Consider the following 72,089-nt stretch of genomic DNA (forward strand, 5'->3'; position numbering starts at 1 on the left):
ATTTGGTGAGCCAAGTGGGATTGTGGTACTGATCATTACCTGAAAGTGTCGTGAAGATTGGGTGAAAAAATGGGTGCTGAGATTTCAGGAAACTCGTAGTTTTTTGGAAGCTTGGCAACCCCTTTCCATGAAAGTGATTTTCGCCAGTCTCTGCTTATGGCTACATCAGTAGGAAACAAACCATAGAGATAGAACTTGGAACTACTTTATTGTGTAGTGTTTCAAAGAGCTAGCACAAACAGTGTTTGATTTAGAATTCCAACTACATGTATCCACATAGAAAAAAACAGAGTGAAACCTAAAAATTAAAACTGTTACTGTCAACAAACGGTTTAACCTAGAAGAACGAAATTTGGGGAGCCAAATGGGATTGTGGTCCTGATCATTACCTGAAAGTGTCATCAAGATTGGGTGAAAAAATATGTGCTGAGATTTCAGGAAACTCGTAGATTTGGAAGCTTGGCAACCCCTTTACTTGAAAGTGATTTGCACCAGTCTCTGCTTAGGGCTACATCAATAGGAAACAAACCATAGAGATAGAACTTGGAACTACTTTATTGTGTCAAGTTTCAAAGAGCTAGCACAAACCGTCTTTGATTTAGAGTTCCAACTACTTGTATCCATATAGGAGAAAACAGAGTGAAACCTAAAAATTTAAACTGTTACAGCAAACGAACGGTTTAACACTGAAGAACGAAATTTGGTCAGCCAAGTGGGATTGGGGTACTGATCATTACCTGAAAGTGTTATCCAGATTGGGTGAAAAAATGTGTGCTGAGATTTCAGGAAACTCGTAGGTTTTTGGAAGCTTGGCAAACCATTTCCATGAAAGTGATTTGTTCCAGTCTCTGCTTAGTGCTACATCAATAGGAAACAAACCATAGAGATAGAACTCGGAACTACTTTATTTTGTCAAGTTTCAAAGAGCTAGCACAAACCGTCTTTGATTTAGAGTTCCAACTACATGTATCCATATAGGAGAAAACAGAGTGAAACCCAAATATTAAAACTATTACTGCAAATGAACGTTTTAAACTTGAATAAAGAAATTTTTTGAGCCAAGAGGGATTGGGTTACTGATCATTACCTGTAAGTGTCATCAAGATTTGGTGAAAAAATATGTGCTGAGATTTCAGGAAACACGTAGTTTTTTGGAAGCTTGGCAACCCCTTTCCATGAAACTGATTTCCGCTGGTCTCTGCTTAGGGCTACATAAATACGAAACAAACCATGGAGATAGAACTTGGAACTATTTATTGTGTCAAGTTTCAAAGAGCTAGCACAAACCGTCTTTGATTTAAAGTTCCAACTACATGTATCCATATAGGAGAAAACAGAGGGAAACCTAAAAATTAAAATTGTTACTGCCAACAAACGGTTTAACCTAGAAGAACGAAATTTGTTTAGCCTAGTGGGATTGGGGTACTGATCATTACCTGAAAGTGTCATCAAGATTGGGTGAAAAAATTGGTGCTGAGATTTCAGGAAACTCATAGTTTTTTGGAAGCTTGGCAACCCCTTTCCATGAAAGTGATTTGCGCCAGTCTCTGCTTAGGGCTACATCAATAGGAAACAAACCATAGAGATAGAACTTGGAACTACTTTATTGTGTAGTGTTTCAAAGAGCTAGCACAAACAGTGTTTGATTTAGAATTCCAACTACACGTATCCACATAGAAGAAAACAGAGTGAAACCTAAAAATTAAGACTGTTACTGCCAACAAACGGTTTAACCTAGAAGAACGAAATTTTGGGAGCCAAGTGGGATTGTGGTCCTGATCATTAACTGAAAGTGTCATCAAGATTGGGTGAAAAAATGTGTGCTGAGATTTCAGGAAACTCGTGGTTTTTTGGAAGATTGGCAACCCCTTTCAATTAAAGTGATTTGCGCCAGTCTCTGCTTAGAGCTACATCAATAGGAACCATACCATAGAGATAGAACTTGGAACTGCTTTATTGTGTCAAGTTTCAAAGAGCTAGCACAAACCGTATTTGATTTAGAGTTCCAACTACAAGTATCCATATAGGAGTAAACAGAGTGAAACCTAAAAAATTAAAACTGTTACTGCCAACCAACGGTTTAACCTAGAAGAACGAAATTTGGGGAGCCAAGTGGGATTCGGGTACTGATCATTACCTGAAATTGTCATCAAGATTGGATGAAAAAATGTGTGCTGAGATTTCAGGAAACTCGTAGTTTTTTGGAAGCTTGGCAACCCCTTTCAATGAAAGTGTTATGTGCCAGTCTCTGCTTAGGGCTACATCAATAGGAAACAAACCATAGAGATAGAACTTGGAACTACTTTATTGTGTCAAGTTTCAAAGAGCTAGCACAAACCGTGTTTGATTTAGAGTTCCAACTACATGTATTCATATAGGAGTAAACAGAGTGAAACCTAAAAATTAAAACTGTTACTGCGAACGAACGGTTTAACCTAGAAGAACGAAATTTGGTGAGCCAAGTGTGATTGGGGTACTGATCATTACCTGAAAGTGTCATCAAGATTGGGTGAAAAAATGTGTGCTGAGATTTCAGGAAACTCGTAGTTATTTGGAAGCTTGGCAAACTATTTCCATGAAAGTGATTTACGCCAGTCTCTGCTTAGGGCTACATCAATAGGAAACAAACCATAGAGATATAACCTGGAACTACTTTATTGTGTCAAGTGTCAAAGAGCTAGCACAAACCGTCTTTGATTTAGAGTTCCAACTACTTGTATCCATATAGGATAAAACAGAGTTAAACCTAAAAATTAAAACTGTTACTGCCAATGAACGGTTTAAGCCTGAAGAACAAAATTTGGTGAGCCAAGTGAGATTGGGGTACTGATCATTACCTGAAAGTGTCATCAAGATTGGGGGAAAAATGTGTGCTAATATTTCAGGAAACTCGTAGTATTTTTGAAGCTTGGCAACCCCTTTCCATGAAAGTGATTTGCGCCAGTCTCTGCTTAGGGCTACATCAATAGTAAACAAACCATAGAGATACAACTTGGAACTACATTTTTGTGTCAAGTTTCAAAGAGCTAGCACAAACCGTGTTTGATTTAGAGTTCAAACTACATGTATCCATATAGGCGAAAACAGAGTTAAACCTAAAAATTAAAACTGTTACTGCCAACGAACGGTTTAATCTAGAAGAACGAAATTTGGTCAGCCAAGTGGGATTGGGGTACTGATCATTACCTGTAAGTGTCATCAAGATTGGGTGAAAAAATGTGTGCTGAGATTTCAGCAAACTCGTAGTTTTTTGGAAGCTTGGAAACCCCATTCCATGAAAGTGATTTGCGCCGGTCTCTGCTTAGGTATACATCAATAGGAAACAAACCATAGTGATACAACTTGGAACTACTTTATTGTGTCAAGTTTAAAAGAGCTAGCACAACCCGTCTTTGATTTAGAGTTCAAACTACATGTATCCATATAGGAGAAAATAGAGTGAAACCTAAAAATTAAAACTGTTACTGCCAACAAACGGTTTAACCTAGAAGAACGAAATTTGGTGAGCCAAGTGGAAATGGGGTACTCATCATTACCTGAAAGTGTCATCAAGATTGGGTGAAAAAATGTATGCTGAGATTTCAGGAAACTCGTTGTTTTTTGGAAGCTTGGCAACCCCTTTCCATGAAAGTGATACGCGCCAGTCTCTGCTTAGGGATACATCAATAGGAAACAAAACATAGAGATAGAATTTGGAACTAATTTATTGTGTCAAGTTTCAAAGAGCTAGCACAAACTGTCTTTGATTTAGAGTTGCAACAAATAGTATCCATATAGGAGAAAACAGAGTGAAACCTAAAAATTAAAACTATTACTGCCAACAAACGGTTTAACCTAGAAGAACGAAATTTGGCGAGCCAAGTGGGATTGGGGTACTGATCATTACCTGAAAGTGTCATCAAGATTGGGTGAAAAAATGTGTGCTGAGATTTCAGGAAACTCATAGTTTTATGGAACCTTGGCAACCCCTTCCATGAAAGTGATTTGCGCCAGTCTCTGCTTTGGGCTCCATCAATAGAAAACAAACCATAGAGATAGAACTTGGAACTACTTTACTGTTTCAAGTTTCAAAGAGCTTGCACAAACCGTTTGGATTTAGAGTTCCAGCTACATGTATCCATATAGGAGAAAACAGAGTGAAACCCAAATATTTAAACCATTACTACCAACGAACGGTTTAAACTAGAAGAACGAAATTTGGTGATCCAAGAATGATTGGGGTACTGACCATTACCTGAAAGTGTCATCAAGATTGGGTGAAAAAATGTGTGCTGAGATTTCAGGAAACCCGTAGTTTTTTGGAAGCTTCGCAACCCCATTCCATGAAAGTGATTAGCGCCAGTCACTGCTTAGGGCTACATCAATAGGAAACAAACCATAGAGATAGAACTTGGAACAACTTTATTGTGTAGTGTTTCAAAGAGCTAGCACAAACTGTGTTTGATTTAGAGTTCCAACTACATGTATCGACATAGGAGAAAACAAAGTGAAACCTAAAAATTAAAACTGTTACTGCCAACGAACGGTTTAACCTAGAAGAATGAAATTTGGGGAGCCAATTGGGATTGTGGTCCTGATCATTACCTGAAAGTGTCACCAAGATTGGGTGAAAAATTGTGTGCTGAGATTTCAGGAAACTCGTGGTTTTTTGGAAGATTGGCAACCCCTTTCCATTAAAGTGATTTGCGACAGTCTCTGCTTAGGGCTACATCAATAGGAAACAAACCATAGAGATAGAACTTGGAAGTGCTTTATTGTGTCAAGTTTCAAAGGGCTAGCACAAACCGTGTTTGATTTAGAGTTCCAACTACATGTATCCATATAGGAGAAAACAGAGTGAAACCTAAAAATTAAAACTGTTACTGCCAACGAACGGTTTAACCCTGAAGAATGAAATTTGGTGAGCCAAGTGAAACAGGGGTACTGATCATTACCGGTAAGTGTCATCAAGATTGGGTGAAAAAATGTGTGCTGAGATTTCAGGAAACTCGTAGTGTTTTGGAAGCTTGGCAACCCCTCTCCATGAATGTGATTTGCGCCAGTCTCTGCTTAGGGCTACATCAATAGGAAACAAATCATAGAGATACAACTTGGAACTACATTATTGTGTCAAGTTTCAAAGAGCTAGCACAAACCGTGTTTGATTTAGAGTTCCAACTACATGTATCCATATAGGCGAAAACAGAGTGAAACCCAAAAATTAAAACTGTTACTGCCAACGAACGTTGTAACCTAGAATAACGAACTTTGGTGTGCCAAGAGGGATTGGGTACTGGTCATTACCTGTAAGTGTCATCAAGATTGGGTGAAAAAATGTGTGCTGAGATTTCAGGAAACTCGTAGTTTTTTGGAAGCTTGGCAACCCCTTTCCATGAAAGTGATTTGCCCCGGTTTCTGCTGAGGGCTACATCAATAGTAAACAAACCATAGAGATAGAATTTGGAACTACTTTATTGTGTCTAGTTTCAAAGAGCTAGCACAACCCGTCTTTGATTTAGAGTTCAAACTACATGTATCCATATAGGAGAAAACAGAGTTAAACCTAAAAATTAAAACTGTTACTGCCAACGAACGGTTTAATCTAGAAGAATGAAATTTGGTCAGCCAAGTGGGATTGGGGTACTGATCATTACCTGTAAGTGTCATCAAGATTGGGTGAAAAAATGTGTGCTGAGATTTCAGCAAACTCGTAGTTTTTTGGAAGCTTGGAAACCCCATTCCATGAAAGTGATTTGCGCCGGTCTCTGCTTAGGTCTACATCAATAGGAAACAACCATAGTGATACTACTTGGAACTACTTTATTGTGTCAAGTTTGAAAGAGCTAGCACAACCCGTCTTTGATTTAGAGTTCCAACTACATGTATCCATATAGGAGAAAACAGAGTGAAACCCAAAAATTAAAACTGTTACTTCAAACGAACGGTTTAACCTAGATGAACGAAATTTGGTGAGCCAAGTGGGATTGGGGCACTGATCATTACCTGAAAGTGTCATCAAGATTGGGTGAAAAAATATGTGCTGAGATTTCATGAAACTCATAGTTTTTTGGAAGCTTGGCAACCCTTTCCATAAAAGTGATTTGCGCGAGTATCTGCTTAGGGCAACATGAATAGGAAACAAACCATAGAGATAGAACTTGGAACTACTTTATTGTGTCAAGTTTCAAAGAGCTAGCACAAACCGTGTTTGATTTAGAGTTCCAACTACATGTATCCATATAGGAGCAAACAGAGTGAAACCCAAAAATTAAAACTGTTACTTCCAACGAATGGTTTAACCTAGAAGAATGAAATTTGGTGAGCCAAGTGGGATCGGGGCACTGATAATTACCTGAAAGTGTCCTCAATATTGGGTGAAAAAAAGTGTGCTGAGATTTCAGGAAACTCGTAGATTTTTGGAAGCTTGGCAACCCCCTTCCATGAAAGTGATTTGGGCCAGTCTCTGCTTAGGGCTGCATCAATAGGAAACAAACCATAGAGATTGAACTTGGAACTACTTTATTGTGTCAACTTTCAAAGAGCTAGCACAAACCGTGTTTGATTTAGAGTTCCAACTACATGTATCCATATAGGAGAAAACAGAGTGAAACCCAAATATTAAAACTGTTACTGCCAACGAACGTTGTAACCTAGAATAACGAACTTTGGTGAGCCAAGAGGGATTGGGGTACTGGTCATTACCTGTAAGTGTCATCAAGATTGGGTGACAAAATGTGTGCTGAGATTTCAGGAAACTCGTAGTTTTTTGGAAGCTTGGCAACCCCTTTCCATGAAAGTGATTTGCCCCGGTTTCTGCTGAGGGCTACATCAATAGGAAACAAACCATAGAGATAGAACTTGGAACTACTTTATTGTGTCTAGTTTCAAAGAGCTAGCACAACCCGTCTTTGATTTAGAGTTCAAACTACATGTATCCATATAGGAGAAAACAGAGTTAAACCTAAAAATTAAAACTGTTACTGCCAACGAACGGTTTAATCTAGAAGAATGAAATTTGGTCAGCCAAGTGGGATTGGGGTACTGATCATTACCTGTAAGTGTCATCAAGATTGGGTGAAAAAATGTGTGCTGAGATTTCAGCAAACTCGTAGTTTTTTGGAAGCTTGGAAACCCCATTCAATGAAAGTGATTTGCGCCGGTCTCTGCTTAGGTCTACATCAATAGGAAACAAACCATAGTGATACAACTTGGAACTACTTTATTGTGTCAAGTTTGAAAGAGCTAGCACAACCCGTCTTTGATTTAGAGTTCAAACTACATGTATCCATATAGGAGAAAATAGAGTGAAACCTAAAAATTAAAACTGTTACTGCCAACGAACGGTTTAACCCTGAAGAACGAAATTTGGTGAGCCAAGTGGGATTGGGGTACTGATCATTACCTGAAAGTGTCATCAAGATTGGGTGAAAAAATGTGTGCTGGGATTTCAGGAAACTCGTAGTTTTTTTGGAAGCTTGGCCACCCCTTTCCATGAAAGTGATTCACGCCAGTCTCTGCTTAGGGCTACATCAATAGGAAACAAACCATAGAGATAGAATTTGGAACTTCTATATTGTGTCAAGTTTCAAAGAGCTAGCACAAACCGTCTTTGATTTAGAGTTCCAACTACATGTATCCATATAGGAGAAAACAGAGTGAAACCTAAAAATGAAAACTATTACTGCCAACGAACGGTTTAACCTAGAAGAACGAAATTTGGCGAGCCAAGTGGGATTGGGGTACTGATCATTACCTGAAAGTGTCATCAAGATTGGGTGAAAAAATGTGTGCTGAGATTTCAGGAAACTCATAGTTTTTTGGAAGCTTGGCAACCCCTTTCCATGAAAGTGATTTGCGCCAGTCTCTGCTTAGGGCTCCATCAATAGGAAACAAACTATAGTGATAGAACTTGGAACTACTTTATTGTTTCAAGTTTCAAAGAGCTAGCACAAACCGTGTTTGATTTAGAGTTCCAACTACATGTATTCATATAGGAGAAAACAGAGTGAAACCCAAAAATTTAAACCATTACTACCAACGAACGGTTTAACCTAGAAGAACGAAATTTGGTGAGCCAAGGGGGATTGGGGTACTGACCATAACCTGAAAGTGTCATCAATATTGTGTGAAAAAATGTGTGCTGAGATTTCAGGAAACGTGTAGTTTTTTGGAAGCTTGGCAAACCTTTCCATGAAAGAGATTTGTGCCAGTATCTGCTTAGGGCAACATCAATAGGAAACAAACCATAGAGATAGAACTTGGAACTACTTTATTGTGTCAAGTTTCAAAGAGCTAGCACAAACCATCTTTGATTTAGAGTTCGAACTACATGTATCCATATAAGAGAAAACAGAGTGAAACCTAAAAATTAAAACTGTTACTGCCAATGAATGGTTTAACATAGAAGAACGAAATTTGGTGAGCCAAGGGGGATTGGGGCACTGATCATTACCTGTAAGTATCATCAAGTTTGGGTGAAAAAATGTGTGCTGAGATTTCAGAAAACTCGTACTTTTTTGGAAGCTTGGCAACCCATTTCCATATAAGTGATTTGCGCCAGTCTCTACTTAGGGCTAAATCAATAGGAAACAAACCATAGGGATAGAACATGGAACTACTTTATTGTTTCAAGATTCAAAGAGCTAGCACAAACCGTGTTTGATTTAGAGTTCCAACTACTTGTATCCATATAGGAGAAAACAAAGTGAAACCCAAAAATTAAAACTCTTACTGCCAAGTACGGTTTAACCTAGAAGAACGAAATTTGGTGAGCCAAGTCGGATTGGGGTCCTGATCATTACCTGAAAGTGTCATCAAGATTGGGTGAAAAAATGTGTGCTGAGATTTCAGGAAACTCGTAGTTTTTTGGAAGCTTGGCAACCCCTTTCCATGAAAGTGATTTGCGCCAATCTCTGCTTAGGGATACATCAATAGGAAACAAACCATAGAGATAGTACTTGGAACTACTGTATTGTGTCAAGTTTCAAAGAGCTAGCACAAACCGTGTTTGATTTAGAGTTGCAAATACATGTATCCATATAGGAGAGAACTGAGTGAAAGCTAAAAATTAAAACTGTTACTGCCAACGAACGGTTTAAACTAGAAGAACGAAATTTGGGGAGTCAAGTGGGATTGGCGTACTGATCATTACCTGAAAGTGTCATCAATATTGGGAGAAAAAATATGTGGTGAGATTTCAGGAAACTCGTAGTTTTTTGGAAGCTTGGCAACCCCTTTCCATTAAAGTGATTTGGGCCAGTCTCTGCTTAGGGCTACATCAATAGGAAAGAAACCTTAGAGATAGAACTTGGAACTACTTTTTTGTGTCAAGTTTCAAAGAGCTAGCACAAACCGTGTTTGATTTAGAGTTCCTACTACATGTATCCATATAGGAGAAAACCGAGTGAAAGCTAAAAATTAAAACTGTTACTGCCAACGAACGGTTTAACCTAGAAGAACGAAATTTGGGGAGCCAAGTGGGAATGGGGTACTGATCATTACCTGAAAGTGTCCTCAAGTTTGGGAGAAAAAATATGTGGTGAGATTTCAGGAAACTCGTAGTTTTTTGGAAGCTTGGAAACCCCTTTCCATGAAAGTGATTTGGGCAGTCTCTGCTTAGGGCTACATCAATAGGAAACAAACCATACAGATAGAACTTGGAACTACTTGATTGTGTCAAGTTTCAAAGAGCTAGCACAAACCGTCTTTGATTTAGAGTTCCAACTACATGTATCCATATCGGAGAAAACAGAGTGAAACCTACAAATTAAAACTGTTACTGCCAACGAACGGTTTAACCTAGAAGAACAAAATTTGGTGAGCCAAGGGGGATTGGGGTACTGACCATTACCTGTAAGTGTCATCAAGATTGGGTGAAAAAATGTGTGCTGAGATTTCAGGACACTCGTAGTTTTTTGGAAGCTTGGCAACGCCTTTCCATGAAAGTGATTTGCGCCAGTCTCTGCTTAGGGCTACATCAATAGGAAACAAACCATAGAGATAGAACTTGGAACTACTTTATTGTGTCAAGTATCAAAGAACGAGCACAAACCGTGTTTGATTTAGAGTTCCTACTATATGTATCCATATAGGAGAAAACACAGTGAAACCAAAAAATTAAAACTGTTACTGCCAACGAATGGTTTAACCTAAAAGAACGAAATTTGGGGAGCCAAGTGGTATTGGGGTACTGAACATAACCTGTAAGTGTCATCAAGATTGGCTGAAAAAATGTGTGCTGAGATTTCAGGAAACTCGTAGTTTTTTGGAAGCTTGGCAACCCCTGTACATGAAAGTGATTTGCGCTAGTATCTGCTTAGGGTAACATCAATATTAAACAAACCATAGAGATAGAACTTGGAACTACTTTATTGAGTCAAGTTTCAAAAGGCTAGCACAAACCATCTTGGATTTAGAGTTCCAACTACATGTATTCATATAGGAGAAAACAGAGTGAAACCCAAAAATTAAAACTGTTACTGCCAACGAACGGTTTAACCTAGAAGAACGATATTTGGTGAACCAAGTGGGATTGTGGTACTGATCATTACCTGAAAGTGTCATGAAGATTGGGTGAAAAAATGTGTGCTGAGATTTCAGGAAACTCGTAGTTTTTTGGAAGCTTGGCAACCCCTTTCCATGAAAGTGATTTGCGCCGGTCTCTGTTTAGGGCTACATCAATAGGAAACAAACCATAGAGATAGAACTTGGAACTACTTTATTGTGTCAAGTTTCAAAGAGCTAGCACAAACCGTGTTTGATTTAGAGTTCCAACTACATGTATCCATATAGGAGAAAACAGAGTGAAACCCAAAAATTAAAACTGTTACTTCAAACGAACGGTTTAACCTAGATGAACGAAATTTGGTGAGCCAAGTGGGATTGGGGCACTGATCATTACCTGAAAGTGTCATCAAGATTGGGTGAAAAAGTGTGTGCTGAGATATCAGGAAAACGTAGTTTTTTGGAAGCTTGGCAACCCCTTTCCATGAAAGTGATTTGCGCCAGTCTCTGCTTTGGGCTACATCAATATGAAACAAGCCATAGAGATACAACTTGGAACTACTTTATTTTGTCAAGTTTCAAAGAGCCTGCACAAACCGTGTTTGATTTAGAGTTCCAACTACATGTATCCATATAGGAGAAAACAGAGTGAAACCTAAAAATTAAAACTGTTACTGCCAATGAATGGTTTAACCTAAAAGAACGAAATTCGGGGAGCCAAGTGGGATTGGGGTACTGATCATTACCTGAAACTGTCATCAAGATTGGGTGAAAAAATGGGTGCTGAGATTTCAGGAAACTCGTAGTTTCTTGGAAGCTTGGCAACCCATTTCCATGAAAGTGATTTGCGCCAGTCTCTGCTTTGGGCTACATCAATAGGAAACAAACCATAGAGATAGAACTTGGAACTACTTTATTGTGTCAAGATTCATAGAGCTAGCACAAACCGTGTTTGATTTAGAGTTCCAACTACATGTATCCCTATATTAGAAAACAGTGAAACCTAAAATTAAAACTGTTACTACCAATGTACGGTTTAACCTTTAAGAACGAAATTTGGTGAGCCAAGTGGGATTGGGGTATTGATCATTACCTGAAAGTGTCATATAGATTGGGTGAAAAAATGTGTGCTGAGATTTCAGGAAACTCGTAGTTTTTTGGAAGCTTGGCCACCCCTTTCCATGAAAGTGATTTGCGCCAGTCTCTGCTTAGGGCTACATCAATAGAAAACAAACCATAGTGATACAACCTGGAACTACTTTATTGTGTCAAGTTTCAAAGAGCTAGCACAAACGATGTTTGATTTAGAGTTCCAACTACATTTATCCATATAGGAGAAAACAGAGTGAAACCTAAAAATTAAAACTGTTACTGCCAACGAACGGTTTAACCTAGAAGAACGAAATTTGGTGAGCCAAGTGAGATTGGAGTACTGATCATTACCTGAAAGTGCCATCAAGATTTGTTTGAAAAAATGTGTGCTGAGTTTTCAGGAAACTCGTAGTTGTTTGGAAGCTTGGCAACCCCTTTTCATGAAAGTGATTTGCACCAGTCTCTGCATAGGGCTACATCAATAGGACACAAACCATAGAGATAGAACTTGGAACTACTTTAATGTGTCAAGTTTCAAAGAGCTAGCACAAACCGTGTTTGATTTACAGTTTCAACTACATGTATCCAATAGGAGAAAACAGAGTGAAACCTAAAAATTAAAACTGTTACTGCCAACGAACGGTTTAACCTAGAAGAACTAAATTTGGGGAGCCAAGTGTGATTGGGATACTGATCATTACCTGTAAGTGTCATCTAGATTAGGTGAAAAAATGTGTGCTGAGATTTCAGGAAACTCGTAGTTTTTTGGAAGCTTGGCAAACCCTTTCCATGAAAGTGATTTGCGCCAGTCTCTGCTCAGGGCTACATCAATAGGAAACAAACCATAGAGATAGAACTTGGAACTACTTTATTGTATCAAGGTTCAAAGAGCTAGCAAAAACCGTGATTGATTTAGAGTTCCAACTACATGTATAGATATAGGAGAAAACAGAGAGAAACCTAAAAATTAAAACGGTTACTGCCAACTAACAGTTAAACCTAGAAGAATGAAATTTGGTGAGCCAAGTGGGATTGTGGTACTGATCATTACCTGAAAGTGTCGTGAAGATTGGGTGAAAAAATGGGTGCTGAGATTTCAGGAAACTCGAAGTTTTTTGGAAGCTTGGCAACCCCTTTCCATGAAAGTGATTTTCGCCAGTCTCTGCTTATGGCTACATCAGTAGGAAACAAACCATAGAGATAGAACTTGGAACTACTTTATTGTGTAGTGTTTCAAAGAGCTAGCACAAACAGTGTTTGATTTAGAATTCCAACTACATGTATCCACATAGAAAAAAACAGAGTGAAACCTAAAAATTAAAACTGTTACTGTCAACAAACGGTTTAACCTAGAAGAACGAAATTTGGGGAGCCAAATGGGATTGTGGTCCTGATCATTACCTGAAAGTGTCATCAAGATTGGGTGAAAAAATATGTGCTGAGATTTCAGGAAACTCGTAGATTTGGAAGCTTGGCAACCCCTTTACTTGAAAGTGATTTGCACCAGTCTGTGCTTAGGGCTACATCAATAGGAAACAAACCATAGAGATAGAACTTGGAACTACTTTATTGTGTCAAGTTTCAAAGAGCTAGCACAAACCGTCTTTGATTTAGAGTTCCAACTACTTGTATCCATATAGGAGAAAACAGAGTGAAACCTAAAAATTTAAACTGTTACAGCAAACGAACGGTTTAACACTGAAGAACGAAATTTGGTCAGCCAAGTGGGATTGGGGTACTGATCATTACCTGAAAGTGTTATCCAGATTGGGTGAAAAAATGTGTGCTGAGATTTCAGGAAACTCGTAGGTTTTTGGAAGCTTGGCAACCCATTTCCATGAAAGTGATTTGTTCCAGTCTCTGCTTAGTGCTACATCAATAGGAAACAAACCATAGAGATAGAACTCGGAACTACTTTATTTTGTCAAGTTTCAAAGAGCTAGCACAAACCGTCTTTGATTTAGAGTTCCAACTACATGTATCCATATAGGAGAAAACAGAGTGAAACCCAAATATTAAAACTATTACTGCAAATGAACGTTTTAAACTTGAATAAAGAAATTTTTTGAGCCAAGAGGGATTGGGTTACTGATCATTACCTGTAAGTGTCATCAAGATTTGGTGAAAAAATATGTGCTGAGATTTCAGGAAACACGTAGTTTTTTGGAAGCTTGGCAACCCCTTTCCATGAAACTGATTTCCGCTGGTCTCTGCTTAGGGCTACATCAATACGAAACAAACCATGGAGATAGAACTTGGAACTATTTATTGTGTCAAGTTTCAAAGAGCTAGCACAAACCGTCTTTGATTTAGAGTTCCAACTACATGTATCCATATAGGAGAAAACAGAGGGAAACCTAAAAATTAAAATTGTTACTGCCAACAAACGGTTTAACCTAGAAGAACGAAATTTGTTTAGCCTAGTGGGATTGGGGTACTGATCATTACCTGAAAGTGTCATCAAGATTGGGTGAAAAAATGTGTGCTGAGATTTCAGGAAACTCATAGTTTTTTGGAAGCTTGGCAACCCCTTTCCATGAAAGTGATTTGCGCCAGTCTCTGCTTAGGGCTACATCAATAGGAAACAAACCATAGAGATAGAACTTGGAACTACTTTATTGTGTAGTGTTTCAAAGAGCTAGCACAAACAGTGTTTGATTTAGAATTCCAACTACACGTATCCACATAGAAGAAAACAGAGTGAAACCTAAAAATTAAGACTGTTACTGCCAACAAACGGTTTAACCTAGAAGAACGAAATTTTGGGAGCCAAGTGGGATTGTGGTCCTGATCATTAACTGAAAGTGTCATCAAGATTGGGTGAAAAAATGTGTGCTGAGATTTCAGGAAACTCGTGGTTTTTTGGAAGATTGGCAACCCCTTTCAATTAAAGTGATTTGCGCCAGTCTCTGCTTAGAGCTACATCAATAGGAACCATACCATAGAGATAGAACTTGGAACTGCTTTATTGTGTCAAGTTTCAAAGAGCTAGCACAAACCGTATTTGATTTAGAGTTCCAACTACAAGTATCCATATAGGAGTAAACAGAGTGAAACCTAAAAAATTAAAACTGTTACTGCCAACCAACGGTTTAACCTAGAAGAACGAAATTTGGGGAGCCAAGTGGGATTCGGGTACTGATCATTACCTGAAATTGTCATCAAGATTGGATGAAAAAATGTGTGCTGAGATTTCAGGAAACTCGTAGTTTTTTGGAAGCTTGGCAACCCCTTTCAATGAAAGTGTTATGTGCCAGTCTCTGCTTAGGGCTACATCAATAGGAAACAAACCATAGAGATAGAACTTGGAACTACTTTATTGTGTCAAGTTTCAAAGAGCTAGCACAAACCGTGTTTGATTTAGAGTTCCAACTACATGTATTCATATAGGAGAAAACAGAGTGAAACCTAAAAATTAAAACTGTTACTGCGAACGAACGGTTTAACCTAGAAGAACGAAATTTGGTGAGCCAAGTGTGATTGGGGTACTGATCATTACCTGAAAGTGTCATCAAGATTGGGTGAAAAAATGTGTGCTGAGATTTCAGGAAACTCGTAGTTATTTGGAAGCTTGGCAAACTATTTCCATGAAAGTGATTTACGCCAGTCTCTGCTTAGGGCTACATCAATAGGAAACAAACCATAGAGATATAACCTGGAACTACTTTATTGTGTCAAGTGTCAAAGAGCTAGCACAAACCGTCTTTGATTTAGAGTTCCAACTACTTGTATCCATATAGGATAAAACAGAGTTAAACCTAAAAATTAAAACTGTTACTGCCAATGAACGGTTTAAGCCTGAAGAACAAAATTTGGTGAGCCAAGTGAGATTGGGGTACTGATCATTACCTGAAAGTGTCATCAAGATTGGGGGAAAAATGTGTGCTAATATTTCAGGAAACTCGTAGTATTTTTGAAGCTTGGCAACCCCTTTCCATGAAAGTGATTTGCGCCAGTCTCTGCTTAGGGCTACATCAATAGTAAACAAACCATAGAGATACAACTTGGAACTACATTTTTGTGTCAAGTTTCAAAGAGCTAGCACAAACCGTGTTTGATTTAGAGTTCAAACTACATGTATCCATATAGGCGAAAACAGAGTTAAACCTAAAAATTAAAACTGTTACTGCCAACGAACGGTTTAATCTAGAAGAACGAAATTTGGTCAGCCAAGTGGGATTGGGGTACTGATCATTACCTGTAAGTGTCATCAAGATTGGGTGAAAAAATGTGTGCTGAGATTTCAGCAAACTCGTAGTTTTTTGGAAGCTTGGAAACCCCATTCCATGAAAGTGATTTGCGCCGGTCTCTGCTTAGGTATACATCAATAGGAAACAAACCATTGTGATACAACTTGGAACTACTTTATTGTGTCAAGTTTAAAAGAGCTAGCACAATTCCGTCTTTGATTTAGAGTTCAAACTACATGTATCCATATAGGAGAAAATAGAGTGAAACCTAAAAATTAAAAATGTTACTGCCAACAAACGGTTTAACCTAGAAGAACGAAATTTGGTGAGCCAAGTGGAAATGGGGTACTCATCATTACCTGAAAGTGTCATCAAGATTGGGTGAAAAAATGTATGCTGAGATTTCAGGAAACTCGTTGTTTTTTGGAAGCTTGGCAACCCCTTTCCATGAAAGTGATACGCGCCAGTCTCTGCTTAGGGATACATCAATAGGAAACAAAACATAGAGATAGAATTTGGAACTAATTTATTGTGTCAAGTTTCAAAGAGCTAGCACAAACTGTCTTTGATTTAGAGTTGCAACAAATAGTATCCATATAGGAGAAAACAGAGTGAAACCTAAAAATTAAAACTATTACTGCCAACAAACGGTTTAACCTAGAAGAACGAAATTTGGCGAGCCAAGTGGGATTGGGGTACTGATCATTACCTGAAAGTGTCATCAAGATTGGGTGAAAAAATGTGTGCTGAGATTTCAGGAAACTCATAGTTTTATGGAACCTTGGCAACCCCTTCCATGAAAGTGATTTGCGCCAGTCTCTGCTTTGGGCTCCATCAATAGAAAACAAACCATAGAGATAGAACTTGGAACTACTTTACTGTTTCAAGTTTCAAAGAGCTTGCACAAACCATTTGGATTTAGAGTTCCAGCTACATGTATCCATATAGGAGAAAACAGAGTGAAACCCAAATATTTAAACCATTACTACCAACGAACGGTTTAAACTAGAAGAACGAAATTTGGTGATCCAAGAATGATTGGGGTACTGACCATTACCTGAAAGTGTCATCAAGATTGGGTGAAAAAATGTGTGCTGAGATTTCAGGAAACCCGTAGTTTTTTGGAAGCTTCGCAACCCCATTCCATGAAAGTGATTAGCGCCAGTCACTGCTTAGGGCTACATCAATAGGAAACAAACCATAGAGATAGAACTTGGAACAACTTTATTGTGTAGTGTTTCAAAGAGCTTGCACAAACTGTGTTTGATTTAGAGTTCCAACTACATGTATCGACATAGGAGAAAACAAAGTGAAACCTAAAAATTAAAACTGTTACTGCCAACGAACGGTTTAACCTAGAAGAACGAAATTTGGGGAGCCAATTGGGATTGTGTTCCTGATCATTACCTGAAAGTGTCACCAAGATTGGGTGAAAAATTGTGTGCTGAGATTTCAGGAAACTCGTGGTTTTTTGGAAGATTGGCAACCCCTTTCCATTAAAGTGATTTGCGACAGTCTCTGCTTAGGGCTACATCAATAGGAAACAAACCATAGAGATAGAACTTGGAAGTGCTTTATTGTGTCAAGTTTCAAAGGGCTAGCACAAACCGTGTTTGATTTAGAGTTCCAACTACATGTATCCATATAGGAGAAAACAGAGTGAAACCTAAAAATTAAAACTGTTACTGCCAACGAACGGTTTAACCCTGAAGAATGAAATTTGGTGAGCCAAGTGAAACAGGGGTACTGATCATTACCGGTAAGTGTCATCAAGATTGGGTGAAAAAATGTGTGCTGAGATTTCAGGAAACTCGTAGTGTTTTGGAAGCTTGGCAACCCCTCTCCATGAATGTGATTTGCGCCAGTCTCTGCTTAGGGCTACATCAATAGGAAACAAATCATAGAGATACAACTTGGAACTACATTATTGTGTCAAGTTTCAAAGAGCTAGCACAAACCGTGTTTGATTTAGAGTTCCAACTACATGTATCCATATAGGCGAAAACAGAGTGAAACACAAAAATTAAAACTGTTACTGCCAACGAACGTTGTAACCTAGAATAACGAACTTTGGTGTGCCAAGAGGGATTGGGTACTGGTCATTACCTGTAAGTGTCATCAAGATTGGGTGAAAAAATGTGTGCTGAGATTTCAGGAAACTCGTAGTTTTTTGGAAGCTTGGCAACCCCTTTCCATGAAAGTGATTTGCCCCGGTTTCTGCTGAGGGCTACATCAATAGTAAACAAACCATAGAGATAGAATTTGGAACTACTTTATTGTGTCTAGTTTCAAAGAGCTAGCACAACCCGTCTTTGATTTAGAGTTCAAACTACATGTATCCATATAGGAGAAAACAGAGTTAAACCTAAAAATTAAAACTGTTACTGCCAACGAACGGTTTAATCTAGAAGAATGAAATTTGGTCAGCCAAGTGGGATTGGGGTACTGATCATTACCTGTAAGTGTCATCAAGATTGGGTGAAAAAATGTGTGCTGAGATTTCAGCAAACTCGTAGTTTTTTGGAAGCTTGGAAACCCCATTCCATGAAAGTGATTTGCGCCGGTCTCTGCTTAGGTCTACATCAATAGGAAACAACCATAGTGATACTACTTGGAACTACTTTATTGTGTCAAGTTTGAAAGAGCTAGCACAACCCGTCTTTGATTTAGAGTTCCAACTACATGTATCCATATAGGAGAAAACAGAGTGAAACCCAAAAATTAAAACTGTTACTTCAAACGAACGGTTTAACCTAGATGAACGAAATTTGGTGAGCCAAGTGGGATTGGGGCACTGATCATTACCTGAAAGTGTCATCAAGATTGGGTGAAAAAATATGTGCTGAGATTTCATGAAACTCATAGTTTTTTGGAAGCTTGGCAACCCTTTCCATAAAAGTGATTTGTGCGAGTATCTGCTTAGGGCAACATGAATAGGAAACAAACCATAGAGATAGAACTTGGAACTACTTTATTGTGTCAAGTTTCAAAGAGCTAGCACAAACCGTGTTTGATTTAGAGTTCCAACTACATGTATCCATATAGGAGCAAACAGAGTGAAACCCAAAAATTAAAACTGTTACTTCCAACGAATGGTTTAACCTAGAAGAATGAAATTTGGTGAGCCAAGTGGGATCGGGGCACTGATAATTACCTGAAAGTGTCCTCAATATTGGGTGAAAAAAAGTGTGCTGAGATTTCAGGAAACTCGTAGATTTTTGGAAGCTTGGCAACCCCCTTCCATGAAAGTGATTTGGGCCAGTCTCTGCTTAGGGCTGCATCAATAGGAAACAAACCATAGAGATTGAACTTGGAACTACTTTATTGTGTCAACTTTCAAAGAGCTAGCACAAACCGTGTTTGATTTAGAGTTCCAACTACATGTATCCATATAGGAGAAAACAGAGTGAAACCCAAATATTAAAACTGTTACTGCCAACGAACGTTGTAACCTAGAATAACGAACTTTGGTGAGCCAAGAGGGATTGGGGTACTGGTCATTACCTGTAAGTGTCATCAAGATTGGGTGACAAAATGTGTGCTGAGATTTCAGGAAACTCGTAGTTTTTTGGAAGCTTGGCAACCCCTTTCCATGAAAGTGATTTGCCCCGGTTTCTGCTGAGGGCTACATCAATAGGAAACAAACCATAGAGATAGAACTTGGAACTACTTTATTGTGTCTAGTTTCAAAGAGCTAGCACAACCCGTCTTTGATTTAGAGTTCAAACTACATGTATCCATATAGGAGAAAACAGAGTTAAACCTAAAAATTAAAACTGTTACTGCCAACGAACGGTTTAATCTAGAAGAATGAAATTTGGTCAGCCAAGTGGGATTGTGGTACTGATCATTACCTGTAAGTGTCATCAAGATTGGGTGAAAAAATGTGTGCTGAGATTTCAGCAAACTCGTAGTTTTTTGGAAGCTTGGAAACCCCATTCAATGAAAGTGATTTGCGCCGGTCTCTGCTTAGGTCTACATCAATAGGAAACAAACCATAGTGATACAACTTGGAACTACTTTATTGTGTCAAGTTTGAAAGAGCTAGCACAACCCGTCTTTGATTTAGAGTTCAAACTACATGTATCCATATAGGAGAAAATAGAGTGAAACCTAAAAATTAAAACTGTTACTGCCAACGAACGGTTTAACCCTGAAGAACGAAATTTGGTGAGCCAAGTGGGATTGGGGTACTGATCATTACCTGAAAGTGTCATCAAGATTGGGTGAAAAAATGTGTGCTGGGATTTCAGGAAACTCGTAGTTTTTTTGGAAGCTTGGCCACCCCTTTCCATGAAAGTGATTCACGCCAGTCTCTGCTTAGGGCTACATCAATAGGAAACAAACCATAGAGATAGAATTTGGAACTTCTATATTGTGTCAAGTTTCAAAGAGCTAGCACAAACCGTCTTTGATTTAGAGTTCCAACTACATGTATCCATATAGGAGAAAACAGAGTGAAACCTAAAAATGAAAACTATTACTGCCAACGAACGGTTTAACCTAGAAGAACGAAATTTGGCGAGCCAAGTGGGATTGGGGTACTGATCAATACCTGAAAGTGTCATCAAGATTGGGTGAAAAAATGTGTCCTGAGATTTCAGGAAACTCATAGTTTTTTGGAAGCTTGGCAACCCCTTTCCATGAAAGTGATTTGCGCCAGTCTCTGCTTAGGGCTCCATCAATAGGAAACAAACTATAGTGATAGAACTTGGAACTACTTTATTGTTTCAAGTTTCAAAGAGCTAGAACAAACCGTCTTTGATTTAGAGTTCCAACTACATGTATCCATATAGGAGAAAACAGAGTGAAACCCAAAAATTTAAACCATTACTACCAACGAACGGTTTAACCTAGAAGAACGAAATTTGGTGAGCCAAGGGGGATTGGGGTACTGACCATAACCTGAAAGTGTCATCAATATTGTGTGAAAAAATGTGTGCTGAGATTTCAGGAAACGTGTAGTTTTTTGGAAGCTTGGCAAACCTTTCCATGAAAGAGATTTGTGCCAGTATCTGCTTAGGGCAACATCAATAGGAAACAAACAATAGAGATAGAACTTGGAACTACTTTATTGTGTCAAGTTTCAAAGAGCTAGCACAAACCATCTTTGATTTAGAGTTCGAACTACATGTATCCATATAAGAGAAAACAGAGTGAAACCTAAAAATTAAAACTGTTACTGCCAATGAATGGTTTAACATAGAAGAACGAAATTTGGTGAGCCAAGGGGGATTGGGGCACTGATCATTACCTGTAAGTATCATCAAGTTTGGGTGAAAAAATGTGTGCTGAGATTTCAGAAAACTCGTACTTTTTTGGAAGCTTGGCAACCCATTTCCATATAAGTGATTTGCGCCAGTCTCTACTTAGGGCTAAATCAATAGGAAACAAACCATAGGGATAGAACATGGAACTACTTTATTGTTTCAAGATTCAAAGAGCTAGCACAAACCGTGTTTGATTTAGAGTTCCAACTACTTGTATCCATATAGGAGAAAACAAAGTGAAACCCAAAAATTAAAACTCTTACTGCCAAAGTACGGTTTAACCTAGAAGAACGAAATTTGGTGAGCCAAGTCGGATTGGGGTCCTGATCATTACCTGAAAGTGTCATCAAGATTGGGTGAAAAAATGTGTGCTGAGATTTCAGGAAACTCGTAGTTTTTTGGAAGCTTGGCAACCCCTTTCCATGAAAGTGATTTGCGCCAATCTCTGCTTAGGGATACATCAATAGGAAACAAACCATAGAGATAGTACTTGGAACTACTTTATTGTGTCAAGTTTCAAAGAGCTAGCACAAACCGTGTTTGATTTAGAGTTGCAAATACATGTATCCATATAGGAGAGAACTGAGTGAAAGCTAAAAATTAAAACTGTTACTGCCAACGAACGGTTTAAACTAGAAGAACGAAATTTGGGGAGTCAAGTGGGATTGGCGTACTGATCATTACCTGAAAGTGTCATCAAGATTGGGAGAAAAAATATGTGGTGAGATTTCAGGAAACTCGTAGTTTTTTGGAAGCTTGGCAACCCCTTTCCATTAAAGTGATTTGGGCCAGTCTCTGCTTAGGGCTACATCAATAGGAAAGAAACCATAGAGATAGAACTTGGAACTACTTTTTTGTGTCAAGTTTCAAAGAGCTAGCACAAACCGTGTTTGATTTAGAGTTCCTACTACATGTATCCATATAGGAGAAAACAGAGTGAAAGCTAAAAATTAAAACTGTTACTGCCAACGAACGGTTTAACCTAGAAGAACGAAATTTGGGGAGCCAAGTGGGAATGGGGTACTGATCATTACCTGAAAGTGTCCTCAAGTTTGGGAGAAAAAATATGTGGTGAGATTTCAGGAAACTCGTAGTTTTTTGGAAGCTTGGAAACCCCTTTCCATGAAAGTGATTTGGGCAGTCTCTGCTTAGGGCTACATCAATAGGAAACAAACCATACAGATAGAACTTGGAACTACTTGATTGTGTCAAGTTTCAAAGAGCTAGCACAAACCGTCTTTGATTTAGAGTTCCAACTACATGTATCCATATCGGAGAAAACAGAGTGAAACCTAAAAATTAAAACTGTTACTGCCAACGAACGGTTTAACCTAGAAGAACAAAATTTGGTGAGCCAAGGGGGATTGGGGTACTGACCATTACCTGTAAGTGTCATCAAGATTGGGTGAAAAAATGTGTGCTGAGCTTTCAGGACACTCGTAGTTTTTTGGAAGCTTGGCAACGCCTTTCCATGAAAGTGATTTGCGCCAGTCTCTGCTTAGGGCTACATCAATAGGAAACAAACCATAGAGATAGAACTTGGAACTACTTTATTGTGTCAAGTATCAAAGAACGAGCACAAACCGTGTTTGATTTAGAGTTCCTACTATATGTATCCATATAGGAGAAAACACAGTGAAACCAAAAAATTAAAACTGTTACTGCCAACGAATGGTTTAACCTAAAAGAACGAAATTTGGGGAGCCAAGTGGTATTGGGGTACTGAACATAACCTGTAAGTGTCATCAAGATTGGGTGAAAAAATGTGTGCTGAGATTTCAGGAAACTCGTAGTTTTTTGGAAGCTTGGCAACCCCTGTACATGAAAGTGATTTGCGCTAGTATCTGCTTAGGGTAACATCAATAGGAAACAAACCATAGAGATAGAACTTGGAACTACTTTATTGAGTCAAGTTTCAAAAGGCTAGCACAAACCATCTTGGATTTAGAGTTCCAACTACATGTATTCATATAGGAGAAAACAGAGTGAAACCCAAAAATTAAAACTGTTACTGCCAACGAACGGTTTAACCTAGAAGAACGATATTTGGTGAACCAAGTGGGATTGTGGTACTGATCATTACCTGAAAGTGTCATGAAGATTGGGTGAAAAAATGTGTGCTGAGATTTCAGGAAACTCGTAGTTTTTTGGAAGCTTGGCAACCCCTTTCCATGAAAGTGATTTGCGCCGGTCTCTGTTTAGGGCTACATCAATAGGAAACAAACCATAGAGATAGAACTTGGAACTACTTTATTGTGTCAAGTTTCAAAGAGCTAGCACAAACCGTGTTTGATTTAGAGTTCCAACTATATGTATCCATATAGGAGAAAACAGAGTGAAACCCAAAAATTAAAACTGTTACTTCAAACGAACGGTTTAACCTAGATGAACGAAATTTGGTGAGCCAAGTGGGATTGGGGCACTGATCATTACCTGAAAGTGTCATCAAGATTGGGTGAAAAAATATGTGCTGAGATTTCATGAAACTCGTAGTTTTTTGGAAGCTTGGCAACCCTTTCCATGAAAGTGATTTGCGCCAGTATCTGCTTATGGCAACATGAATAGGAAACAAACCATAGAGATAGAACTTGGAACTACATTATTGTGTCAAGTTTCAAAGAGCTAGCACAAACTGTGTTTTATTTAGAGTTCCAACTACATTTATCCATATAGGAGCAAACAGAGTGAAACCCAAAAATTAAAACTGTTACTTCCAACGAATGGTTTAACCTAGAAGAACGAAATTCGGTGAGCCAAGTGGGATCGGGGCACTGATAATTACCTGAAAGTGTCCTCAATATTGGGTGAAAAAATGTGTGCTGAGATTTCAGGAAACTCGTAGATTTTTGGAAGCTTGGCAACCCCCTTCCATGAAAGTGATTTGGGCCAGTCTCTGCTTAGGGCTACAACAATAGGAAACAAACCATAGAGATTGAACTTGGAACTACTTTATTGTGTCAAGTTTCAAAGAGCTAGCACAAACCGTGTTTGATTTAGAGTTCCAGCTACATGCATCCATATAGGAGAAAACAGAGTGAAACCTATAAATTAAAACTGTTACTGCCAACGAACGGTTTAACCTAGAAGAACAAAATTTGGTGAGCCAAGGGGGATTGGGGTACTGACCATTACCTGTAAGTGTCATCAAGATTGGGTGAAAACATGTGTGCTGAGATTTCAGGAAACTCGTAGTTTTTTGGAAGCTTGGCAACCCCTTTCCATGAAAGTGATTTGCGCCAGTCTCTGCTTAGGGCTACATAAATAGGAAACAAACCATAGATTAGAACATGGAACTGCTTTATTGTGTCAAGTTTCAAAGAGCTAGCACAAACCGTGTTTGATTTAGTGTTCCAACTACATGTATCCACATAGGAGAAAACAGAGTGAAACCCAAAATTTAAAACTGTTACTGCCAACGAAGGGTTTAACCTAAAAGAACGAAATTTGGAGATCCAAGAGGGATTGGGGTACTGACCATTACCTGAAAGTGTCATCAAGATTGGGTGAAAAAATGTGTGCTGAGATTTCAGGAAACTCGTAGTTTAAGAAGCTTGGCAACCCCTTTCCATGAAAGTGATTTGCGCCGGTCTCTGCTTAGGGCTACATCAATAGGAAACAAACCATAGAGATAGAACTTGGTACTACTTTATTTTGTCAAGTTTCAAAGAGCTAGCACAAACCGACTTTGATTTAGAGTTTCAACTACATGTATCCATATAGGAGAAAACAGAGTGAAACCCAAAATTAAAACTGTTACTGCCAACGAATGGTTTAACCTACAAGAACGAAATTTGGAGATCCAAGGGGGATTGGGGTACTGACCATTACCTGAAAGTGTCATCAAGATTGGGTGAAAAAATGTGTGCTGAGATTTCAGGAAACTCGTAGTTTTTTGGAAGCTTGGCAACCCCTTTCCATGAAAGTTTTTTGCGCCAGTATCTGCTTAGGGCTACATCAATAGGAAAAAAACCATAGAGATAGAACTTGGAACTAGTTTATTGTGTCAAGTTTCAAAGAGCTAGCACAAACCGTGTTTGATTTAGAGTTCCAACTACATGTATCCATATAGGAGAAAACAGAGTGAAACCTAAATATTAAAACTGTTACTGCCAACGAACGGTTTAACCTAGAAGAACGAAATTTGGTGAGCCAAGGGGGATTGGGGTACTGACCATTACCTGTAAGTGTCATCAAGACTGGGTGAAAACATGTGTGCTGAGATTTCAGGAAACTCGTAGTTTTTTGGAAGCTTGGCAACCCCTTTCCATGAAAGTGATTTGCGCCAGTCTCTGCTTAGGGCTACATCAATAGGAAACAAACCATAGATTAGAACATGGAACTGCTTTATTGTGTCAAGTTTCAAAGAGCAAGCACAAACCGTGTTTGATTTAGAATTCCAACTATATATATCCATATAGGAGAAAACAGAGTGAAACCCAAAAATTAAAACTCTTACTGCCAAAGTACGGTTTAACCTAGAAGAACGAAATTTGGTGAGCCAAGTGGGATTGGGGTCCTGATCATTACCTGAAAGTGTCATCAAGATTGGGTGAAAAAATGTGTGCTGAGATTTCAGGAAACTCGTAGTTTTTTGGAAGCTTGGCAACCCCTTTCCATGAAAGTGATTTGCGCCAGTCTCTGCTTAGGGATACATCAATAGGAAACAAACCATAGAGATAGTACTTGGAACTACTTTATTGTATCAATTTCAAAGAGCTAGCACAAACCGTGTTTGATTTAGAGTTGCAAATACATGTATCCATATAGGAGAGAACAGAGTGAAAGCTAAAAATTAAAACTGTTACTGCCAACGAACGGTTTAAACTAGAAGAACGAAAATTGGGGAGCCTAGTGGGATTGGGGTACTGATCATTACCTGAAAGTGTCATCAAGATTGGGAGAAAAAATATGTGGTGAGATTTCAGGAAACTCGTAGTTTTTTGGAAGCTTGGCAACCCCTTTCCATGAAAGTGATTTGGGCCAGTCTCTGCTTAGGGCTACATCAATAGGAAAGAAACCATAGAGATAGAACTTGGAACTACTTTTTTGTGTCAAGTTTCAAAGAGCTAGCACAAACCGTGTTTGATTTAGAGTTCCTACTACATGTATCCATATAGGAGAAAACAGAGTGAAAGCTAAAAATTAAAACTGTTACTGCCAACGAACGGTTTAACCTAGAAGAACGAAATTTGGGGAGCCAAGTGGGAATGGTGTACTGATCATTACCTGAAAGTGTCCTCAAGTTTGGGAGAAAAAATATGTGGTGAGATTTCAGGAAACTCGTAGTTTTTTGGAATCTTGGCAACCCCTTTCCATGAAAGTGATTTGGGCAGTCTCTGCTTAGGGCAACATCAATAGGAAACAAACCATAGAGATAGAACTTGGAACTACTTTATTGTGTCAAGTTTCAAAGAGCTAGCACAAACCGTGTTTGATTTAGAGTTCAAACTACATGTATCCATATAGGAGAAAAAAGAGTGAAACCTAAAAATTAAAACTGTTACTGCCAACGAACGGTTTAACCTAGAAGAACGAAATTTGGTGAGCCAAGGGGGATTGGGGTACTGACCATTACCTGTAAGTGTCATCAAGATTGGGTGAAAAAATGTGTGTTGAGATTTCAGGAAACTCGTAGTTTTTTGGAAGCTAGGCAACCCCTTTCCATGAAAGTGATTTGCGCCAGTCTCTGCTTAGGGCTACATCAATAGGAAACAAACCATAGAGATAGAACATGGAACTACTTTATTGTGTCAAGTTTCAAAGAGCTAGCACAAACCGTGTTTGATTTAGAGTTCCTACTACATGTATCCATATAGGAGAAAACAGAGTGAAACCTAAAAATTAAAACTGTTACTGCCAACGAATGGTTTAACCTAAAAGAACGAAATTTGGGGAGCCAAGTGGGATTGGGGTACTGAACATAACCTGTAAGTGTCATCAAGATTGGGTGAAAAAATGTGTGCTGAGATTTCAGGAAACTCGTAGTTTTTTGGAAGCTTGGCAACCCCTTTACATGAAAGTGATTTGCGCTAGTATCTGCTTAGGGTAACATCAATAGGAAACAAACCATAGAGATAGAACTTGGAACTACTTTATTGAGTCAAGTTTCAAAAGGCTAGCACAAACCATCTTGGATTTAGAGTTCCAAATACATGTATCCATATAGGAGAAAACAGAGTGAAACCCAAAAATTAAAACTGTTACTGCCAACGAACGGTTTAACCTAGAAGAACGATATTTGGTGAACCAAGTGGGATTGGGGTACTGATCATTACCTGAAAGGGTCATCAAGATTGGATGAAAAAATCTGTGCTGATATTTCAGGAAACTCGTAGTTTTTTGGAAGCTTGGCAACCCCTTTCCATGAAAGTTTTTTGCGCCAGTATCTGCTTAGGGCTACATCAATAGGAAAAAAACCATAGAGATAGAACTTGGAACTAGTTTATTGTGTCAAGTTTCAAAGAGTTAGCACAAACCGTGTTTGATTTAGAGTTACAACTACATGTATCCATATAGGAGCAAACAGAGTGAAATCCAAAAATTAAAACATTTACTTCCAACGAATGGTTTAACCTAGAAGAACGAAATTTGGTGAGCCAAGTTGGATTGGGGCACTGATCATTACCTGAAAGTGTCCTCAAGATTGGGTGAAAAAATGTGTGCTGTGATTTCAGGAAACTCGTAGATTTTTGGAAGCTTGGCAACCCCCTTCCATGAAAGTGATTTGGGCCAGTCTCTGCTTAGGGCTACATCAATAGTAAACAAACCATAGAGATTGAAGTTGGAACTACTTTATTGTGTCAAGTGTCAAAGAGCTAGCACAAACCGTGTTTGATTTAGAGTTCCAACTACATGTATCCATATTGGAGAAAACAGAGTGAAACCTCAAAATTAAAACTGTTACTGCCAACGAACGGTTTAACCTAGAAAAACGAAATTTGGTGAGCCAAGGGGGATTGGGGTACTGACCATTACCTGTAAGTGTCATCAAGACTGGGTGAAAACATGTGTGCTGAGATTTCAGGAAACTCGTAGTTTTTTGGAAGCTTGGCAACCCCTTTCCATGAAAGTGATTTGCGCCAGTCTCTGCTTAGCGCTACATCAATAGGAAACAAACCATAGATTAGAACATGGAACTGCTTTATTGTGTCAAGTTTCAAAGAGCTAGCACAAACCGTGTTTGATTTAGAGTTCCAACTACATGTATCCACATAGGAGAAAACAGAGTGAAACCCAAAATTTAAAACTGTTACTGCCAACGAACGGTTTAACCTAAAAGAACGAAATTTGGAGATCCAAGGGGGATTGGGGTACTGACCATTACCTGAAAGTGTCATCAAGATTAGGTGAAAACATGTGTGCTGAGATTTCAGGAAACTCATAGTTTTAGAAGCTTGGCAACCCCTTTCCATGAAAGTGATTTGCGCCGGTCTCTGCTTAGGGCGACATCAATAGGAAACAAACCATAGAGATAGAACGTGGAACTACTTTATTGTGTCAAGTTTCAAAGAGCAAGCACAAACCGTGTTTGATTTAGAGTTCCAACTACATGTATCCATATAGGAGAAAACAGAGTGAAACCTAAAAATTAAAACTGTTACTGCCAACGAACGGTTTAACCTAGAAGAACGAAATTTGCTGAGCCAAGGGGGATTGGGGTACTGACCATTACCTGTAAGTGTCATCAAGACTGGGTGAAAACATGTGTGCTGAGATTTCAGGAAACTCGTAGTTTTTTGGAAGCTTGGCAACCCCTTTCCATGAAAGTGATTTGCGCCAGTCTCTGCTTAGGGCTACATCAATAGGAAACAAACCATAGATTAGAACATGGAACTGCTTTATTGTGTCAAGTTTCAAAGAGCTAGCACAAACCGTGTTTGATTTAGAGTTCCAACTACATGTATCCACATAGGAGAAAACAGAGTGAAACCCAAAATTTAAAACTGTTACTGCCAACGAATGGTTTAACCTAAAAAACGAAATTTGGAGATCCAAGGGGGATTGGGGTACTGACCATTACCTGAAAGTGTCATCAAGATTGGGTGAAAACATGTGTGCTGAGATTTCAGGAAACTCGTAGTTTTAGAAGCTTGGCAACCCCTTTCCATGAAAGTGATTTGCGCCAGTCTCTGGTTAGGGCGATATCAATAGGAAACAAACCATAGAGATAGAAAGTGGAACTACTTTATTGTGTCAAGTTTCAAAGAGCAAGCACAAACCGTGTTTGATTTAGAATTCCAACTATATATATCCATATAGGAGAAAACAGAGTGAAACCCAAAAATTAAAACTCTTACTGCCAAAGTACGGTTTAACCTAGAAGAACGAAAATTGGTGAGCCAAGTGGGATTGGGGTCCTGATCATTACCTGAAAGTGTCATCAAGATTGGGTGAAAAAATGTGTGCTGAGATTTCAGGAAACTCGTAGTTTTTTGGAAGCTTGGCAACCCCTTTCCATGAAAGTGATTTGCGCCAGTCTCTGCTTAGGGATACATCAATAGGAAACAAACCATAGAGATAGTACTAGGAACTACTTTATTGTGTCAAGTTTCAAAGAGCTAGCACAAACCGTGTTTGATTTAGAGTTGCAAATACATGTATCCATATAGGAGAGAACAGAGTGAAAGCTAAAAATTAAAACTGTTACTGCCAACGAACGGTTTAAACTAGAAGAACGAAATTTGGGGAGCCAAGTGGGATTGGGGTACTGATCATTACCTGAAAGTGTCATCAAGATTGGGGAAAAAATATGTGGTGAGATTTCAGGAAACTCGTAGTTTTTTGGAAGCTTGGCAACCCCTTTCCATGAAAGTGATTTGGGCCAGTCTCTGCTTAGGGCTACATCAATAGGAAAGAAACCATAGAGATAGAACTTGGAACTACTTTTTTGTGTCAAGTTTCAAAGAGCTAGCACAAACCGTGTTTGATTTAGAGTTCCAGCTACATGCATCCATATAGGAGAAAACAGAGTGAAACCTAAAAATTAAAACTGTTACTTCCAACGAATGGTTTAACCTAGAAGAACAAATTTTGGTGAGCCAAGTTGGATTGGGGCACTGATCATTACCTGAAAGTGTCCTCAAGATTGGGTGAAAAAATGTGTGCTGAGATTTCAGGAAACTCGTAGATTTTTGGAGCTTGGCAACCGCCTTCCATGAAAGTGATTTGGGCCAGTCTCTGCTTAGGGCTATATCAATAGGAAACAAACCATAGAGATTGAACATGGAACTACTTTATTGTGTCAAGATTCAAAGAGCTAGCACAAACCGTGTTTGATTTAGAGTTCCAACTACATTTATCCATATAGGAGAAAACAGAGTGAAACCTAAAAATTAAAACTGTTACAGCCAACGAACGGTTTAACCTAGAAGAACGAAATTTGGTGAGCCAAGGGGGATTGGGGTACTGACCATTACCTGTAAGTGTCATCAAGACTGGGTGAAAACATGTGTGCTGAGATTTCAGGAAACTCGTAGTTTTTTGGAAGCTTGGCAACCCCTTTCCATGAAAGTGATTTGCGCCAGTCTCTGCTTAGGGCTACATCAATAGGAAACAAACCATAGATTAGAACATGGAACTGCTTTATTGTGTCAAGTTTCAAAGAGCTAACACAAACCGTGTTTGATTTAGAGTTCCAACTATATGTATCCACATAGGAGAAAACAGAGTGAAACCCAAAATTTAAAGCTGTTACTGCCAACGAACGGTTTAACCTAAAAGAACGAAATTTGGAGATCCAAGGGGGATTGGGGTACTGACCATTACCTGAAAGTGTCATCAAGATTGGGTGAAAAAATGTGTGCTGAGATTTCAGGAAACTCGTAGTTTTAGAAGCTTGGCAACCCCTTTCCATGAAAGTGATTTGCGCCGGTCTCTGCTTAGGGCGACATCAATAGGAAACAAACCATAGAGATAGAACGTGGAACTACTTTATTGTGTCAAGTTTCAAAGAGCTAGCACAAACCGTGTTTGATTTAGAGTTCCAAATACATGTATCCATATAGGAGAAAACAGAGTGAAACCTAAATATTAAAACTGTTACTGCCAACGAACGGTTTAACCTAGAAGAACGAAATTTGGTGAGCCAAGGGGGATTGGGGTACTGACCATTACCTGTAAGTGTCATCAAGACTGGGTGAAAACATGTGTGCTGAGATTTCAGGAAACTCGTAGTTTTTTGGAAGCTTGGCAACCCCTTTCCATGAATGTGATTTGCGCCAGTCTCTGCTTAGGGCTACATCAATAGGAAACAAACCATAGATTAGAACATGGAACTGCTTTATTGTGTCAAGTTTCAAAGAGCAAGCACAAACCGTGTTTGATTTAGAATTCCAACTATATATATCCATATAGGAGAAAACGGAGTGAAACCCAAAAATTAAAACTCTTACTGCCAAAGTACGGTTTAACCTAGAAGAACGAAATTTGGTGAGCCAAGTGGGATTGGGGTCCTGATCATTACCTGAAAGTGTCATCAAGATTGGGTGAAAAAATGTGTGCTGAGATTTCAGGAAACTCGTAGTTTTTTGGAAGCTTGGCAACCCCTTTCCATGAAAGTGATTTGCGCCAGTCTCTGCTTAGGGATACATCAATAGGAAACAAACCATAGAGATAGTACTTGGAACTACTTTATTGTATCAATTTCAAAGAGCTAGAACAAACCGTGTTTGATTTAGAGTTGCAAATACATGTATCCATATAGGAGAGAACAGAGTGAAAGCTAAAAATTAAAACTGTTACTGCCAACGAACGGTTTAAACTAGAAGAACGAAATTTGGGGAGCCAAGTGGGATTGGGGTACTGATCATTACCTGAAAGTGTCATCAAGATTGGGAGAAAAAATATGTGGTGAGATTTCAGGAAACTCGTAGTTTTTTGGAAGCTTGGCAACCCCTTTCCATGAAAGTGATTTGGGCCAGTCTCTGCTTAGGGCTACATCAATAGGAAGGAAACCATAGAGATAGAACTTGGAACTACTTTTTTGTGTCAAGTTTCAAAGAGCTAGCACAAACCGTGTTTGATTTAGAGTTCCTACTACATGTATCCATATAGGAGAAAACAGAGTGAAAGCTAAAAATTAAAACTGTTACTGCCAACGAACGGTTTAACCTAGAAGAACGAAATTTGGTGAGCCAAGGGGGATTGGGGTACTGACCATTACCTGTAAGTGTCATCAAGATTGGGTGAAAAAATGTGTGTTGAGATTTCAGGAAACTCGTAGTTTTTTGGAAGCTTGGCAACCCCTTTCCATGAAAGTGATTTGCGCAAGTCTCTGCTTAGGGCTACATCAATAGGAAACAAACCATAGAGATAGAACGTGGAACTACTTTATTGTGTCAAGTTTCAAAGAGCTAGCACAAACCGTGTTTGATTTAGAGTTCCTACTACATGTATCCATATAGGAGAAAACAGAGTGAAACCTAAAAATTAAAACTGTTACTGCCAACGAATGGTTTAACCTAAAAGAACGAAATTTGGGGAGCCAAGTGGGATTGGGGTACTGAACATAACCTGTAAGTGTCATCAAGATTGGGTGAAAAAATGTGTGCTGAGATTTCAGGAAACTCGTAGTTTTTTGGAAGCTTGGCAACCCCTTTGCATGAAAGTGATTTGCGCTAGTATCTGCTTAGGGTAACATCAATAGGAAACAAACCATAGAGATAGAACTTGGAACTACTTTATTGAGTCAAGTTTCAAAAGGCTAGCACAAACCATCTTGGATTTAGAGTTCCAAATACATGTATCCATATAGGAGAAAACAGAGTGAAACCCAAAAATTAAAACTGTTACTGCCAACGAACGGTTTAACCTAGAAGAACGATATTTGGTGAACCAAGTGGGATTGGGGTACTGATCATTACCTGAAAGGGTCATCAAGATTGGATGAAAAAATCTGTGCTGATATTTCAGGAAACTCGTAGTTTTTTGGAAGCTTGGCAACCCCTTTCCATGAAAGTTTTTTGCGCCAGTATCTGCTTAGGGCTACATCAATAGGAAAAAAACCATAGAGATAGAACTTGGAACTAGTTTATTGTGTCAAGTTTCAAAGAGTTAGCACAAACCGTGTTTGATTTAGAGTTACAACTACATGTATCCATATAGGAGCAAACAGAGTGAAACCCAAAAATTAAAACAGTTACTTCCAACGAATGGTTTAACCTAGAAGAACGAAATTTGGTGAGCCAAGTTGGATTGGGGCACTGATCATTACCTGAAAGTGTCCTCAAGATTGGGTGAAAAAATGTGTGCTGTGATTTCAGGAAACTCGTAGATTTTTGGAAGCTTGGCAACCCCCTTCCATGAAAGTGATTTGGGCCAGTCTCTGCTTAGGGCTACATCAATAGTAAACAAACCATAGAGATTGAAGTTGGAACTACTTTATTGTGTCAAGTGTCAAAGAGCTAGCACAAACCGTGTTTGATTTAGAGTTCCAACTACATGTATCCATATTGGAGAAAACAGAGTGAAACCTCAAAATTAAAACTGTTACTGCCAACGAACGGTTTAACCTAGAAAAACGAAATTTGGTGAGCCAAGGGGGATTGGGGTACTGACCATTACCTGTAAGTGTCATCAAGACTGGGTGAAAACATGTGTGCTGAGATTTCAGGAAACTCGTAGTTTTTTGGAAGCTTGGCAACCCCTTTCCATGAAAGTGATTTGCGCCAGTCTCTGCTTAGCGCTACATCAATAGGAAACAAACCATAGATTAGAACATGGAACTGCTTTATTGTGTCAAGTTTCAAAGAGCTAGCACAAACCGTGTTTGATTTAGAGTTCCAACTACATGTATCCACATAGGAGAAAACTGAGTGAAACCCAAAATTTAAAACTGTTACTGCCAACGAACGGTTTAACCTAGAAGAACGAAGTTTGGTGAGCAAAGTGGGAATGGGGTACTGATCATTACCTGAAAGTCTCATCAAGATTGGTTGAAAAAATGTGTGCTGAGATTTCAGGAAACTCGTAGTTTTTTGGAAGCTTGGCAACCCCTTTCCATGAAAGTGATTTGCGCCAGTCTCTGCTTAGGGCTACATCAATAAGAAAAAAACCATAGATTAGAACATGGAACTGCTTTATTGTGTCAAGTTTCAAAGAGCCAGCACAAACCATTTTGTTTTAGCGTTCCAACTACATGTATCCATTTAGGAGAAAACAGAGTGAAACCCAAGAATTAAAACTGTTACTGCCAACAAACGGTTTAACCTAGAAGAACGAAATTTGGTGAGCCAAGTGGTATTGGGGTACTGATCATTACCTGAAAGTGTCATCAAGATTGGATGAAAAAATGTGTGCTGAGATTTCAGGAAACTCGTAGTTTTAGAAGCTTGGCAACCCCTTTCCATGAAAGTGATTTGCGCTGGTCTCTGCTTAGGGCTACATCAATAGGAAACAAACCACAGAGATAGAACTTGGAACTACTTTATTGTGTCAAGTTTCAAAGAGCTAGCACAAACCATCTTGGATTTAGAGTTCCAACTACATGTATCCATATTGGAGAAAACAGAGTGAAACCTACAAATTAAAACTGTTACTGCCAACGAATGGTTTAACCTAGAAGAACGAAATTTGGTGAGCCAAGTGGCATTGCAGTACAGATCTTTACCTAAAAGTGTCATCAAGATTGGGTGAAAGAATGTGTGCTGAGATTTCAGGAAACTCGTAGTTTTTTGGAAGCTTGGCAACCCCTTTCCATGAAAGTGATTTGGGCCAGTCCCTGCTTAGGGCTACATCAATAGGAAACAAACCATAGAGATAGAACTTGGAACTACTTTATTGTGTCAAGATTCAAAGAGCTAGCACAAACCGTGTTTGATTTAGAGTTCCAACTACTTGTATCCATATAGGAGAAAACAAAGTGAAACCTAAAAATTAAAACACTTACTGCCAACGAACGGTTTAACCTAGAAGAACGAAATTTGGGGAGCCAAGTGGGATTGGGGTACTGATCATTACCTGTAAGTGTCATCAAGATTGGGTGAAAAAATGTGTGCTGAGATTTCAGGAAACTCGTAGTTTTTTGGAAGCTTGGCAACCCCTTTCCATGAAAGTGATTTGCGCCAGTATCTGCTTAGGGCAACATCAATACGAAACAAACCATAGAGATAGAACTTGGAACTACTTTATTGTGTCAAGTTTCAAAGAGCTAGCACAAACCGTGTTTGATTTAGAGTTCCAAATATATGTATCCATATAGGAGAAAACAGAGTGAAACCTAAAAATTAAAACTGTTACTGCCAACGAACGGTTTAACCTAGAAGAACGAAGTTTGGTGAGCAAAGTGGGATTGGGGTACTGATCATTACCTGAAAGTGTCATCAAGATAGGTTGAAAAAATGTGTGCTGAGATTTCAGGAAACTCGTAGTTTTTTGGAAGCTTGGCAACCCCTTTCCATGAAAGTGATTTGCGCCAGTCTCTCTTTAGGGCTACATCAATAGGAAACAAACCATAGATTAGAACATGGGACTGCTTTATTGTGTCAAGTTTCAAAGAGCCAGCACAAACCATCTTCGTTTTAGAGTTCCAACTACATGTATCCATTTAGGAGAAAACAGAGTGAAACCCAAGAATTAAAACTGTTACTGCCAACAAACGGTTTAACCTAGAAGAACAAAATTTGGTGAGCCACGTGGCATTGGGGTACTGATCATTACATGTAAGTGTCATCAAGATTGGATGAAAAAATGTGTGCTGAGATTTCAGGAAACTCGTAGTTTTAGAAGCTTGGCAACCCCTTTCCATGAAAGTGATTTGCGCTGGTCTCTGCTTAGGGCTACATCAATAGGAAACAAACCATAGAGATAGAACTTGGAACTACTTTATTGTGTCAAGTTTCAAAGAGCTAGCACAAACCATCTTGGATTTAGAGTTCCAACTACATGTATCCATATTGGAGAAAACAGAGTGAAACCTACAAATTAAAACTGTTACTGCCAACGAACGGTTTAACCTAGAAGAACGAAATTTGGTGAGCCAAGTGGCATTGCGGTACTGATCATTACCTGAAAGTGCCTTCAAGATTGGGTGAAAAAATGTGTGCTGAGATTTCAGGATACTGGTAGTTATTTGGAAGCTTGGCAACCCCTTTCAATGAAAGTGATTTGCGCCAGTCTCTGCTTAGGGCTACATCAATAGGAAACAAACCATAGAGATAGAACGTGGAACTACTTTATTGTGTCACGTTTCAAAGAGCAAGCACAAACCGTGTTTGATTTAGAGTTCCAACTACATGTATCCACATAGGAGAAAACAGAGTGAAACCAAAAAATTAAAACTGTTACTGCCAATGAATGGTTTAACCTAGAAGAACGAAATTTGGGAAGCCAAGTGGGTTTGGGGTACTGAACATTACCTGTAAGTGTCATCAAGATTGGTGAAAAAATGTGTGCTGAGATTTCAGGAAACTCGTAGTTTTTTGGAAGCTTGGCAACCCCTTTCCATGAAAGTGATTTGCGCCAGTATCTGCTTAGGGCAACATCAATAGGAAACAAACCATAGAGATAGAACTTGGAACTACTTTATTGTGTCAAGTTTCCAAAGCCTAGCACAAACCATCTTGGATTTAGAGTTCCAACTACATGAATCCATATAGGAGAAAACAGAGTGAAACCCAAAAATTAAAACTGTTACTGCCAACGAACGGTTTAACCTAGAAGAACGATATTTGGTGAGCCAAGTGGGATTGGGGTACTGATCATTACCTGAAAGTGTCCTCAAGATTGGGTGAAAAAATGTGTGCTGAGATTTCAAGAAACACGTAGTTTTTTGGAAGCTTGGTAACCCCTTTCCATGAAAGTGATTTCCGCCGGTCTCTGCTTAGGGCTTCATCAATAGGAAACAAACCATAGAGATAGAACTTGGAACTACTTTATTGTGTCAAGTTTCAAAGAGCTAGCACAAACCGACTTTGATTTAGATTTCCAATTACATGTATCCATATTGGAGAAAACAGAGTGAAACATACAAATTAAAACTGTTACTGCCAACGAACGGTTTAACCTAGAAGAAGGAAATTTGGTGAGCCAAGTGGCATTGCGGTACAGATCTTTACCTAAAAGTGTCATCAAGTTTGGGTGAAAGAATGTGTGCTGAGATTTCAGGAAACTCGTAGTTTTATGGAAGCTTGGCAACCCCTTTCCATGAAAGTGATTTGGGCAAGTTTCTGCTTAGGGCTACATCAATAGGTAACAAACCATAGAGATAGAACTTGGAACTACTTTATTGTGTCAAGATTCAAAGAGCTAGCACAAACCGGGTTTGATTTAGAGTTCCAACTACTTGTATCCATACAGGAGAAACCAAAGTGAAACCTAAAAATTAAAACAGTTACTGCCAACGAACGGTTTAACATAGAAGAACGAAATTTGGGGAGCCAAGTGGGATTGGGGTACTGATCATTACCTGTAAGTGTCATCAAGATTGGGTGAAAAAATGTGTGCTGAGATTTCAGGAAACTCTTAGTTTTTTGGAAGCTTGGCAACCCTTTTCCATGAAAGTCATTTGCGAAAAGTATCTGCTTAGGGCAACATCAATAGGAAACAAACCATAGAGATAGAACTTGGAACTACTTTATTGTGTCAAGTTTCAAAGAGCTAGCACAAACCGTGTTTGATTTAGAGGTCCAACTATATGTATCCATATAGGAGAAAACAGAGTGAAACCCACAAATTAAAACTGTTACTGCCAACGAACGGTTTAAACTAGAAGAACGATATTTGGTGAGCCAAGTGGGAATGGGGTACTGATCATTACCTGTAAGTGTCATCAAGATTGGGTGAAAAAATGTGTGCTGAGATTTCAGGAAACTCGTATTATTTTGGAAGCTTGGCAACCCCTTTCCATATAAGTGTTTTGCGCCAGTCTCAACTTAGGGCTACATTAATAGGAAACAAACCATAGAGATAAAACTTGGAACTACTTTATTGTGTCAAGATTCAAAGAGCTAGCACAAACCGTTTTTGATTTAGAGTTCCAACTACTTGTATCCATATAGGAGAAAACAAACTGAAACCTAAAAATTAAAACTCTTACTGCCAACAAACGGTTTAACCTAGAAGAACGAAATTTGGGAAGCCAAGTGGGATTGGGTTACTGATCATTACCTGTAAGTGTCATCAACATTGGGTGAAAAAATGTGTGCTGAGATTTCAGGAAACTCGTAGATTTTGGAAGCTTGGCAACCCCTTTCCATGAAAGTGATTTGCGCCAGTATCTCTTTAGGGCAACATCAATAGGAAACAAACCATAGAGATAGAACTTGGAACTACGTTATTGTGCCAAGTTTCAAAAGGCTAGCACAAACCATCTTGGATTTAGAGATCCAACTACATGTATCCATATAGGAGAAAACAGAGTGAAACCCAAAAATTAAAACTGTTACTGCCAACGAACTGTTTAACCTAGAAGAACGATATTTGGTGAGCCAAGTGGGATTGGGGTACTGATCATTACCTGAAAGTGTCATCAAGATTGGGTGAAAAAATGTGTGCTGAGATTTCAGGAAACTCGTAGTTTTTTTGGAAGCTTGGCAACCCCTTTCCATGAAAGTGATTTGCGCAAGTCTCTGCTTAGGGCTACATCAATAGGAAACAAACCATAGAGATAGAACGTGGAACTACTTTATTGTGTCAAGTTTCAAAGAGCAAGCACAAACCGTGTTTGATTTAGAGTTCCAACTACATGTATCCGTATAGGAGAAAACAGAGTGAAACCTAAATATTAAAACTGTTACTGCCAACGAACGGTTTAACCTAGAAGAACGAAGTTTGGTGAGCCAAGTGGGATTGGTGTACTGATCATTACCTGAAAGTGTCATCAAGATTGGTTGAAAAAATGTGGGCTGAGATTTCAGGAAACTCGTAGTTTTTTGGAAGCTTGGCAACCCCTTTCCATGAAAGTGGTTTGCGCCGTTCTCTGCTTAGGTCTACATCAATAAGAAACAAACCATACAGATAGAACTTGGAACTACTTTATTGTGTCAAGTTTCAAAGAGCTAGCAGAAACCGACTTTGATTTAGAGTTCCAACTACATGTATCCATATTGGAGAAAACTGAGTGAAACCTACAAATTAAAACTGTTTCTGCCAATGAACGGTTTAACCTAGAAGAACGAAATTTGGTGAGCCAAGTGGCAGTGCGGTACAGATCCTTACCTTAAAGTGTCATCAAGATTGGGTGAAAAAATGTGTGCTGAGATTTCAGGAAACTCGTAGTTTTTTGGAAGCTTGGCAACCCCTTTCCATGAAAGTGATTTGGGCCAGTCTCTGCTTAGGGCTACATCTATAGGAAACAAACCATAGAGATAGAACCTTGAACTACTTTATTGTGTCAAGTTTCAAAGAGCTAGCACAAACCATGTTTGATTTAGAGTTGCAAATACATGTATCCATATAGGAGAGAACAGAGTGAAAGCTAAAAATTAAAACTGTTACTGCCACCGAACGGTTTAAACTGGAAGAACGAAATTTGGGGAGCCAAGTGGGATTGGGGTACTGATCATTACCTGAAAGTGTCATCAAGATTGGGAGAAAAAATATGTGGTGAGATTTCAGGAAACTCGTAGTTTTTTGGAAGCTTGGCAACCCCTTTCCATGAAAGTGATTTGGGCCAGTCTCTGCTTAGGGCTACATCAATAGGAAAGAAACCATAGAGATAGAACTTGGAACTGCTTTTTTGTGTCAAGTTTCAAAGAGCTAGCACAAACCGTGTTTGATTGAGAGTTCCAACTACATGTATCCATATAGGAGAAAACAGAGTGAAAGCTAAAAATTAAAACTGTTACTGCCAACGAACTGTTTAACCTAGAAGAACGAAATTTGGGGAGCCAAGTGGGATTGGGGTACTGAACATAACCTGTAAGTGTCATCAAGATTGGGTGAAAAAATGTGTGCTGAGATTTCAGGAAACTCGTAGTTTTTTGGAAGCTTGGCAACCCCTTTCCATGAAAGTGATTTGGGCCAGTCTCTGCTTAGGGCTACATCTATAGGAAACAAACCATAGAGATAGAACCTTGAACTACTTTATTGTGTCAAGTTTCAAAGAGCTAGCACAAACCGTGTTTGATTTAGAGTTGCAAATACATGTATCCATATAGGAGAGAACAGAGTGAAACCTAAAAATTAAAACTGTTACTGCCAACGAACGGTTTAAACTGGAAGAACGAAATTTGGGGAGCCAAGTGGGATTGGGGTACTGATCATTACCTGAAAGTGTCATCAAGATTGGGAGAAAAAATATGTGGTGAGATTTCAGAAAACTCGTAGTTTTTTGGAAGCTTGGCAACCCCTTTCCATGAAAGTGATTTGGGCCAGTCTCTGCTTAGGGCTACATCAATAGGAAAGAAACCATAGAGATAGAACTTGGAACTCCTTTTTTGTGTCAAGTTTCAAAGAGCTAGCACAAACCGTGTTTGATTGAGAGTTCCAACTACATGTGTCCATATAGGAGAAAACAGAGTGAAAGCTAAAAATTTAAACTGTTACTGCCAACGAACGGTTTAACCCAGAAGAACGAAATTTGTGGAGCCAAGTGGGATTGGGGTACTGAACATAACCTGTAAGTGTCATCAAGATTGGGTGAAAAAATGTGTGCTGAGATTTCAGGAAACTCGTAGTTTTTTGGAAGCTTGGCAACCCCTTTCCATGAAAGTGATTTGCGCTAGTATCTGCTTAGGGTAACATCAATAGGAAACAAACCATAGAGATAGAACTTGGAACTACTTTATTGTGTCAAGTTTCAAAGAGCTAGCACAAACCGTGTTTGATTTAGAGTTCCAACTACATGTATCCTTATAGGAGAAAACAGAGTGAAACCCAAAAATTAAAACTGTTACTTCCAACGAACGGTTTAACCTAGATGAACGAAATTTGGTGAGCCAAGGGGGATTGGGGCACTGATCATTACCTGAAAGTGTCATCAAGATTGGGTGAAAAAATATGTGCTGAGATTTCATGAAACTCGTAGTTTTTTGGAAGCTTTGCAACCCTTTCCATGAAAGTGATTTGCGCCAGTATCTGCTTAGGGCTACATCAATAGGAAACAAACCATAGAGAGAGAACTTGGAACTACTTTATTGTGTCAAGTTTCAAAGAGCTAGCACAAACCGTGTTTGATTTAGAGTTCCAACTACATGTATCCATATAGGAGAAAACAGAGTGAAGCCTAAAAATTAAAACTGTTACTGCCAACGAACGGTTTAACCTAGAAGAACGAAATTTGGTGACCCAAGGGGGATTTGGGTACTGACCATTACCTGTAAGTGTCATCAAGACTGGGTGAAAACATGTGTGCTGAGATTTCAGGAAACTCGTAGTTTTTTGGAAGCTTGGCAACCCCTTTCAATGAGAGTGATTTGCGCCAGTCTCTGCTTAGGGCTACATCAATAGGAAAAAAACCATAGCTTAGAACATGGAACTGCTTTATTGTGTCAAGTTTTAAAAAGCTAGCACAAACCGTGTTTGATTTAGAGTTCCAACTACATGTATCCAAATAGGAGAAAACAGAGTGAAACCCAAAATTTAAAACTGTTACTGCCAACGAACGGTTTAACCTAAAAGAACGAAATTTGGAGATCCAAGGGGGATTGGGGTACTGACCATTACCTGAAAGTGTCATCAAGATTGCGTGAAAAAATGTGTGCTGAGATTTCAGGAAACTCGTAGTTTTAGAAGCTGGGCAACCCCTTTCCATGAAAGTGATTTGCGCCGATCTCTGCTTAGGGCTACATCAATAGGAAACAAACCATAGAGATAGAACTTGGAACTACTTTATTGTGTCAAGTTTCAAAGAGCTAGCACAAACCGACTTTGATTTAGAGTTTCAACTACATGTATCCATATAGGAGAAAACAGAGTGAAACCCAAAATTAAAACTGTTACTGCCAACGAAGGGTTTAACCTACAAGAACGTAATTTGGAGATCCAAGGGGGATTGGGGTATTGACCATTACCTGAAAGTGTCATCAAGATTGGGTGAAAAAATATGTGCTGAGGTTTCAGGAAACTGGGAGTTTTTTGGAAGCTTGGCAACCCCTTTCCATGAAAGTTTTTTGCGCCAGTATCTGCTTAGGGCTACATCAATAGGAAACAAACCATAGAGATAGAACTTGGAACTAGTTTATTGTGTCAAGTTTCAAAGAGCTAGCACAAACGGTGTTTGATTTAGAGTTACAACTACATGTATCCATACAGGAGCAAACAGAGTGAAACCCAAAAATTAAAACTGTTACTTCCAACGAATGGTTTAACCTAGAAGAACGAAATTTGGTGAGCCAAGTGGGATTGGGTTACTGATCATTACCTGAAAGTGTCCTCAAGATTGGGTGAAAAAATGTGTGCTGAGATTTCAGGAAACTCTTAGCTTTTTGGAAGCTTGGCAACCCCCTTCCATGAAAGTGATTTGGGCCAGTCTCTGCTTAGGGCTACATCAATAGGAAACAAACCATAGAGATTGAACTTGGAACTACTTTATTGTGTCAAGTTTCAAAGAGCTAGCACAAACCGTGTTTGATTTAGAGTTCCAACTACATGTATCCATATAGGAGAAAACAGAGTGAAACCTAAATATTAAAACTGTTACTGCCAACGAACGGTTTAACCTAGAAGAACGAAGTTTGGTGAGCCAAGTGGGATTGGTGTACTGATCATTACCTGAAAGTGTCATCAAGATTGGTTGAAAAAATGTGGGCTGAGATTTCAGGAAACTCGTAGTTTTTTGGAAGCTTGGCAACCCCTTTCCATGAAAGTGGTTTGCGCCGGTCTCTGCTTAGGGCTACATCAATAGGAAACAAACCATAGAGATAGAACTTGGAACTAGTTTATTGTGTAGTGTTTCAAAGAGCTAGCACAAACCGTGTTTGATTTAGAGTTCCAACTACATGTATCCATATAGGAGAAAACAGAGTGAAACCCAAAATTAAAACTGTTACTGCCAACGAACGGTTTAACTTACAAGAATGAAATTTGGAGATCCAAGGTGGATTGGGGTACTGACCATTACCTGAAAGTGTCATCAAGATTGGGTGAAAAAATGTGTGCTGAGATTTCAGGAAACTCGTAGTTTTTTGGAAGCTTGGCAACCCCTTTCCATGAAAGTAATTTGCGCAAGTCTCTGCTTAGGGCTTCATCAATAGGAAACAAACCGTAGAGATAGAACTTGGAACTACTTTATTGTGTCAAGTTTCAAAGAGCTAGCACAAACCATCTTGGATTTCGAGTTCCAACTACATGTATCCATATAGTAGAAAACAGAGTGAAACCCAAAAATGAAACCTGTTACTGCCAACGAACGGTTTAACCTAGAAGAACGAAATTTGGTGAGCCAAGTGGAATTGGGGTACTGATCATTACCTGAAAGTGTCTTCAAGATTGGGTGAAAAAATGTGTGCTGAGATTTCAGGATACTCGTAGTTTTTTGGAAGCTTGGCAACCCCTTTCCATGAAAGTGATTTGCGCCAGTCTCTGCTTAGGGCTACATCAATAGGAAACAAACCATAGAGATAGAACGTGGAACTACTTTATTGTGTCAAGTTTCAAAGAGCAAGCACAAACCGTGTTTGATTTAGAGTTCCAACTACATGTATCCATATATGAGAAAACAGAGTGAAACCTAAAAATTAAAACTGTTACTGCCAATGAATGGTTTAACCTAGAAGAACGAAATTTGGGGAGCCAAGTGGGATTGGGGTACTGAACATTACCTGTAAGTGTCATCAAGATTGGTGAAAAAATTTGGGCTGAGATTTCAGGAAACTCGTAGTTTTTTGGAAGCTTGGCAACCCCTTTCCATGAAAGTGATTTGCGCCAGTATCTGCTTAGGGCCACATCAATAGGAAACAAACCGTAGAGATAGAACTTGGAACTACTTTATTGTGTCAAGTTTCAGAAGGGTAGCACAAACCATCTTGGATTTAGAGTTCCAACTACATGTATCCATATAGGAGAAAACAGAGTGAAACCCAAAAATTAAAACTGTTACTGCCAATGAACGGTTTAACCTAGAAGAACGATATTTGGTGAGCCAAGTGGGATTGGGGTACTGATCATTACCTGAAAGTGTCATCAAGATTGGGTGAAAAAATGTGTGCTGAGATTTCAGGAAACTCGTAGTTTTTTGGAAGCTTGGCAACCCCTTTCCATGAAAGTGATTTGCGCCGGTCTCTGCTTAGGGCTTCATCAATAGGAAACAAACCATAGAGATAGAACTTGGAACTACTTTATTGTGTCAAGTTTCAAAGAGCTAGCACAAACCGACTTTGATTTAGATTTCCAACTACATGTATCCATATTGGAGAAAACAGAGTGAAACCTACAAATTAAAACTGTTACTGCCAACGAACGGTTTAACCTAGAAGAACGAAATTTGGTGAGCCAAGTGGCATTGCAGTACAGATCTTTACCTAAAAGTGTCATCAAGATTGGGTGAAAGAATGTGTGCTGAGATTTCAGGAAACTCGTAGTTTTTTGGAAGCTTGGCAACCCCTTTCCCTGAAAGTGATTTGGGCCAGTTTCTGCTTAGGGCTACATCAATAGGAAACAAACCATAGAGATAGAACTTGGAACTACTTTATTGTGTCAAGATTCAAAGAGCTAGCACAAACCGGGTTTGATTTAGAGTTCCAACTACTTGTATCCATATAGGAGAAAACAAAGTGAAACCTAAAAATTAAAACAGTTACTGCCTACGAACGGTTTAACATAGAAGAACGAAATTTGGGGAGCCAAGTGGGATTGGGGTACTGATCATTACCTGTAAGTGTCATCAAGATTGGGTGAAAAAATGTGTGCTGAGATTTCAGGAAACTCGTAGTTTTTTGGAAGCTTGGCAACCCCTTTCCATGAAAGTGATTTGCGCCAGTATCTGCTTAGGGCAACATCAATAGGAAACAAACCATAGAGATAGAACTTGGAACTACTTTATTGTGTCAAGTTTCAAAGAGCTAGCACAAACCGTGTTTGATTTAGAGGTCCAACTATATGTATCCATATAGGAGAAAACAGAGTGAAACACAAAAATTAAAACTGTTACTTCCAACGAACGGTTTAACCTAGAAAAACGAAATTTGGTGAGCCAAGTGGGATTCGGGTAGTGATCATTACCTGTAAGTGTCATCAAGATTGGGTGAAAAAATGAGTGCTGAGATTTCAGGAAACTCGTATTTTTTTGGAAGCTTGGCAACCCCTTTCCATATAAGGGATTTGCGCCAGTCTCTGCTTAGGGCTATATCAATAGGAAACAAACCATAGAGATAGAACTTGGAACTACTTTATTTCGTCAAGTTTCAAGAAGCTAGCACAAACCGTGTTGAACTTAGAGTTCCAAATACATGTATCAAAATAGGAGAAAACAGAGTGAAACCTAAAAATTCAAACTGTTACTGGAAACGAACGCTTCAACATAGAAGAACGAAATTTGGGGAACCAAGTCGCCTTAGTGTACTGATCATTACCTGAAAGTATCATCCAGTTTGGGTGAAAAAATATTTGCTGAGATTTCTGGAGATTCGTAATTTTTGGAAGCTTGGCAACCCCTTTCCATGAAAGTGTTTCTCGCCAGTCAGCGCTTAAGGCTACATCAAGAGGAAACAAAACATAGAGATAGAACGTAAAGCTACTTTACAGTGTCAAGTTTCAAGAAGCTAGCACAAACCGTGTTGGATTTAGAGTTCCAAATACATCTATCAATATAGGAGAAAACAGAGTGAAACCTAAAAATTCAAACTCTTACTGCCAACGAACGATTTAACCTAGAAGAACGAAATTTGGTGAGCCAAGGGGGATTGGGGTACTGACTATTACCTGTAAGTGTCATCAAGATTTGGTGAAAAAATGTGTGCTGAGATTTCAGGAATCTCGTAGTTTTTTGGAAGCTTGGCAACCCCTTTCCATGAAAGTGATTTGCGCCAGTCTCTGCTTAGGGCTACATCAATTGGAAACAAACCATAGAGTTAGAGCATGGAACTTCTTTATTGTGTCAAGTTTAAAAGAGCTAGCACAAACCGTGTTTGATTTAGATTTCCAACTACATGATTCCACATAGGAGAAAACAGAGTGAAACCCCAAATTTAAAACTGTTACTGCCAACGAACGGTTTAATCTAGAAGAACGAAATTTGGAGATCCAAGGGGGATTGGGGTACTGACCATTACCTGAAAGGGTCATCAAGATTGGGTGAAAAACTCTGTGCTGAGATTTCAGGAAACTCGCAGTTTTGGAAGCTTGGCAACCCCTTTCCATGAAAGTGATTTGCGCCAGTCTCTTCTTAGGGCTACATCAATAGGAAACAAACCATAGAGATAGAACTTGGAACTACGTTTTTGTGTCAAGTTTCAAAGAGCTAGCACAAACCGTGTTTGATTTTAAGTTCCAACTACATGTATTCATATAGGAGAAAACAGAGTGAAACCTCAAAATTAAAACTGTTACTGCCAACGAACGGTTTAACCTAGAAGAACAAAATTTGGTGAGCCAAGTGGGATTGGGGTACTGATCATTACCGGTAAGTGTCATCAAGATTGGGTGAAAAAATGTGTGCTGAGATTTCAGGAAACTCGCAGTTTTTTGGAAGCTTGGCAACCCCTTTCCATGAAAGTGTTTCTCGCAAGTCACTGCTTAGGGCTACATCAAGAGGAAACAAAACATAGAGATAGAACGTGAAACTACTTTATTGTGTCAAGTTTCAAGAAGCTAGCACAAACCGTGATGGATTTAGAGTTCCAAATACATCTATCAATATAGGAGAAAAAAGAGTGAAACCTAAAATTTCAAACTGTTACTGGAAACGAATGCTTCAACATAGAAGAACGAAATTTGGGGAACGAAGTCACCTTAGTGTACTGATCATTACCTGAAATTATCATCCATTTTGAGTGAAAAAATATTTGCTGAGATTTCTGGAGATTCGTAATTTTGGGAAGCTTGGCAACCCCTTTCCATGAAAGTGTTTCTCGCCAGTCAGTGCTTAGGGCTACATCAAGAGGAAACAAAACATAGAGATAGAACGTGAAACTACTTTATTGTGTCAAGTTTCAAGAAGCTAGCACAAACCGTGTTGGATTTAGAGTTCCAAACACATCTATCAATATAGGAAAAAACAGAGTGAAAGCTAAAAATTCAAACTGTTACTGGAAACGAACGCTTCAACATAGAAGAACGAAATTTGGGGAACCAAGTCACCTCAGTGTACTGATCATTACCTGAAAGTATCATCCAGTTTGGGTGAAAAAATATTTGCTGAGATTTCTGGAGATTCGTAATTTTGGGAAGCTTGGCAACCCCTTTCCATGAAAGTGTTTCTCGCCAGTCACTGCTTAGGGCTACATCAAGAGGAAACAAAACATAGAGATAGAACGTGAAACTACTTTATTGTGTCAAGTTTTAAGAAGGTAGCATAAACCGTGTTGGATTTAGAGTTCCAAAAACATCTATGAATATAGGAGAAGACAGAGTGAAACCTGAAAATTCAAACTGTTACTGCCAACGAACGATTTAACCTAGAAGAACGAAATTTGGTGAGCCAAGGGGGATTGGGGTACTGACTATTACATGTAAGTGTCATCAAGATTTGGTGAAAAAATGTGTGCTGAGATTTCAGGAAATTCGTAGTTTTTTGGAAGCTTGGCAACCCCTTTCCATGAAAGTGATTTGCGCCAGTCTCTGCTTAGGGCTACATCAATAGGAAACAAACCATAGAGTTAGATCATGGAACTTCTTTATTGTGTCAAGTTTCAAAGAGCTATCACAAACCGTGTTTGATTTAGATTTCCAACTACATGTTTCCACATAGGAGAAAACAGAGTGAAACCCCAAATTTAAAACTGTTACTGCCAACGAACAGTTTAATCTAGAAGAACGAAATTTGGAGATCCAAGGGGGATTGGGGTACTGACCATTACCTGAAAGGGTCATCAAGATTGGGTGAAAAAATCTGTGCTGAGATTTCAGGAAACTCGCAGTTTTTGGAAGCTTGGCAACCCCTTTCCAAGAAAGTGATTGGCGCCAGTCTCTTCTTAGCGCTACATCAATAGGAAACAAACCATAGAGATAGAACTTGGAACTACGTTTTTGTGTCAAGTTTCAAAGAGCTAGCACAAACCGTGTTTGATTTTGAGTTCCAACTACATGTATTCATATAGGAGAAAACAGAGTGAAACCTCAAAATTAAAACTGTTACTGCCAATGAACGCTTTAACCTAGAAGAACAAAATTTGGTGAGCCAAGTGGGATTGGGGTACTGATCATTACCTGTAAGTGTCATCAAGATTGGGTGAAAAAATGTGTGCTGAGATTTCAGGAAACTCGTAGTTTTTTGGAAGCTTGGCAACCCCTTTCCATGAAAGTGTTTCTCGCAAGTCACTGCTTAGGGCTACATCAAGAGGAAACAAAACATAGAGAGAGAACGTGAAACTACTTTATTGTGTCAAGTTTCAAGAAGCTAGCACAAACCGTGTTGTATTTAGAGTTCCAAATACATCTATCAATATAGGAGAAAAAAGAGTGAAACCTAAAAATTCAAACTGTTACTGGAAACGAACGCTTCAACATAGAAGAACGAAATTTGGGGAACCAAGTCACCTTAGTGTACTGATCATTACCTGAAAGTATCATCCAGTTTGAGTGAAAAAATATTTGCTGAGATTTCTGGAGATTCGTAATTTTGGGAAGCTTGGCAACCCCTTTCCATGAAAGTGTTTCTCGCCAGTCAGTGCTTAGGGCTACATCAAGAGGAAACAAAACATAGAGATAGAACGTGAAACTACTTTATTGTGTCAAGTTTCAAGAAGCTAGCACAAACCGTGTTGGATTTAGAGTTCCAAACACATCTATCAATATAGGAAAAAACAGAGTGAAAGCTAAAAATTCAAACTGTTACTGGAAACGAACGCTTCAACATAGAAGAATGAAATTTGGGGAACCAAGTCGCCTTAGTGTACTGATCATTACCTGAAAGTATCATCCAGTTTGGTTGAAAAAACATTTGCTGAGATTTCTGGAGATTCATAATTTTGGGAAGCCTGGCAACCCCTTTCCATGAAAGGGTTTCTCGCCAGTCACTGCTTAGGGCTACATCAAGAGGAAACAAAACATAGAGATAGAACGTGAAACTACTTTATTGTGTCAGTTCAAAGAAGCTAGCAGAAACCGTGTTGGATTTAGAGTTCCAAATACATCTATCAATATAGGAGAAAACAGAGTGAAACCTAAAAATTCAAACTGTTACTGGAAACGAACGCTTCAACATAGAAGAACGAAATTTGGGGAACCAAGTCGCCTTAGTGTACTGGTCATTACCTGAAAGTATCATCCAGTTTGGGTGAAAAAAATATTTGCTTAGATTTCTGGAGATTCGTAATTTTGGGAAGACTGGCAAGCCCTTTCCATGAAAGTGTTTCTCGCCAGTCACTGCTTAGGGCTACATCAAGAGGAAACAATACATAGAGACAGAAATTGAAACTACTTTATTGTGTCAAGTTTCAAGAATCTAGCACAAACCGTGTTGGATGTAGAGTTCCAAATACATCTATCAATATAGGAGAAAACAGAGTGAAACCTAAAAATTCAAACTGTTCCTGGAAACGAACGCTTCAACATAGAAGAACGAAATTTGGGGAACCAAGTCGCCTTAGTGTACTGATCATTACCTGAAAGTATCATCCAGTTTGGGTGAAAAAAATTTGCTGAGATTTCTGTAGATTCGTAATTTTGGGAAGCCTGGCAACCCCTTTCCATGAAAGTGTTTCTCGCCAGTCACTGCTTAGGGCTACATCAAGAGGAAACAAAACATAGAGAGAGAACGTGAAACTACTTTATTGTGTCAAGTTTCAAGAAGCTAGCACAAACCGTGTTGGATTTAGAGTTCCACATAGGAGAAAACAGTGTGAAACCCCAAATTTAAAACTGTTACTGCCAACGAACGGTTTAACCTAGAAGAACGAAATTTGGAGATATAAGGGGGATTGGGGTACTGACCATTACCTGAAAGGGTCATCAAGATTGGGTGAAAAAATCTGTGCTGATATTTCAGGAAACTCGTAGTTTTTTGGAAGCTTGGCAACCCCTTTCTATGAAAGTGATTTGCGCCAGTCTCTTCTTAGGGCTACATCAATAGGAAACAAACCATAGAGATAGAACTTGGAACTACTTTATTGTGTCAAGTTTCAAAGAGCTAGCACAAACCGTGTTTGATTTTGAGTTCCAACTACATGTATTTATATAGGAGAAAACAGAGTGAAACCTCAAAATTAAAACTGTTACTGCCAACGAACGGTTTAACCTAGAAGAACGAAATTTGGTGAGCCAAGTGGGATTCGGGTACTGATCATTACCTGTAAGTGTCATCAAGATTCGGTGAAAAAATGTGTGCTGAGATTTCAGGAAACTCGTAGTTTTTTGGAAGCTTGGCAACCCCTTTCCATGAAAGTGATTTGCGCCAGTCTCTGCTTAGGGCTACATCAATAGGAAACAAAACTTAGAGATAGAACTTGGAACTACTTTATTTCGTCAAGTCTCAAGAAGCTAGCACAAACCGTGTTGAACTTAGAGTTCCAAATACATGTATCAAAATAGGAGAAAACAGAGTGAAACCTAAAAATTCAAACTGTTACTGGAAACGAACGCTTCAACATAGAAGAACGAAATTTGGGGAACCAAGTCGCCTTAGTGTACTGATCATTACCTGAAAGTATCATCCAGTTTGGGTGAAAAAATATTTGCTGAGATTTCTGGAGATTCGTAATTTTTGGAAGCTTGGCAACCCCTTTCCATGAAAGTGTTTCTCGCCAGTCAGCGCTTAAGGCTACATCAAGAGGAAACAAAACATAGAGATAGAACGTAAAGCTACTTTACAGTGTCAAGTTTCAAGAAGCTAGCACAAACCGTGTTGGATTTAGAGTTCCAAATACATCTATCAATATAGGAGAAAACAGAGTGAAACCTAAAAATTCAAACTCTTACTGCCAACGAACGATTTAACCTAGAAGAACGAAATTTGGTGAGCCAAGGGGGATTGGGGTACTGACTATTACCTGTAAGTGTCATCAAGATTTGGTGAAAAAATGTGTGCTGAGATTTCAGGAATCTCGTAGTTTTTTGGAAGCTTGGCAACCCCTTTCCATGAAAGTGATTTGCGCCAGTCTCTGCTTAGGGCTACATCAATTGGAAACAAACCATAGAGTTAGAGCATGGAACTTCTTTATTGTGTCAAGTTTAAAAGAGCTAGCACAAACCGTGTTTGATTTAGATTTCCAACTACATGATTCCACATAGGAGAAAACAGAGTGAAACCCCAAATTTAAAACTGTTACTGCCAACGAACGGTTTAATCTAGAAGAACGAAATTTGGAGATCCAAGGGGGATTGGGGTACTGACCATTACCTGAAAGGGTCATCAAGATTGGGTGAAAAACTCTGTGCTGAGATTTCAGGAAACTCGCAGTTTTGGAAGCTTGGCAACCCCTTTCCATGAAAGTGATTTGCGCCAGTCTCTTCTTAGGGCTACATCAATAGGAAACAAACCATAGAGATAGAACTTGGAACTACGTTTTTGTGTCAAGTTTCAAAGAGCTAGCACAAACCGTGTTTGATTTTAAGTTCCAACTACATGTATTCATATAGGAGAAAACAGAGTGAAACCTCAAAATTAAAACTGTTACTGCCAACGAACGGTTTAACCTAGAAGAACAAAATTTGGTGAGCCAAGTGGGATTGGGGTACTGATCATTACCGGTAAGTGTCATCAAGATTGGGTGAAAAAATGTGTGCTGAGATTTCAGGAAACTCGCAGTTTTTTGGAAGCTTGGCAACCCCTTTCCATGAAAGTGTTTCTCGCAAGTCACTGCTTAGGGCTACATCAAGAGGAAACAAAACATAGAGATAGAACGTGAAACTACTTTATTGCGTCAAGTTTCAAGAAGCTAGCACAAACCGTGATGGATTTAGAGTTCCAAATACATCTATCAATATAGGAGAAAAAAGAGTGAAACCTAAAATTTCAAACTGTTACTGGAAACGAATGCTTCAACATAGAAGAACGAAATTTGGGGAACGAAGTCACCTTAGTGTACTGATCATTACCTGAAATTATCATCCATTTTGAGTGAAAAAATATTTGCTGAGATTTCTGGAGATTCGTAATTTTGGGAAGCTTGGCAACCCCTTTCCATGAAAGTGTTTCTCGCCAGTCAGTGCTTAGGGCTACATCAAGAGGAAACAAAACATAGAGATAGAACGTGAAACTACTTTATTGTGTCAAGTTTCAAGAAGCTACCACAAACCGTGTTGGATTTAGAGTTCCAAACACATCTATCAATATAGGAAAAAACAGAGTGAAAGCTAAAAATTCAAACTGTTACTGGAAACGAACGCTTCAACATAGAAGAACGAAATTTGGGGAACCAAGTCACCTTAGTGTACTGATCGTTACCTGAAAGTATCATCCAGTTTGGTTGAAAAAACATTTGCTGAGATTTCTGGAGATTCGTAATTTTGGGAAGCCTGGCAACCCCTTTCCATGAAAGTGTTTCTCGCCAGTCACTGCTTAGGGCTACATCAAGAGGAAACAAAACATAGAGATAGAACGTGAAACTACTTTATTGTGTCAGTTCAAAGAAGCTAGCAGAAACCGTGTTGGATTTAGAGTTCCAAATACATCTATCAATATAGGAGAAAACAGAGTGAAACCTAAAAATTCAAACTGTTACTGGAAACAAACGCTTCAACATAGAAGAACGAAATTTGGGGAACCAAGTCGCATAGTGTACTGATCATTACCTGAAAGTATCATCCAGTTTGGGTGAAAAAATATTTGCTGAGATCTCTGGAGATTCGTAATTTTGGGAAGCCTGGCAACCCCTTTTAATTAAAGTGTTTCTCTCCAGTCACTGCTTAGGGCTACATCAAGAGGAAACAAAACATAGAGATAGAACGTGAAACTACTTTATTGTGTCAAGTTTCAAGAAGCTAGCACAAACCGTGTTGGATTTAGAGTTCCAAATACATCTATGAATATAGGAGAAAACAGAGTGTAACCTAAAAATTCAAACTCTTACTGCCAATGAACGATTTAACGTAGAAGAACGAAATTTGGTGAGCCAAGAGGGATTGGGGTACTGACTATTACCTGTAAGTGTCATCAAGATTTGGTGAAAAAATGTGTGCTGAGATTTCAGGAAACTCGTAGTTTTTTGGAAGCTTGGCAACCCCTTTCCATGAAAGTGATTTGCGCCAGTCTCTGCTTAGGGCTACATCAATTGGAAACAAACCATAGAGTTAGAGCATGGAACTTCTTTATTGTGTCAAGTTTCAAAGAGCTAGCACAAACCGTGTTTGATTTAGATTTCCAACTACATGTTTCCACATAGGAGAAAACAGAGTGAAACCCCAAATTTAAAACTGTTACTGCCAACGAACAGTTTAATCTAGAAGAACGAAATTTGGAGATCCAAGGGGGATTGGGGTACTGACCATTACCTGTAAGTGTCGTCACGATTTGGTGAAAAAATGTGTGCTGAGATTTCAGGAAACTCGTGGTTTTTTGAAAGCTTGGCAACCCCTTTCCATTAAAGTGATTTGTGCCAGTCTCTGCATAGGGCTACATCAATAGGACACAAACCATAGAGATAGAACTTGGAACTACATTAATGTGTCAAGTTTCAAAGAGCTAGCCCAAACCGTGTTTGATTTACAGTTCCAACTACATGTATCCATATAGGAGAAAACAGAGTGAAACCTAAAAATTAAAACTGTTACTGCCAACGAACGGTTTAAACTAGAAGAACGAAATTTGGGGAGCCAAGTGGGATTGGGATACTGATCATTACCTGTAAGTGTCATCTAGATTAGGTGAAAAAATGTGTGCTGAGATTTCAGGAAACTCGTAGTTTTTTGGAAGCTTGGCAAACCCTTTCCATGAAAGTGATTTGCGCCAGTCTCTGCTCAGGGCTACATCAATAGGAAACAAACCATAGAGATAGAACTTGGAACTACTTTATTGTATCAAGGTTCAAAGAGCTAGCAAAAACCGTGATTGATTTAGAGTTCCAACTACATGTATAGATATAGGAGAAAACAGAGAGAAACCTAAAAATTAAAACGGTTACTGCCAACTAACAGTTAAACCTAGAAGAATGAAATTTGGTGAGCCAAGTGGGATTGGGGTACTGATCATTACCTGAAAGTGTCATCAAGATTGGGTGAAAAAATGTGTGCTGAGATTTCAGGAAACTCGTAGTTTTTTGGATGCTTGGCAACCCCTTTCCATGAAAGTGATTTCCTCCGGTCTCTGTTTAGGGCTGCATCAATAGGAAACAACCATAGAGATAGAACTTGGAACTACTTTATTGTGTCAAGTTTCAAAGAGCTAGCACAAACCGTTTTTGATTTAGAGTTCCAACTGAATGTATCCATATTGGAGAAAAGAGAGTGTAACCCGAAAATTAAAACCATTACTGCCAACGAACGGTTTAACGAGAAGAACGAAATTTGGTGATCCAATTGGGATTGGTGTACTGATCATTACCTGAAAGTGTCGTAAAGATTTGGTGAAAAAATGTGTGCTGAGATATCAGGAAACTTGTGGTTTTTTGGAAGCTTGGCAACCCCTTTCCATTAAAGTGATTTGGGCCAGTCTCTGCTTAGGGCTACTTCAATAGCAAACAAACCATAGAGGTAGAACTTGGAACTGCTTTATTGTGTCAACTTTAAAAGAGCTAGCAAAAACCGTGTTTGATTTAGAGTTCCAAGTACATTTATCCATAATGGAGAAAACAGAGTGAAACCTAAAAATTAAAACTGTTACTGCCAACGAACAGTTTAACCTAGAAGAACGAAATTTGGTGAGCCAAGTGAGATTTTAGTACTGATCATTATCTGAAAGTGTCATCAAGATTTGTTCGAAAAAATGTGTGCTGAGTTTTCAGGAAACTCGTAGTTTTTTGGAAGCTTGCCAACCCCTTTCCATGAAAGTGATTTGCGCCAGTCTCTGCTTAGGGCTACATCAATAGGAGACAAACCATAGAGATAGAACTTGGAACTACTTTAATGTGTCAAGTTTCAAAGAGCTAGCACAAACCGTGTTTGATTTACAGTTCCAACTACATGTATCCATATAGGAGAAAACAGAGTGAAACCTAAAAATTAAAACTGTTACTGTCAACAAACGGTTTAACCTAGAAGAAAGATATTTGGTGAGCCAAGTGGGATTGGGGTACTGATCATTACCTGAAAGTGTCATCAAGATTGGGCGAAAAAATGTGTGCTGAGATTTCAGGAAACTCGTAGTTTTTTGGAAGATTGTCAACCCCTTTCCATGAAAGTGATTTGCGCCAGTCTCTGCTTAGGGCTACATCAATAGGAGACAAACCATAGATATCGAACTTGGAACTACATTAATGTGTCAAGTTTCAAAGAGCTAGCACAAACCGTGTTTGATTTAGAGTTCCAACTACATGTATCCATACAGGAGTAAACAGAGTGAAACCTAAGAATTCAAACTGTTATTGCCAACGAACGGTTTAAAGTAGAAGAACGAAATTTGGGGAGCCAAGTGGGATTGTGGTACTGATCATTACCTCAAATTGTCGTCAAGATTTGGTGAAAAAATGTGTTCTGAGAATTCAGGAAACTCGTGGTTTTTTGGAAGCTTGGCAACCCCTTTTCATGAAAGTGATTTGGGCCAGTCTCTGCATAGGGCTACATCAATAGGACACAAACCATAGAGATAGAACTTGGAACTACATTAATGTGTCAAGTTTCAAAGAGCTAGCACAAACCGTGTTTGATTTACAGTTCCAACTACATGTATCCATATAGGAGAAAACAGAGTGAAACCAAAAAATTAAAACTGTTACTGCCAACGAACGGTTTAACCTAGAAGAACGAAATACGGGGAGCCAAGTGGGATTGGGATACTGATCATTACCTGTAAGTGTCATCTAGATTAGGTGAAAAAATGTGTGCTGAGATTTCAGAAAACTCGTAGTTTTTTGGATGCTTGGCAACCCCTTTCCATGAAAGTGATTTCCTCCGGTCTCTGTTTAGGGCTGCATCAATAGGAAACAAACCATAGAGATAGAACTTGGAACTACTTTATTGTGTCAAGTTTCAAAGAGCTAGCACAAACCGTGTTTGATTTAGAGTTCCAACTGCATGTATTTATATAGGAGAAAAGAGAGTGAAACCCGAAAATTAAAACCAGTATTGCCAACGAACGGTTTAACGAGAAGAACGAAATTTGGTGATCCAATTGGGATTGGTGTACTGATCATTTCCTGAAAGTGTCACCAAGATTGGGTGAAAAAATATGTGCTGAGATTTCAGGAAACTCGTAGTTTTTTGGAAGCTTGGAAACCCCTTTCCATGAAAGTGATTTGCGCCAGTCTCTGCTTAGGGCTACATCAATAGGAAACAAACCATAGAGATAGAACTTGGAACTACTTTATTGTGTCAAGTTTCAAAGAGCTAGCACAAACCGTGTTTGATTTAGAGTTCCAACTACATGTATCCATATAGGAGAAAACAGAGTGAAACCTAAAAATTAAAACTGTTACTGTCAAAAAACGGTTTAACCTAGAAGAATGATATTTGGTGAGCCAAGTGGGATTGGGGTACTGATCATTACCTGAAAGTGTCATCAAGATTGGGTGAAAAAATGTGTGCTGAGATTTTAGGAAACTCGTAGTTTTTAGGAAGATTGGCAACCCCTTTCCATGAAAGTGATTTGCGCCAGTCTCTGCTTAGGGCTACATCAATAGGAGACAAACCATAGAGATAGGACTTGGAACTACATTATTGTGTCAAGTTTCAAAGAGCTAGCACAAACCGTGTTTGATTTACAGTTCCAACTACATGTATCCATATAGGAGAAAACAGAGTGAAACCTACAAATTTAAACTGTTACTGCCAATGAACGGTTTAACCTAGAAGAGGAAATTTGGTGGAGCCAATTGAGATTGGGGTACTGATCATTACCTGAAAGTGTCATCCAGATTGGCTGAAAAAATGTGTGCTGAGATTTCAGGAAACTCGTAATTTTTTTGAAGCTTGGCAACCCCTTTCCATGAAAGGGATTTGCGCTGGTCTCTGCTTAGGGCTACATCAATAGGAAACAAACCATAGAGATCGTACTTGGAACTACTTTATTGTGTCAAGTTTCAAAGAGCTAGCACAAACCGTGTTTGATTTAGAGTTCCAACTACATGTATCCATATAGGAGAAAACAGAGTGAAACCTAAAAATTAAAACTGTTGCTGCCAACAAACGGTTTAACCTAGAAGAACAAAATTTGGTGAGCCAAGTGGCACTGGGGTAGTGATCATTACCTGTAAGTGTCATCAAGATTGGGTGAAAAAATGTGTGCTGAGATTTCAGGAAACTCATAGTTGTTTGGAAGCTTGGCAACCCCTTTTCATGAAGGTGATTTGCGCCAGTCTCTGCTTAGGGCTACATCAATAGGACACAAAGCATAGAGATAGAACTTGGAACTACTTGATTGTGTCAAGTTTCAAAGAGCTAGCACAAACCGTGTTTGATTTACAGTTCCAACTGCATGTATCCATATAGGAGAAAACAGAGTGAAACCTAAAAATTAAAACTGTTACTGCCAACGAACGGTTTAACCTAGAAGAACGAAATTTTGGGAGCCAGTGGGATTGGGGTACTGATCATTACCTGTAAGTGTCATCTAGATTAGGTGAAAAAATGTGTGCTGAGATTTCAGGAAACTCGTAGTTTTTTGGAAGCTTGGCAACCCCTTTCCATGAAAGTGATCTGTGCCGGTATCTCCTTAGGGCTACTTCAATACGAAACAAACCATAGAGATAGAACTTGGAACTACTTTATTGTGTCAAGTTTCAAAGAGCTAGAACAAACCGTGTTTGATTTAGAGTTCAAACTACATGTATCCATATAGGAGTAAACAGAGTGAAACCTAAGATTTCAAACTGTTATTGCCAACGAACGGTTTAAAGAAGAAGAACGAAATTTGGGGAGCCAAGTGGGATTGTGGTACTGATCATTACCTGAAAGTGTCGTCAAGATTTGGTGAAAAAATGTGTGCTGAGATTTCAGGAAACTCGTAGTTTTTTGGAAGCTTGGCAACCCCTTTCCATGAAAGTGATCTGTGCCGGTATCTCCTTAGGGCTACTTCAATACGAAACAAACCATAGAGATAGAACTTGGAACTACTTTATTGTGTCAAGTTTCAAAGAGCTAGAACAAACCGTGTTTGATTTAGAGTTCAAACTACATGTATCCATATAGGAGTAAACAGAGTGAAACCTAAGATTTCAAACTGTTATTGCCAACGAACGGTTTAAAGAAGAAGAACGAAATTTGGGGAGCCAAGTGGGATTGTGGTACTGATCATTACCTGAAAGTGTCGTCAAGATTTGGTGAAAAAATGTGTGCTGAGATTTCAGGAAACTCGTGGTTTTTTGGAAGCTTGGCAACCCCTTTCCATTAAAGTGATTTGCGCCAGTCTCTGCTTAGGGCTACTTCAATAGGAAACAAACCATAGAGATAGAACTTGGAACTGCTTTATTGTGTCAAGTTTAAAAGAGCTAGCAAAAACCGTGTTTGATTTAGAGTTCCAACTACATTTATCCATATAGGAGAAAACAGAGTGAAACCTAAAAATTAAAACTGTTACTGCCAACGAACGGTTTAACCTAGAGGAACGAAATTTGGTGAGCCAAGTGGGATTGGAGTACTGATCATTACCTGAAAGTGTCATCAAGATTTGTTTGAAAATATATGTGCTGAGTTTTCAGGAAACTCGTAGTTGTTTGGAAGCTTGGCAACCCCATTTCATGAAAGTGATTTGCGCCAGTCTCTGCATAGGGCTACATCAATAGGACACAAACCATGAAGATAGAACTTGGAACTACTTTATTGTATCAAGGTACAAAGAGCTAGCAAAAACCGTGTTTGATTTAGAGTTCCAAATACATGTATGGATATAGGAGAAAACAGAGTGAAACCTAAAAATTAAAACTGTTACTGCCAACGAACAGTTAAACCTAGAAGAATGAAATTTGGTGAGCCAAGTGGGATTGGGGTACTGATCATTACCTGAAAGTGTCATCAAGATTGGGTGAAAAAATGTGTGCTGAGATTTCAGGAAACTCGTAGTTTTTTGGATGCTTGGCAACCCTTTTCCATGAAAGTGATTACCTCCGGTCTCTGTTTAGGGCTGCATCAATAGCAAACAAACCATAGAGATAGAACTTGGAACTACTTTATTGTGTCAAGTTTCAAACAGCTAGAACAAACCGTGTTTGATTTAGAGTTCCAACTACATGTATCCACATAGGAGAAAACAGAGTGAAATTTAAAAATTAAAACTGTTACTGCCAACGAACGGTTTAAACTAGAAGAACAAAATTTGGTGAGCCAAGTGGGATTGGAGTACTGATCATTACCTGAAAGTGTCATCAAGACTTGGTGAAAAATTGTGTGCTGAGTTTTCAGGAAACTCGTAGTTTTTTGGAAGCTTGGCAACCCCTTTCCATGAAAGTGATTTGCGCCAATCTCTGCTTAGGGCTACATCAATAGGAAACAAACCATAGAGATAGAACTTGGAACTACTTTATTGTGTCAAGTTTCAAAGAGCTTGCACAAACCGTGTTTGATTTAGAGTTACAACTATATGTATCCATATAGTAGAAAACAGAGTGAAACCTAAAAATTAAAACTGTTACTGCCAATGAACGGTTTAACCTGGAAGAACGAAATTTGGGGAGCCAAGTGGGATTGGGGTAGTGATCATTACCTGAAAGTGTCATGAAGATTGGGTGAAAAAATGTGTGCTGAGATTTCAGGAAACTCGTAGTTTTTGGAAGCTTGGCAACCCCTTTCAATGAAAGTGATTTGCGCCAGTCTCTGCTTAGGGCTACATCAATAGGAAACAAACAATAGAGATAGAACTTGGAACTACATTATTGTGTCAAGTTTCAAAGAGCTAGCACAAACCGTGTTTGATTTAGAGTTCCAACTGCATGTATCCATATAGGAGAAAATAGAGTGAAACCCAAAAATTAAAACTGTTATTGCCAACAAACGGTTTAACCTAGAAGAACGAAATTTGGGGAGCCAAGTGGGATTGGGGTACTGATCATTACCTGAGAGTGTCATCAATATTGGATGAAAAAATGTGTGCTGAGATTTCAGGAAACTCGTAGTTTTTTGGAAGCTTGGCAACCTTTTTCAATGAAAGTGTTATGTGCCAGTCTCTGCTTAGGGCTACATCAATAGGAAACAAACCATAGAGATAGAACTAGGAACTACTTTATTCTGTCAAGTTTCAAAGAGCTAGCACAAACCGTCTTTATTTAGTGTTCCAACTACATGTATCCGTATAGGAGAAAACAGAGTGAAACCCAAAAATTAAAACTATTACTGCCAATGAATGTTTTAACATAGAATAACGAAATTTGGTGAGCCAAGAGGGACTGGATTACTGATCATTACCTGTAAGTGTCATCAAGATTTGGTGAACAAATATGTGCTGTGATTTCAGGAAACTCGTAGTTTTTTGGAAGCTTGGCAACCCCTTTCCATGAAAATGATTTCCGCTGGTCTCTGCTTAGGGCTACATCAATAGGAAACAAACCATGGAGATAGAACTTGGAACTATTTATTGTGTCACGTTTCAAAGTACTAGCACAAACCGTCTTTGATTTAGAGTTCCAAATACATGTATCCATATAGGAGAAAACAGAGTGAAACCTAAAAATTAAAACTGTTACTGCCAACAAATGGTTTAACTTAGAAGAACGAAATTTGGTGAGCCAAGTGGGATTCGTGTAGTGATCATTATCTGAAAGTGTCATCAAGAGTGGGTGAAAAAATGTGTGCTGAGATTTCAGGAAACTCGTAGTTTTTTGGAAGCTTGGCAACCCCTTTCCATGAAAGTGATTTGCGCCAGTCTCTGCTTAGGTCTACATCAATAGGAAACAAACCATAGAGATAGAACTTGGAACTCCTTTATTTTGTCAAGTTTCAAAGAGCTAGCAAAAACCGTGTTTGATTTAGGGTTCCAAATACATGTATCCATATAGGAGAAAACAGAGTGAAACCTAAAAATTAAAACTGTTGCTGCCAACAAACGGTTTAACCTAGAAGAACAAAATTTGGTGAGCCAAGTGGCACTGGGGTAGTGATCATTACCTGTAAGTGTCATCAAGATTGGGTGAAAAAATGTGTGCTGAGATTTCAGGAAACTCATAGTTGTTTGGAAGCTTGGCAACCCCTTTTCATGAAGGTGATTTGCGCCAGTCTCTGCTTAGGGCTACATCAATAGGACACAAAGCATAGAGATAGAACATGGAACTACTTGATTGTGTCAAGTTTCAAAGAGCTAGCACAAACCGTGTTTGATTTACAGTTCCAACTGCATGTATCCATATAGGAGAAAACAGAGTGAAACCTAAAAATTAAACCTGTTACTGCCAACGAACGGTTTAACCTAGAAGAACGAAATTTTGGGAGCCAGTGGGATTGGGGTACTGATCATTACCTGTAAGTGTCATCTAGATTAGGTGAAAAAATGTGTGCTGAGATTTCAGGAAACTCGTAGTTTTTTGGAAGCTTGGCAACCCCTTTCCATGAAAGTGATCTGTGCCGGTATCTCCTTAGGGCTACTTCAATACGAAACAAACCATAGAGATAGAACTTGGAACTACTTTATTGTGTCAAGTTTCAAAGAGCTAGAACAAACCGTGTTTGATTTAGAGTTCAAACTACATGTATCCATATAGGAGTAAACAGAGTGAAACCTAAGATTTCAAACTGTTATTGCCAACGAACGGTTTAAAGAAGAAGAACGAAATTTGGGGAGCCAAGTGGGATTGTGGTACTGATCATTACCTGAAAGTGTCGTCAAGATTTGGTGAAAAAATGTGTGCTGAGATTTCAGGAAACTCGTGGTTTTTTGGAAGCTTGGCAACCCCTTTCCATTAAAGTGATTTGCGCCAGTCTCTGCTTAGGGCTACTTCAATAGGAAACAAACCATAGAGATAGAACTTGGAACTGCTTTATTGTGTCAAGTTTAAAAGAGCTAGCAAAAACCGTGTTTGATTTAGAGTTCCAACTATATTTATCCATATAGGAGAAAACAGAGTGAAACCTAAAAATTAAAACTGTTACTGCCAACGAACGGTTTAACCTAGAGGAACGAAATTTGGTGAGCCAAGTGGGATTGGAGTACTGATCATTACCTGAAAGTGTCATCAAGATTTGTTTGAAAATATATGTGCTGAGTTTTCAGGAAACTCGTAGTTGTTTGGAAGCTTGGCAACCCCATTTCATGAAAGTGATTTGCGCCAGTCTCTGCATAGGGCTACATCAATAGGACACAAACCATGAAGATAGAACTTGGAACTACTTTATTGTATCAAGGTACAAAGAGCTAGCAAAAACCGTGTTTGATTTAGAGTTCCAAATACATGTATGGATATAGGAGAAAACAGAGTGAAACCTAAAAATTAAAACTGTTACTGCCAACGAACAGTTAAACCTAGAAGAATGAAATTTGGTGAGCCAAGTGGGATTGGGGTACTGATCATTACCTGAAAGTGTCATCAAGATTGGGTGAAAAAATGTGTGCTGAGATTTCAGGAAACTCGTAGTTTTTTGGATGCTTGGCAACCCTTTTCCATGAAAGTGATTACCTCCGGTCTCTGTTTAGGGCTGCATCAATAGCAAACAAACCATAGAGATAGAACTTGGAACTACTTTATTGTGTCAAGTTTCAAACAGCTAGAACAAACCGTGTTTGATTTAGAGTTCCAACTACATGTATCCACATAGGAGAAAACAGAGTGAAATTTAAAAATTAAAACTGTTACTGCCAACGAACGGTTTAAACTAGAAGAACAAAATTTGGTGAGCCAAGTGGGATTGGAGTACTGATCATTACCTGAAAGTGTCATCAAGACTTGGTGAAAAATTGTGTGCTGAGTTTTCAGGAAACTCGTAGTTTTTTGGAAGCTTGGCAACCCCTTTCCATGAAAGTGATTTGCGCCAATCTCTGCTTAGGGCTACATCAATAGGAAACAAACCATAGAGATAGAACTTGGAACTACTTTATTGTGTCAAGTTTCAAAGAGCTTGCACAAACCGTGTTTGATTTAGAGTTACAACCAAATGTATCCATATAGTAGAAAACAGAGTGAAACCTAAAAATTAAAACTGTTACTGCCAATGAACGGTTTAACCTGGAAGAACGAAATTTGGGGAGCCAAGTGGGATTGGGGTAGTGATCATTACCTGAAAGTGTCATGAAGATTGGGTGAAAAAATGTGTGCTGAGATTTCAGGAAACTCGTAGTTTTTGGAAGCTTGGCAACCCCTTTCAATGAAAGTGATTTGCGCCAGTCTCTGCTTAGGGCTACATCAATAGGAAACAAACAATAGAGATAGAACTTGGAACTACATTATTGTGTCAAGTTTCAAAGAGCTAGCACAAACCGTGTTTGATTTAGAGTTCCAACTGCATGTATCCATATAGGAGAAAATAGAGTGAAACCCAAAAATTAAAACTGTTATTGCCAACAAACGGTTTAACCTAGAAGAACGAAATTTGGGGAGCCAAGTGGGATTGGGGTACTGATCATTACCTGAGAGTGTCATCAATATTGGATGAAAAAATGTGTGCTGAGATTTCAGGAAACTCGTAGTTTTTTGGAAGCTTGGCAACCTTTTTCAATGAAAGTGTTATGTGCCAGTCTCTGCTTAGGGCTACATCAATAGGAAACAAACCATAGAGATAGAACTAGGAACTACTTTATTCTGTCAAGTTTCAAAGAGCTAGCACAAACCGTCTTTCATTTAGTGTTCCAACTACATGTATCCGTATAGGAGAAAACAGAGTGAAACCCAAAAATTAAAACTATTACTGCCAATGAATGTTTTAACATAGAATAACGAAATTTGGTGAGCCAAGAGGGACTGGATTACTGATCATTACCTGTAAGTGTCATCAAGATTTGGTGAACAAATATGTGCTGTGATTTCAGGAAACTCGTAGTTTTTTGGAAGCTTGGCAACCCCTTTCCATGAAAATGATTTCCGCTGGTCTCTGCTTAGGGCTACATCAATAGGAAACAAACCATGGAGATAGAACTTGGAACTATTTATTGTGTCACGTTTCAAAGTACTAGCACAAACCGTCTTTGATTTAGAGTTCCAAATACATGTATCCATATAGGAGAAAACAGAGTGAAACCTAAAAATTAAAACTGTTACTGCCAACAAATGGTTTAACTTAGAAGAACGAAATTTGGTGAGCCAAGTGGGATTCGTGTAGTGATCATTATCTGAAAGTGTCATCAAGAGTGGGTGAAAAAATGTGTGCTGAGATTTCAGGAAACTCGTAGTTTTTTGGAAGCTTGGCAACCCCTTTCCATGAAAGTGATTTGCGCCAGTCTCTGCTTAGGTCTACATCAATAGGAAAGAAACCATAGAGATAGAACTTGGAACTCCTTTATTTTGTCAAGTTTCAAAGAGCTAGCAAAAACCGTGTTTGATTTAGAGTTCCAAATACATGTATCCATATAGGAGTAAACAGAGTGAAACCTAAAAAATTAAAACTGTTACTGCCAACGAACGGTTTAACCTAGAAGAACGAAATTTGGGGAGCCAAGTGGGATTCAGGTACTGATCTTTACCTGAAAGTGTCATCAAGATTGGATGAAAAAATGTGTGCTGAGATTTCAGGAAACTCGTAGTTTTTTGGAAGCTTGGCAACCCCTTTCCATGAAAGTGATTTGCGCCAGTCTCTGCTTAGGTCTACATCAATAGGAAACAAACCATAGAGATAGAACTTGGAACTCTTTATTTTTTCAAGTTTCAAAGAGCTAGCACAAACCGTGTTTGATTTAGAGTTCCAAATACATGTATCCATATAGGAGTAAACAGAGTGAAACCTAAAAAATTAAAACTGTTACTGCCAACGAACGGTTTAACCTAGAAGAACGAAATTTGGGGAGCCAAGTGGGATTCAGGTACTGATCTTTACCTGAAAGTGTCATCAAGATTGGATGAAAAAATGTGTGCTGAGATTTCAGGAAACTCGTAGTTTTTTGGAAGCTTGGAAACCCCATTCAATGAAAGTGTTATGTGCCAGTCTCTGCTTAGGGCTACATCAATAGGAAACAAACCATAGAGATAGAACTTGGAACTACTTTATTGTGTCAAGTTTCAAAGAGCTACCACAAACCATCTTTGATTTACAGTTCCAACTACATGTATCCATATAGGAGAAAACAGAGTGAAACCTAAAAATTAAAACTGTTACTGCCAACAAACGGTTTAACCTAGAAGAAGGAAATTTGGTGAGCCAAGTGGGATTGGGGTACTGATCATTACCTGAAAGTGTCATCAAGATTGGGTGAAAAAATGGGTGCTGAGATTTCAGGAAACTCGTAGTTTTTTGGAATCTTGGCAACCGCTTTCCATAAAAGTTTTTTGCGCCAGTATCTGCTTAGGGCTACATCAATAGGAAACAAACCATGGAACTATTGGAACTATTTATTGTGTCAAGTTTCAAAGAGCTAGCACAAACCGTCTTTGATTTAGAGTTCCAACTACATGTATCCATACAGGAGAAAACAGAGTGAAACCTAAAAATTAAAACTGTTACTGCCAACGAACGGTTTAACCTAGAAGAACGAAATTTGGGGAGCCAAGTGGGATTCGGGTACTGATCATTACCTGAAAGTGTCATCAAGATTGGGTGAAAAAACTTGTGCTGAGATTTCAGGAAACTCGTAGTTTTTTGGAAGCTTGGCAAGCCCTTTCAATGAAAGTTTTTTGTGCCAGTCACTGCTTAGGGCTACATCAATAGGAAACAAACCATAGAGATAGAACTTGGAACTACTTAATTGTGTCAAGTTTCAAAGAGCTAGAACACAACGTGTTTGATTTAGAGTTCCAACTACATGTATCCATATAGGAGAATACAGAGTGAAACCCGAAAATTTAAACCGTTACTGCCAACGAACGGTTTAACCTAGAAGAACGAAATTTAGTGAGCCAAGTGGGATTGGGGTACTGATCATTAACTGAAAGTGTCATCAAGATTGGGTGAAAAAATGTGTGCTGAGATTTCAGGAATTGTAGTTTTTTGGAAACTTCGCAACCCCTTTCCATGAAAGTTTTTTGCGCCAGTATCTGCTTAGGGCTACATCAATAGGAAACAAACCATAGAGGTAGAACTTGGAACTACTTTATTGTGTCAAGTTTCATAGAGCTAGCACAAACTGTGTTTGATTTAGAGTTACAACTACCTGTATCCATATAGGAGAAAACAGAGTGAAATCTAAAAATTAAAACTGTTACTGCAAACGAACGGTTTAAACTAGAAGAACAAAATTTGGTGAGCCAAGTGGGATTGGAGTACTGATCATTACCTGAAAGTGTCATCAAGACTTGGTTAAAAAATGTGTGCTGAGTTTTCAGGAAACTCGTAGTTTTTTGGAAGCTTGGCAACCCCTTTCCATGAAAGTGATTTGCGCCAGTCTCTGCTTAGGGCTACATCAATAGGAAAGAAACCATAGAGATAGAACTTGGAACTACTTCCTTGTGTCAAGTTTCAAAGATCTAGCACAAACCCTGTTTGATTTAGAGTTCCAACTACATGTATCCATATAGTAGAAAACAGATTGAAACCTAAAAATTAAAACTGTTACTGCCAATGAACGGTTTAACCTAGAAGAACGAAATTTGGTGAGCCAAGTGGGATTGGGTTACTGATCATTACCTGTAAGTGTCATCAAGATTGTGTGGAAAAATGTGTGCTGAGATTTCAGGAATCGTAGTTTTTTGGAAGCTTCGCAACCCCTTTCCATGAACGTGATTTGAGCCAGTCTCTGCTTAGGGCTACATAAATAGGAAACAAACAATAGGATAGAACTTGGAACTACTTTATTTTGTCAACTTTCAAAGAGCTAGCACAAACCCTCTTTGATTTAGAATTCCAACTACATGTATCCATATAAGAGAAAACAGATGAAACCTAAAGATTTAAACTGTTACTGCCAATGAACAGTTTAACCTGGAAGAACGATATTTGGGGAGCCAAGTGGGATTGGGGTAGTGATCATTACCTGAAAGTATCATCAAGATTGGGTGAAAAAATGTGTGCTGAGATTTCAGGAAACTTGTAGTTTTTTGGAAGCTTGGCAACCCCTTTCCATGGAAGTGATTTGCGCCAGTCTCTGCTTAGGGCTACATCAATAGGAAACAAACCATAGAGATAGAACTTGGAACTACTTTATTGTGTCAAGTTTCAAAGAGCTAGCACAAACCGTGTTGGATTTAGAGTTCCAAATACATCTATCAATATAGGAGAAAACAGAGTGAAACCTAAAAATTCAAACTGTTACTGGAAACGAATGCTTGAACATACAAGAACTAAATTTGGGGAACCAAGTCGCCTTAGTGTACTGATCATTACCTGAAAGTATCATCCAGTTTCGGTGAAAAAATATTTGCTGAGATTTCTGGAGATTCGTAATTTTTGGAAGCTTGGCAACCCCTTTCCATGAAAGTGTTTCTCGCCATTCTCTGCTTAGGGCTACATCAAGAGGAACAAAACCTAGAGATAGAACGTGAAACTACTTTATTGTGTCAAGTTTCAAGAAGCTAGCACAAACCGTGTTGGATTTAGAGTTCCAAATACATCTATGAATATAGGAGAAAACAGAGTGAAACCTAAAAATTTAAACTGTTACTGCCAACGAACGATTTAACCTAGAAGAACGAAATGTGGTGAGCCAAGGGGGATTGGGGTACTGACTATTACCTGTAAGTGTCATCAAGATTTGGTGAAAAAATGTGTGCTGAGATTTCAGGAAACTCGTAGTTTTTTGGAAGCTTGGCAACCCCTTTCCATGAAAGTGATTTGCGCCAGTCTCTGCTTAGGGCTACATCAATTGGAAAAAAACCATAGAGTTAGAGCATGGAACTTCTTTATTGTGTCAAGTTTCAAAGAGCTAGCACAAACCGTGTTTGATTTAGATTTCCAACTACATGTTTCCACATAGGAGAAAACCGAGTGAAACCCCAAATTTAAAACTGTTACTGCCAACGAACGGTTTAACCTAGAAGAACGAAATTTGGAGATCCAAGGTGGAGGGGGTACTGACCATTACCTGAAATATTCATCAAGATAGGGTGAAAAAATGTGTGCTGAGATTTCAGGAAACTCGTAGTTTTTGGAAGCTTGGCAACCCCTTTCCATTAAAGTGATTTGCGCAAGTCTCTTCTTAGGGCTACATCAATAGGAAACAAACCATAGAGATAGAACTTGGAACTACTTTATTGTGTCAAGTTTCAAAGAGCTAGCACAAACCGTGTTTGATTTAGAGTTCCAACTACATGTATTCATATAGGAGAAAACAGAGTGAAACCTCAAAATTAAAACTGTTACTGCCAACGAACGCTTCAACATAGAAGAACGAAATTTGGGGAACCAAGTCGCCTTAGTGTACTGATCATCACCTGAAAGTATCATCCAGTTTGGGTGAAAAAACATTTGCTGAGATTTCTGGAGATTCGTAATTTTGGGAAGCTTGGCAACCCCTTCCCATGAAAGTGTTTCTCGCCAGGCAGCGCTTAAGGCTACATCAAGAGGAAACAAAACATAGAGATAGAACGTAAAACTACTTTATAGTGTCAAGTTTCAAGAAGCTAGCACAAACCGTGTTGGATTTAGAGTTCCAAATACATCTATCAATATAGGAGAAAACAGAGTGAAACCTAAAAATTCAAACTGTTACTGGAAACGAACGCTTCAACATAGAAGAACGAAATTTGGGGAACCAAGTCGCCTTAGTGTACTGATCATTACCTGAAATTATCATCCAGTTTGGGTGAAAAAATATTTGCTGAGATTTCTGGAGTTTCGTAATTTTGGGAAGCTTGTCAACCCCTTTCCATGAAAGTGTTTCTCGCCAGTCACTGCTTAGGGCTACATCAAGAGGAAACAAAACCTAGAGATAGAACATGAAACTACTTTATTGTGTCAAGTTTCAAGAAGCTAGCACAAACCGTGTTGGATTTAGAGTTCCAAATACATCTATCTATATAGGAGAAAACAGAGTGAAACCTAAAAATTCAAACTGTTACTGGAAACGAACGCTTCAACATAGAAGAACGAAATTTGGGGAACCAAGTCGCCTCAGTGTACTGATCATTACCTGAAAGTATCATCCAGTTTGGGTGAAAAAATATTTGCTGAGATTTCTGGAGATTCGTAATTTTGCAAAGCCTGGCAACCCCTTTCCATGAAAGTGTTTCTCGCCAGTCACTGCTTAGGGCTACATCAAGAGGAAACAAAACATAGAGATAGAAGGTGAAACTACTTTATTGTGTCAAGTTTCAAAGAGCTAGCACAAACCGTGTTTGATTTAGAGTTCCAACTACATGTATCCATATAGGAGAAAACAGAGTGAAACCAAAAAATTAAAACTGTTACTACCAACGAACGGTTTAATCTTGAAGAACGAAATTTGTTGATCCAAGTGGGATCAGGGTACTGATTATTACCTGAAAGTGTCATCAATATTGGGTGAAAAAATGTGTGCTGAGATTTCAGGAAACTGGTAGTTTTTTGGAAGCTTGGCAACCCCTTTCCATGAAAGTGTTTCTCGCCAGGCAGCGCTTAAGGCTACATCAAGAGGAAACAAAACATAGAGATAGAACGTAAAACTACTTTATAGTGTCAAGTTTCAAGAAGCTAGCACAAACCGTGTTGGATTTAGAGTTCCAAATACATCTATCAATAGAGGAGAAAACAGAGTGAAACCTAAAAATTCAAACTGTTACTGGAAACGAACGCTTCAACATAGAAGAACGAAATTTGGGGAACCAAGTCGCCTTAGTGTACTGATCATTACCTGAAAGTATCATCCAGTTTGGGTGAAAAAATATTTGCTGAGATTTCTGGAGATTCGTAATTTTGGGAAGCTTGCCAACCCCTTTCCATGAAAGTGTTTCTCGCCAGTCACTGCTTAGGACTACATCAAGAGGAAACAAAACATAGAGATAGAAGGTGAAACTACTTTATTGTGTCAAGTTTCAAGAACCTAGCACAAACCGTGTTGGATTTAGAGTTCCAAATACATCTATCAATATAGGAGAAAACAGAGTGAAACCTACAAATTCAAACTGTTACTGGAAACGAACGCTTCAACATAGAAGAACGAAATCTGGGGAACCAAGTCGCCTTAGTGTACTGATCATTACCTGAAAGTATCATCCAGTTTGGGTGAAAAAATATTTGCTGAGATTTCTGGAGATTCGTAATTTTGGGAAGCCTGGCAACCCCTTTCCATGAAAGTGTTTCTCGCCAGTCACTGCTTAGGGCTACATCAAGAGGAAACAAAACATAGAGATAGAAGGTGAAACTACTTTATTGTGTCAAGTTTCAAGAAGCTAGCACAAACCGTGTTGGATTTAGAGTTCCAAATACATCTATGAATATAGGAGAAAACAGAGTGAAACCTAAAAATTCAAACTGTTACTGGAAACGAACGCTTCAACATAGAAGAACGAAATTTGGGGAACCAAGTCGCCTTAGTGTACTGATCATTACCTGAAAGTATCATCCAGTTTGGGTGAAAAAATATTTGCTGAGATTTCTGGAGATTCGTAATTTTGGGAAGCTTGGCAACCCCTTTCCATGAAAGTGTTTCTCGCCAGTCACTGCTTAGGGCTACATCAAGAGGAAACAAAACATAGAGACAGAACGTGAAACTACTTTATTGTGTCAAGTTTCAAGAAGCTAGCACAAACCGTGTTGGATTTAGAGTTCCAAATACATCTATCAATATAGGAGAAAACAGAGTGAAACCTAAAAATTCATACTGTTACTGGAAACGAACGCTTCAACATAGAAGAACGAAATTTGGGGAACCAAGTCGCCTTAGTGTACTGATCATTACCTGAAAGTATCATCCAGTTTGGGTGAAAAAATATTTGCTGATATTTCTGGAGATTCGTAATTTTGGGAAGCTTGCCAACCCCTTTCCATGAAAGTGTTTCTCGCCAGTCACTGCTTAGGACTACATCAAGAGGAAACAAAACATAGAGATAGAACGTGAAACTACTTTATTGTGTCAAGTTTCAAGAACCTAGCACAAACTGTGTTGGATTTAGAGTTCCAAATACATCTATCAATATAGGAGAAAACAGAGTGAAACCTAAAAATTCAAACTGTTACTGGAAACGAACGCTTCAACATAGAAGAACGAAATCTGGGGAACCAAGTCGCCTTAGTGTACTGATCATTACCTGAAAGTATCATCCAGTTTGGGTGAAAAAATATTTGCTGAGATTTCTGGAGATTCGTAATTTTGGGAAGCCTGGCAACCCCTTTCCATGAAAGTGTTTCTCGCCAGTCACTGCTTAGGGCTACATCAAGAGGAAACAAAACATAGAGATAGAAGGTGAAACTACTTTATTGTGTCAAGTTTCAAGAAGCTAGCAAAAACCGTGTTGGATTTAGAGTTCCAAATACATCTATGAATATAGGAGAAAACAGAGTGAAACCTAAAAATTCAAACTGTTACTGGAAACGAACGCTTCAACATAGAAGAACGAAATTTGGGGAACCAAGTCGCCTTAGTGTACTGATCATTACCTGAAAGTATCAACCAGTTTGGGTGAAAAAATATTTGCTGAGATTTCTGGAGATTCGTAATTTTGGGAAGCTTGGCAACCCCTTTCCATGAAAGTGTTTCTCGCCAGTCACTGCTTAGGGCTACATCAAGAGGAAACAAAACATAGAGACAGAACGTGAAACTACTTTATTGTGTCAAGTTTCAAGAAGCTAGCACAAACCGTGTTGGATTTAGACTTCCAAATACATCTATCAATATAGGAGAAAACAGAGTGAAACCTAAAAATTCATACTGTTACTGGAAACGAACGCTTCAACATAGAAGAACGAAATTTGGGGAACCAAGTCGCCTTAGTGTACTGATCATTACCTGAAAGTATCATCCAGTTTGGGTGAAAAAATATTTGCTGAGATTTCTGGAGATTCGTAATTTTGGGAAGCT

Source organism: Spermophilus citellus, assembly GCF_964194105.1.
Source record: "Spermophilus citellus genome assembly, chromosome: 14".
In the NCBI taxonomy this organism is placed as follows: Eukaryota; Metazoa; Chordata; class Mammalia; order Rodentia; family Sciuridae; genus Spermophilus; species Spermophilus citellus.